The following is a 61357-nucleotide window of genomic DNA, read 5'->3' as shown; positions in this document are numbered from 1 at the left end:
AATAAAAAGATTAAATTAGCTGAACATAAGGAGGAGACATATAGACTATCAAGTGAAATACCTAACATATCACAAGAAATAACTCAGAATAAATTTCACAGACACAAAAATAAGAAAATATTTGAAATGAGGAATGAACAATATGTAGTATAGAGTGAGAAAATTCAAAATGAATCTAATGAGAGAATTAAAAGTAGAAATGAAAGAAAACATACAAAGGGATATACAAAGAGAGAAAATGGCTGAAGATTTCCTAGAGTTAGTGAAATCTACCAGTTATTACATTTAGGAAGCCAATAAATTCCAAGCAGAATTAAAAAAAGAGAAAATATATTGACATTTGGAGACTTCACAACATAATTAAAGAACAGCAAAGTTAAAGAGAGAGATGTATAAGCAGAGAATTACTAGGAGCAGTCAAAGGTACTGGGGAGAGCTATTCAAGGTCAGCAATAGAACACAATAGTAGAAACCAGTAATAGAATACCAATATACAGTAGAATCATATATTCAAAGCCTTGAGGAAAAACACTGTCATTCAGGAATTTCATGTCTACATTTTCTCTAAAGTACAAGAATTACATAAACATTTTCAACCAAAGAAAATCAGAGAGCCCACTGTCAACAAGCTATTCTTTACTAAAAATACTTCTAAGGATGGTATTTAGAAGGAAGAAAATGACCCAGGAAGAAAGGTTTTAGGTGAAATCTTGACATTAATATTTATTTGGGAAGCAGATTGGATCTGTGACATATTGTATTTTTTTTATGTTTATTTTATTTTTGAGAAAGAGAAAGAGCAGGGGAGGGGCAGAGAGAAAGGGAGACAGAGGATCTGAAGCAGGCTCCATGCCAACAGCAGAGAGCCTGATGTGGGGCTTGAACTCATGAATCACGAGATCATAACCTGAGCCCAAGGTGGACAGGTAACTGACTGAGCCACCCAGGTGCTTCCATGTTTTTTTTAAAGGCCCAGAATAATTATGATCTCCTATGTTCTTTTAAAATTTTGAGATGATACTTTTTCCTCCTCCTTTTTAACTTGGGCAAGCCTTGTGATTGCTTCAATAAATAGAATGTGGTAAAAGTTATTTTTAATGTCTTTTGATAACTAGGTTGTAAAGGTTGATGTGGTTTCTATTTAGCTCTGCAGAGACCATATGGAAAGATCGCAAAAAGGAAGACATGCGCAAGCAGTCCCAATTATTCCTGTCCTCAACTGTTTTGAGTTTCCTAGTAAGGCGATTAATGTGTAACAGAGATTTCAGAAGATGCCAGCCCCAGCCACTATCTGACTACAACTTCCCCAAAGAATCTGAGTAAGAACCACCCACCTAACCCAGCCAATCCCCTAAATCATGACAGATAATCACTAAATAGGTGGTTATTTGGAGTCACTAAGATTTGTGCTGGTACACCACACCACAATAATAACTGGAAGCTGTTTCAGCACCTGAAAGAGGAGTGATGCTAAAACATATGGAATTGGCTTTCAAGCCAGGTATTGGGAGAAAAAAATAAAACTGCCTTAGAGAAACTTAGTAAAAGCCTGATGGGTCTCGAGGAGGCTGTCAATAAGAACCTAAAAGTGAGGACAGTGATCTCAGGACCTGTGGGAAATGGGCACTTGTCCTGTGGTGACAGAAAGTTTAACAATACTATCAACTGCAGTGACATGGAAAATAGAAAAGTACCAATTAAACCAGATGATCTAGGGAAAGAGGTTTCTAAGCACAGCGCTGAAGGTGCTGATTGTCTTCTGATTGACTATTAAAATATGAGAAGAGGGATAACCAGTGAGATAACTGGTAGATAGAAAGGCACCAGGATCTGCATGGACCTAAAATAAAACTGATTCTTATTCCTTTTTTTTTTCTTCCAAGTTTTTATTTAAATTCAAATTAGTTTACATGTAGTGTAGTATTGGATTCAGGAGTAGAATTTAGTGATTCATCACTTACATGTAACACCCAATGCTCAACACAAGTGCTCTCCTTAATGCCCATCACCCATTTACGCATCCCCCACCCCCCACCCCTCCAGCAGCAACCCTCAGTTTGTTCGCTATAGTCAAGAGTCTCTTATGAAAACCGATTCTTACTCTGATTATCATATTCTCAATGTTAAAATTGAGAAATCGCTTCTGGGAAGACATAAAATCCAGGGTGCTGTCAAGGAGAATGGTTTAAATACAGAATTCCAGTTATGGAATGAGTAAGTTACAGTAATAAAAGGCACAGCGTAAGGAACACAGTCAATGATATTGTAATAGCATTACATGGTGAGTGATGACGGCTACACTTGTGGTGAGCATAGCATAATGTATAGAGTTGTGAAATCACTAAATTGCATACCTGAAACTAATGTAACATTGTGTGTCAAACTATACTTAAATTTTTTTTTAATTTTTTTTCAATGTTTATTTATTTTTGGGACAGAGAGAGACAGAGCATGAACGGGGGAGGGGCAGAGAGAGAGGGAGACACAGAATCGGAAGCAGGCTCCAGGCTCTGAGCCGTCAGCCCAGAGCCTGACGCGGGGCTCGAACTCACGGACCGCGAGATCGTGACCTGGCTGAAGTCGGACGCTTAACCGACTGCACCACCCAGGCACTCCAAACTATACTTAAATTTAAAAAAAGGGTATGTGACAAGATATGATTTACATGCTTTTGTTGACACCTCAGAAAGATTTAAGGAGGTGGCATAAACAGAATTCCATTCAAGGATCTTAACAGCATGTCTTACAAATATTTTCTGTTAAGCAATAGAATTTCTTTCCTTCTTTCTTTCTTTCTTTCTTTCTTTCTTTCTTTCTTTCTTTCTTTCTTTCTTTCTGAAGAGAGAGCATGAGTGGGGGAAGGAGCAGAGAAAAAAGAGAGAGAGAGAGAGAGAGAGAGAGAGAGAGAGAGAGAGAATCTCATATGGGGCCCAGGCCTAGTGTGGAGCCTGACTCTGGGCTCAATCTCATGACTACAGACTATGAGATCAGGACCCGAGCCAAAATTAAGAGTTGGACGCTTAATCAACTGAGCCATGCAGGTACCCCTAAGCAATAGAATTTCTAGAAGTCTTAACATTGTTGTCACTTAACAACCTTGTAGGAAATCCAAGACAGAAAAGGCATATTTTGAAGAGATTTTGTCTATTAAAATGACAATAGCTTTTGTCTATTAAAATGAACCATAATAAGAATTATAGGAACTACCAATGCTTTAAAAAGAATTATATTGGTAGAACACCATCAACTAGATCTAAAATGGATAGAGACTGTACAAAATCAGCAAAGGTCTTTGGATCCTAGAATTATCATTGACAAAACTGACTCAGTTTTAAATATTGTTATTTACCATGGCAAACAAAGGATGACTTAGAAGAACTAAGAACCCAGAGGTTGAAGTTAAAAGTCATTGCAAATAGTTCCCAAATAGTCAGACTTACTCCTAATGAAAGAAATTCCAAAATGATGCATTTTGGAACTACTATGGATCAATGACTTCTGGTACCTTGTATTTTTCACTATTTTGAGTGGAATGGTCTATAATTCCTATCATGACTGTCCCACTATTGTATGTTGGTTGTGTATGTGGGGGTGGGGCAGTGCAGATTAATTATTTCTTTAGTTTACACAGGTCTTTATATCAATTAGCTGACTTAAAGTTATTGCAACAGAAGAGTCTCATCTACTTATAAACTTTACATATATTATGAGATCCTGGACCTCAAGCCTAAATCTGATGTAGTTAAGAGATGAGACATCATAGGGAAAGGCTGATTTCATTGTGCTTGTGAGAGGGATGCAAACTGTTTTGACCAGAAGATGAATTGCAGTGTATTACATTTTCCAAAATTAGCTATGGCAATATATTCAGTCTCATGTGGTCTTCCTATCTACTCACCATCAATATGAAGAACCTACTTCTTCTCTTGAAGTTGAATGGAGCTTTGTGACTGCCTGAACAAATACAATGTGGCAGAGTTGACATTGCTTGATTTCCAACACTACATTATAAAAGATAGTATGGTTTGGCCTGATGTTCTCTCTTCAGGGACAGATGTCTTTGGAGCCTAAGACATCATGAAAGAAATCTGGATCCCTTGATGTTGACATGATAGGGAGGACACGTGGAGTCATCACATGGAGATCAAAATAGAGTTCCTTCAGCAACAAGCTCTTTAAGTGTTCCCTTCTAAGGCATTAGATATGTAATCCAATGAACCTTCAAATGATTCCAGACCCAGCCTGTCTGAAATAGTATGTGTATCTGAGATTGCAATGACAAAACAACACAAAGAGAAGACAAACAAAAACCCTATCTGACTAAGTGATAATAACATATTAATGTTTTTTAAACCACTTAGTCTTTTAATGACTATTAACTAACAATAGATAACTAGAACAGAGTTAAAGTACAAACCGCTCTCTGGTTTAAAAATGAAATGAAAATATGAATTATCCACATACTTTTGTTAAGTCAAATAGATGGGGTAAAGTTCATATGTTAGCATTTAAAAACATCAAAATAAAATGTATATGTAGGGTACATATATTTATTGATGGCAAAATCACAAATAAAAACAAGAAAATCATGAACACCAAATCAAAGAGAGTGGTTACCTTTTGGGAAGGTGGATACAGTCAGAGGAAGGCTTACAGAGGACATTAAAAGCATGATGGTGTTGGGGCGCCTGGGTGGCTTAGTCAGCTAAGTGTCTGATTTCAGCTCAGGTCATGATCTTGCCTTTTATGAGTTCAAGACCCGCGTTGGGCTCTGTGCTGACAGCTTGGAGCCTGGAGCCTGCTTTGGATTCTGTATCTTCCTCTCTCTCTCTCTGCTGCCCCCCCACCCCTACTCACACTCTGTATCTCTCTCTCTCTGTGTCTCTCTGTCTCTGTCTCTCTCTCAAATAAGTAAACATTAAAAAACAAAAAGTATGATGGTGTTCAATTCATGAAGCTTGTTGAAGGGCACAGGCTTTTTAAACACTTTAAAAAATGTTTTATGTACTTTTTTGGGGGATGCACATGATTCTACAATTAAGATGTAAAGATATTAGAAATCTCCAGCAAAATAAAAATCTCAGTAAAAAAAATAAAATAATTGTGATGTACCACCTGGCTCTTTTCATCAGAATAGGTTGGCCATTGGTACAAGAGAGATCAATTCTTGTATATCATGGCAGGTAGTCAACAAATATTTAAATGTCCAAAGTTAATCATTTCAGAAATAACATTGTTATCATAGATCTACCAGAGTAAATACTTATGAACTGCAAAAAGGTGGCTGTTTTAGGAAATACAAATGGGATGGGGTAGTAAGATGTTGGGCAGGAATTTTCATAAACTTTTTTGCATATTTGAATCTTTAATATCCATTAAACTATGCTTAAATTTACTATACAAGTAAATGTTAACTTTACCAGTTAGTGTAAGTTCTAGCATAGCAAATTCTAAAATTTTAGAAAAATAAGATTGTTGCAAATGCTATTCCACGAGAGAGGAGACACTACGTTGTTTACCTAAACTCTGTAAACATACGGTATAAAAATTAGTCTCTAGTTGAAAGTTTCCTTTCAATTTTAATTTTAGAAGTTGAAATTCCAAAAGGTTGAAATTGTAAATCTATCAAAGACTAATTGTCTCATATCTTAGCTGGGCTGACCCAATAACTTTTATATTTGTTCTGATGATTTTTTTGAATACTTTTTACTGTCTGATACATTTGCCTATATATACACACACACACACACACACACACACACACACACACACACACACTAATTGCCCATCAAAAACAATAATGTGATTCTAAGTTACAGTGTGTTTTGAGGTTTGGAAACATCATTTTCATGGGATAACTATCGTGGGGTTTAATGATTTGCTTCTTTTTCCCCCAATTTTTCTTTTGATAAACACATGTCTCATCTTGATACTTTGGGCTCATTTAAAAAGTGAGAGCCACCTCAATGCACAATAAAAATTCCTAGACTAGAGCATATCATTTATGAGAGAGTTGCTTAAAATCTTTCTTGAAAATATTAAGATATTTCCCCCCTGTGTTGATTGAAAGTATTATGTGAAATCTCTCCCTTATTCTATTCATATTGTATATAATATTAATGGGTTTTCAGATCTCAAACATCCTTGAGATAAAACTCACTTGGTCCTAGTAAGACAGATGTAATATTGCTGTCTTTGAGATAAAGACAAAAGGTGACTAGCCATGGGATGTGGGCATCTTTTGGAAGATGGTAAAGTTGGGTAAATGGACTCTTTCCTTGAGCACACAAAAAGGAACTCAGCCCTGTTGGCATATGGATTTTATCCAGTGGGAGTCATGCCAGACTCTGATACACAGAACTGTAAGATAATAAAAATGTGTTATTTTAAACCTCTAAGTTTGTGGTAATTTGTTACAGAAGCAATAAAAAACTAAGACAACATTCCTAGCTGAAATATTTCCCAGGCAATGACAATGATATAAAATTATAACACCCCTATATAAGGGGAAATGAAATGATAGAACGTGCTATGACTGTGTGTAGCTTTTGCTCATGGCATTGCAGGCAAGTTCTCATTGAGAAATTGATTATGGTCTTTAAGCGTAATCACCTTGAAAAGCATGATGGGGAACACAATGCTGTATATACCTTTTTATTTTCTGTGTGTACTCACTCAACATTAAATCTGTATTCCCAGTCTAAATACGAATCAAATTCAAACTTATCCTCAGCAATTTATAGAGTACTACAATTTAGGCATTTTAAACATGAGTTAGTATGACCCTACTTCAGCATTTATCTTACTTCTTTTTAAGCCTGTTACAATATTATTAAAAACTATTAGAAGAGGAGGTGCCAAATTTAAGGGATACATATTGTAGGGTACATTTCCAGATAATGTATTATTACAACCGAGTAAATCATACTAGTATGCTCTAATTTAAAAATGTTACCGAGCTCTTACTATTTGCTAACCTTGAGAGAACAAAGATGAATAAGATAAAGTCCTAGCCATTAGATAAATCATAGTCTCTCCTAGCAGGTGAGATAAATATAGTCCAAATGCAATGCATTATGATAGTGTGTATAAAGCACATGCACATAGATAGGCTGGGAATAATAAAGGGGGAGTGTAAACGGAAAGATGAGAAATGATAGGAACTGAAACAGGCAAAGTAGTCAAGTTATGAGACAAGGTTATGAATGGCCTTACAACCTGTGCCACTAGGCTTGGACTTCACCTCTAAACCGTGTTTTTCAAATGTTATTAATTTGTATGCTATTTTTAGGATGTGTGTTTTCCACACATCAACTGAGGAAAAAGCTCTTATTCCATGATCTCTCTGTAGGATATATATATATATAAATGGATCCAGTTCTGTCTCATTATCTGAAACATAAAGTATAGGCTCAGGGACACCTGGGTGGCTCAGTTAGTTAAGTCACCAACTCTTGATTTCAACTCAGGTAATGCTCTCACCATTCCTGAGATTGAGTCCCATGTTGGCCTCTGTGCTGAGCATAGAACCTATTTGGGATTTTGTCTCTCCCTCTCTCTCTGTCCCTCCCCTGCTTGTGTGTACTCGTGCACTCTCTTTCTCTAAAAAAATAAAAGTAAAAATAAATAAATAAATAAATAAATAAATAAATAAACAAATGAATAATAAATATATTATAGCTTCATGTATCATATACATTTATATCGCACATGTCACACATGTGTATATACATAAAGTAGGACTCTTATTGAGTGAAAGTTTTTACATGCTTTTATGTGTGTAAATTACAATATAGACATTATTACTCTGGTTCTGTTTTGCCATTTTTCTAGATTATCATATTTTTAAAATATTATTGTATACAATATATCTAATATCTCCAAAAGTATTTTATGAAGATGGAAAAAGTGTTAGACTTAAGCCCTACTTCTTATTCTTCCCACTTACTACACTGCTTCCTAAACCCTCTGGTGAAGTAGTGAGGACTACGTAGGGGCTGAGGGTTGGGGTAACTGAAAGCCTGGGGTTGACCTTTCCTGAGCAAAGATGGCAGACAAAGACTGCCCTGAGATTACAGCTGGATGAAGGAGACAGAGTGGCCTAGACACAGAGGGCTAATAACCTATCCAGACAGAGGAGGAAGCCAAACAAATTCCTGTGTGTAAGGCACGGATTGGAAAGTCCATGGTCAGGAGGAACATTCCTTTTAGGTGAATGAGAGTTCAATCACCCATAAATCCCCTCGTTCTGGCCCCTGGGAATGTTTGTAAAATTGTCTCAGTGGAATTGAATACAAAAGGAGCCTAGTCAATATTCAGGATCATGGAAATAATTTACCAATGACCAGGTCAAAGTGGCCAATTGACCTGGAAATACTAGAGGACCATGGGAGAAACATCAGTGAGGGTGGTAAGGCTGGAAAACAGAAGCAGAAATAGGAAAGCTATCTGGGAAGATGTCGGGTAAGGACTTCTCAGGAGACTGAGAGCTGACCAAAGCACCAGACAATCAACAAGGTGGTACATGCTTAGCTTCAACAATTAACAGACATAACAACTTCATAAACATAACAGCTATAAATAGATTAGAGCACAGGGTAAATATGGATCCCATGGTAGGAAGCCCTGTAACTGGTTAAAAGTATGGATATAATCTGGATTCAAATTCTTATTTTTCCACTGTAGGATCACCCATCTTACATTGTTTAACCTCCCAAATCTCAAAATCTCATGTATTAAACTAAACCAGCATATTAATAACATAGGTTGCAAATACAGCTGTGCAGATTCAATGAGTACACTCACAGCAATTAGCAGAATGTTTGTGACATGGCAAATCCTGGATAAATGTTAAGGAAGACAACTGATGATGATGATTAGAAACAACAGTCACAATGGCAGGGGAAGGGGTTAATTGACTTGGGGAAAGCGTGAAATATCAGAGTAATAATTATATCTAGTATATAATGAGTGTCTTCTAGATCTCAGGTATCATTCTAAGTCCTTTATGTTTTTTAATTCATTTAATCCATACAACGCCTTTGTAGTAACTGCTACTGTCTTTTCTATTTTACCAGTGACAGATAGAAGGTACAGGACAGTTGGAGTAGCCAAAACGAGAGAGCAAATAATGGAGTTGGATTTCACATGCAAATGGCCTGTTTACTCTCCATGATGGTGAATTGGCTTCATAGAAACCGCGTTGAGCAGAAACTTAAAGAAAAAATTCTAACAATTATCACTAAAGAAACTTGAGTATGATGACACCTGAGGAAAACAGGGATTTGAAACAGTTTCTAAAGAGAAGAGTCACTGGGGAGCCTAGGTGTCTCAGTCAGTTAAGCATCTAACTTTGACTCAGGTCATGAGCTCACGGTTTGTGAGTTCCAGCCCTGTGCTGACAGCTGGAACCTGAAGCCTGCTTCAGATTCTGTGTCTCCCTTTCTCTCTGCCCCTCCGCAGCTCATGCTCTCTCTCTCTCTCCCTCTCTCAATCTCTCTCTCTCTCTCTCTCTCTCTCTCTCTCACTCTCTCTCTCTCTCACTCTCTCAAATAAATAAATGTTAAAAAAAATTTTTTTTAAAGAGAAGAGTCACTGTAGAAATCTGGGCAAAGTTTTCAAAATCCAAACTGCCAACAGCAAAAAAAGAAGAGAAGAAAAAAAAAACCCAAAGAAACCCCAGAAGTTTCAAAAATTTCTCAACAATACCCAAAGGATCCAGCTAACCACACTATACTGATTAAATAATTTATTATGCTGAAACACAGAAAATGACTGTACTAAAATGGAAATCAAATGAAAATTATTTTTTTAAAAATTCATTTTTAAGGAAATAAAATGAAGAAATCTTAGCTTTATCAAAAATCCAATATGTGTGTGCATTTTCATACATCGTTCTCAGAAAGCACAGCAATATCAAAATTACGGCAGAGGGTTAATTTTAGCATCAGCCTCTTCACAAAGGAAAACAAATGAACTGGATCTCCAGAGAACATTTCCTCTCATTTTCCATGAAGTGAATTTCAAGACTTGAAAAAACTTGTAAAAATTATGACAGAGGCTTTAATTCGAACATTCATACCAAGAAATCTTAAATCACTGTATTTCTCTACATATCATCATTCTGAAAGTAATATTGCTTTAGTACTCTAGATTTACATTGGTTTTTAGAAATAAAACTCTATTGAAATAAAACTATATGAGAGTCTCCAGTGTAAAAAACAGCTCTAAGCAGGGCTCTCCTAGACAGTTAAAGTAGTGGTGTGGATCCCAAATCTGGCCCTCTTACATTTTCTTCTCAACCAGGAAGTCATAGAAAGGAAAAACATAGATGGATTTTCTGAAACAATCCAGCTCCAATTAAAATAAATACAGTGAATTTACATATTCTAACATGGAAAACTGTCTCCAGCATATCAAGTCAAAATGCATTTTGCAGAGCAATATGTGTAATATGATCTTTAAAAAAATAAAAATCACAAATGGAAGGGTGTGCATGTATGTGTGAGTGTGTCTAGAAAAATGTCTGATAGAACATTTATTACAATGTTAACAGTGGTTACCTCAGGGAAGTAAGCTACAGAATTTCAGTGGCACACTTTTGTGTTGTTTGACTGTTTACAGTGGAAATGTATTATTTTATAATAAATACACAGTTTTAAAAGAAAACAGTGCTCCATGCTTTCACAGTGATGACTTAAACATAGAGATTTACTTGTACTCTTGTTTAATATAAGTCAAATTCAAATAACCCAGCAGCAAGCTCTTGAAGTCCAAGTGGGGAATGTTATGTAAATCTCAGGCATGTTTTTCGCCGGCCAAAATACCCTGCTCTTTTGAAAAAAAAATTTTTAACGTTTATTTATTTTTGAGACAGAAAGAGACAGAGCCTGAATGGGGGAGGGTCAGAGAGAGGGAGACACAGAATCTGAAACAGGCTCCAGGCTCTGAGCTGTCAGCACACAGCCCCACGCGGGGCTCGAACTCACAGACCGCGAGATCATGACCTGAGCCAAAGTCGGACGCTCAACCGACTGAGTCACCCAGGCGCCCCTATCCTGCTGTTTTGAATGGTAGTGTTCAAAATCTAGGTTCAGCGCTCTTTGACACCAAAGATAAGACGTTTAGTGAAGATAACAATTCTTGAGATCAATCATCATCTCTCTGCTCATGGTGAGAGTAGCATCCTCAAGAATTATATGAATTAATAGAGAACATATTTAAGTAAGGGTAGGACCATTCTTTAAACTGTGTTTTAAATGATAATTTCACTTTATAATTATCATCTTATTAGAACTCAGGGTAAGAAATATAGGATCTGACAAAAAATTCCCTTTATTTCTGGAGGTTCACTCCTAGCTTCAAGCCACAGAATATAGTAGAGTAACTTAAAAAAAGTATTTGAGTACAGTCATCTTGCACTTAGAAAATCATGATATTTTACTTATGTCACAGATAGAATGCTAAATTTTTCCTTGAAATATCTCTTAATTTACTTACGAACTTGCATCCGCTTTCTAGTCAGGTATAAATGATATCCTAGCAAAAGTAATATAAAGTAGGATGGAGGTGTCACAGCTGAATATTAAGATAGCTTTGGTATGGGGCACCTGGGTGGCTCAGTCAGGTAAGTGGCTGATTTCGCCTCAGGTCATGATCTTCTGGTATATGAGTTGGAGCCCCGCGTCAGGCTTTGTGCTGACAGCTCAGAGCCTGGAGCCTCGTTCAGATTCTGTGTCTCCCTCTCTCTCTACCCCTCCCTGTCTTGCACTCTGTCTCTCTCTGAAAAAACAAATAACTTTTTTTTTTTTTTTAAAGACAGCTGTGATATAAATCTGTGAAGGTAAAACAAATGGGCTGATACTTATTCAGAAATTCAAGTATTCATTTCTCATTATTTACCAACTAGATGTAATACACTTTGCTAGTTATTGGATTTACCTATGGTTCATGTCCAAATCTAAAAATAACCTGCTTTTTACTTTTGTCTTTGGTATCTAAACTTGAGGCCTGATATTTAGTATCTGATACAATAGCTTTTATTTGTTGTTGTTATACGTAATTAAATTCAATAAAATTTATTCAAGTTAAATGCATACATTGTGGCTACCGGCCTCCAGTATCTCAAAACATAAAGATTCAAAAATATATTTAAAGTACAAATGAGAAGTCCGAAATAAGCAAGTCTGGCCACCAGATCTCAGAAAATCAGACAATGATATTGATGATGCCTATGCTGGTTAACTACTCAAAATTACCAGAAGTAATTAGTCACACCTTTAACAAGGCTTCTACTTTGTTTCCCAGTCTCTAAAATTAGGTAATTATTTGAAGCCCAGTAACTGGGCTTATGAATTCATGCTTATGAACTCATAAGACTTCCTCTGTATCCACAACCAATTCAAATTCTGTTTGCATGGCTGTACCTACCATAATTCCACTTGAAAAATTCATAGATATCGTGATAGATTTGGGATTTGGAGGATGAAGGGAGAAGTTGGTAACTTTTCCATCAACATAAGAAGAAGAAAGAATGAAGAAGGCAAATGGTGAGGTTACACATTCCCAGACTTAGCCTACGGGACCAGCTCCAAAACACACTGAAAAGGAAGGTCTTGACTGGAAAGGCTAACAAACCTGAACGAATAAAAAGATTTTTGAGACTCACTACAAGTTATGCTACCAATTCGAAATGGCTTTACCCTACAGAGTTACATTTCTACCTGACAACTTAGAGCAGAGACAGCAGTCTTTGGCATGGCTGATGAGTGGACATGAGTGGGGAAATGTGAGCTGATATTTTTCTTGGCCTGCGTGATTCTGACTTCATAGATCTCCCTGGCATAACCAAAAAAGACTAAGGATTTTGGTACAGTGGGAAGGGTGAGGCCCAGCCTGAGTGGCTGAGAGCCAAATGCTAATGTGCTCTAATCCTGACAACAGGTTGGAGATGCAGTTCATGAACATTTACATTACCCACAAGCTCCTGCTTTCCCTGTAGACTAGTTACTCCCTAGGTCTTAGCTCATCTATCACACAGTATTCAATTCCTGCTCATGCCTTCTGCACATTTATTTTGAGCAAAAATATCCCTCAGGGAAAATGGAATTTAGAGAGATTATTGAAAAAAAGATAAGTAAATTTTATCCCTTAATAGGTTTGAGAGTTTTTTTTTAAATAATTTGGGCTTTGCAATAAAGGAAAATATAAAGTGTCCTTGGGGTCTAGACAGACACAACTGTTTAGACCATTCCTAATAAACATCATTCTGCAGAATTTTGCAGTTGTAATAGATTGTAGCCAGATAATATCCAAATATTACAAGGGAAAGGACCATAATGAACATACAAGTAGTCTCCCAGTCCATTTATTTAGAGATTCTGTTTATTTTTATTCAAAAAGATATGTAAGTAGTCAATGAAAACAATATGGGATAAAATATATACACAAAGAAATAAGAATAAATCTTACCCTGAGAATAAAAACAGATTATCTCACCATTCTGTGAATTTGCTACATTTGGAACACTCAGATCTGCTACTATGCAACCTCTCCTGATGATTCACTCATGTATTTAAAAAAGAAAGGATAATTGGGTGGTTATATTTCAATCATGCACCACTGTAGGAAGAACGAACAGATATTCTCCTATATGTGTGGACTTTATAATCCAAAAACAGAGCTAAACTTAAAAATTTTTTTGAACATTTATTCATTTTAGAGAGACAGAGAACGAGTAGGGGAGGGGCAGAGAGAGACACACAGAACCCAAAGCAGGTTCCAGGTTCTGAGCTGTCAGCACAGAGCCCAACACGGTCAAGCTGTGAGATCAAGACCTGAGCTGAAGTCAGATGCTTAACCAACTGAGCCACCCAGGTGCCCCAGAAACTTTAAAGAAATAACCACCCTTGAATTGTAAAATTAGAACTGTATTTGAAAAAGGTAAAATGCATAGCTCTATATTATAGTAGGGAAATTCGATTTATTTAAAGAAATAGAGAAAGGGAAATAGAAGGAATGTAATAGTTGAGCTGAAATATGAAGGTATTGATTACTAACAGTTGAAGAAGAGAAAAGGAAATCATGCCTGGCTGGGGATCTGAATATTCAATTCCCTTATTGGTGTAATGAGCAAAACACCTGTGGATGCAACCAAGGCAGTTGACAAAGAGAAGATTAGGGTGTGTCAGTGGAGACAATGATTCTAGAATCATTCTCCAGCCACTGATTGAGACTCTGGTAGCTGGTCTTGCAAAGTACAGAATATCAATATAGCTCTTTGAGTCTCCTGGACACATTGTGACTTTGACAGCTTCAGTAATGCTTTTATAAACTGTCCTAATTTTACTCACAGCAAAATCTGCTTTATATTACAAACAGCAAAATAATCCAAGGAAGGAAGATGTGAAAAACATTGCCAACTTTATAAGAACTATATAAACAATGGATCTTCATTAGATTTCAGGAATTCGAGGCCATCTTCCTATATTTTTACTAGAATGATGATTAATTTTCTTACTCAGCTTGTAAACTTGCAAGCAGTGTGAGAAAGGTGACAATCAGGGCTGGTGCATCACCAGCACTGATTACATGCCATGATGGTCACCTCCACAGTAAACTGGGAAACTTTGGTGGTTACTCTCAATGCCACCAAACATGCTGTCTTGGTGAACATCTTTATGATATTGAAGCCCATGTGGTACCAGGCGAACTTTTGCTCAGAGCTTCATGCTGCATATTTCCAGATTTAACTTCAATCTGACCATATAATGGCATGGGTGACCTGGAATATTAGTCCCCTGGGAGGAAGGGCTTCCTCTGTTTATTCACTGCAGCATCCTTAGCCACTAGGACAAGGCCTGTACACAATGGTTCTTAAATGACATTTGTGGGATGAATGACTAGCTTCCTTCGAAGAAACTTTGGTTATGTCAGTGCCATGGGAAACTGCCATATAGGAGAAGTCACATCTTTAGTGTAAATCTGCCTTTTATATGTTATTATATAAAAATGAATATAAATAGATGGGATGATATTGTGATCCTACACTCTACTTTGAAGACAAATTTTGTCTAAAGGGAAAACTAATTGAGGCTTCTCTTCCATTTACTTACTGATTTTACTTATAATTCTGTTTTTAACATTTCCCCCTACGTTGAAATTAGCTATGTCTATCCTTTCACAAATGTCTGTTATCACTGTAGAGTTTAGTTGATACGATTACCATATAAGAACTAACATAATACACCAACATAAATCATATACATAGAGCAAATAAGAGGTTTTTTTCTTATATAAATGTCCCATGGTTTTTCCTACCATTGATGACCCTTACCTTTTTTATCACCTCTCTATAACATAAGCTGATTTGGAAATTTTTTTACCTACCTGTCAATGACTGATTTAGTTTTGTGTGCATGTAAGCAGATTTAAAGCCTCAAGCTAAAGGCATGTGACTCCTAACTTTGAAAATGGATTTCAGGGGCGCCTGGGTGGCGCAGTCGGTTAAGCGTCCAACTTCAGCCAGGTCACGATCTCGCGGTCTGTGAGTTCGAGCCCCGCGTCGGGCTCTGGGCTGATGGCTCAGAGCCTGGAGCCTATTTCCGATTCTGTGTCTCCCTCTCTCTCTGCCCCTCCCCCGTTCATGCTCTGTCTCTCTCTGTCCCAAAAATAAATAAACGTTGAAAAAAAAATTAAAAAAAAAATGATTAACTTCTACCTTCTTTGTTCTCTGAAAATGGTGTATTATGAAGAGATTTTAGGAGTTATTCTCTTGGTACTGTCTATTCACATTGAAATTAATATTCATCTATAACATTCAGGGCCTTTCTCCATGAGCATGCATTCCTTTTTAGGGCTAAACTCATAAAAGAGGCAGAGTGGACAAGTTTATAAAAAGCAATTGAGGGGCGCCTGGGTGGCGCAGTCGGTTGAGCGTCCGACTTCAGCCAGGTCACGATCTCGCGGTCTGTGAGTTCGAGCCCCGCGTCGGGCTCTGGGCTGATGGCTCGGAGCCTGGAGCCTGTTTCCGATTCTGTGTCTCCCTCTCTCTCTGCCCCTCCCCCGTTCATGCTCTGTCTCTCTCTGTCCCAAAAATAAATAAATGTTGAAAAAAAAATTAAAAAAAAAAAAGAAAATGGATTTCAAGCTTCTTTCAATCAAAGAAAAGGTATGTACAGCTTAGAAACTGTTGGCATACAAGTATCTAGATCTTCATATCTCTACATAGACCTGGTCTTGAATTGGAAAAAAAAAGAAAGAAAAGAAAGGAAACAAAGAATAACAATCATCTACTGTAGTTAGGACAATCCTTTATTATGTTGTATTAAAGGTACTCAACAGAGAATGGCAGAGATACATGGACCTTTATAATTCAAATGTGGAAACTGAGGGGCAAAAAGAAGGGACTTAACATGAAGTTTCATATCTAATGAGTAACAGCAAACAAAAAAGACTAGAAGAGTCGTCTCTGGTACAGAGCCCTTGGAATTTTTCAGTATTCTTACAAAATTGAGTCTTAAATCTCAGGCTATCTTAAAACATGAAATATTAATTCAGTGGCAAGAAATATGAATCTAAAAAATAATTCAACACTACATGATTAGAGAGGCATGGAATAGATATAGATCCAAATAAAATAAAAATCAGTTATTAATAAAAATTCACATTTTAAACCTTCTCTCTGTGAAGAAATAATCATGTTTCATTATAATTATTAGTATGTCATTGCAAAAAAAGGTGTCATTTATGATTCTTATAATCATATCTGTAATTTTATATGGCTCATAAAAATGTGACATCCATGAAATAGAGTATCAATTGTAAGATGCCTTTTATTTGCTTTACATTTTTGGAGAATCAATTCAATTAGCTTTCATGATTAAATCCAAATATTGAACCTGCAAGTTATAGCTCAATGTGTAATGGGTGACTTAATGGATATCTTAATAACTTAAACAAAATATGCCATTGACATGAAATATATTAGCAAGTAAATAGGTGATTATTTAAGTGAGTATAAAACAATAACAGAAAAGAGAGAAGAAATTAGATTATCAAGCTAAGGAGGTTTATTTTCAATATCTCTGTTCCATCTATCCCAAATATCAAAGACCATTTTATTATCCTTTCTAGCTCCCCAGCTACCCTGGGCTCGAATATTGTCCTTAAATTCATCCTATATGATATAGCAATGAACCAAACGCATTTAATGTATTTTTTATTAACCTACAAGAGTTTTAGCAATGTCCTGAAATACCCATATTGTGTGCTCAAATTTTTTAAGAGGATAATGTTTAATCAAAACAAATATATATTGGTAGAATCTCAATTTTGTGCCAGGTTTTTGGAAGGGGGAAAGGAACTAAGAATTTTGAGCATTACAGTATATATGAATGACAATCTACAAGGTAATTTATGTCTAAAATTTTATTTAAATCTCAATTCTGTAATGTAGGTGTTAATTTTAATTTTAATAATTTTCAAACTGAAACTTTTTTTGAGATAAATAGAACTTAGTAAAATTTTCACGTTTATCTTACTAGGAAATGATTTTTTTAAATTTTTCAATGTTTATTTATTTTTGAGAGAGAGAGAAAGAGACAGAGTGTGAGTGCAGGAGGGACAGAGAGAGGGGGAGACACAGAATCCAAAGCAGGCTCCAGTCTCTGAGCTGTCTTCACAGAGTCCCACGCGGGATATGAACTCACAAACTTAGAGACCATGACCTGAGCCGAAGTCGGAAGCTTAACCAACTGAGTCACCCAAGTGCCCCGGCAGGGAAATGATTTTGGACTGCTTGCATTGTTAGCATTTTACTTAGGATTTGCATTTCTAAATTCTTAATGACAGAGTTCTTATTTTGTGATTTCGTTGTCAGATTTCATGCCAGTATTCGTGTCTCTCAATAAATTTACATCAGTGTTCATAACTTGCCTAGGCTAAAATTTAACTGAAACTTTAGGAAACAATTTTCTTTATTCATTACATAGGCAATTATGCCTTACCATGATGGAACCGAAAGGTACAACCTTTGAGAATTCAAAGAGTAATAAATTTTAGAAAATACAAACTAATCTATAGTGACAGAAAGGACATCAGTTGTTGCCTAGGACCAAGGTGAGGAGGCAGAGAGGGATAGGGAGTAGAGATTATAAAGGTATTTGAGAAGGGGTGCCTGGGTGGTTCAGTCCTTAAGCATCCACTCTTGATTTCAGCTCAGGTCACGATGTCCGGTTCATGATTTCAAGCCCTGTGCCAGGCTCTGAGCTGACAGTGCGGGACCCTCTTGGGATTCTCTCTCCCATTATCTCTGCCCATCCCCTGTTCATTTTCTCTTTCTGAATGAATGAATGAATGAATGAATAAATAGATGTATATAGACACACACACACACACACACACACACACACACACACACACACACACACTAAAAGGTATTTGAGGAAACTTGGGAATCTGGATTATGTTCATTATCTTGTTTGGCTTAATGGGTTCACTGGTAAATACATATGTCAAAATGTATCAGATTGTGTACTTTAAATACTTGTAGTGGTTTTTTTTTTGTGTGTGTCAAGAACTCCTCAATAAAGGTGTTAAAAAGAGAGAATTCAAAGAGCAGACATAAGGGAATTAGAGTTGTACTAATTCCATTTCTACTCTTTGTTTGATGAGCTTTAAATTTTGTTTAACATAGCAATTAGCAATACAGTTGTAAAATTGATAAAAATGTGAGCAATGTTTAAAAAGGGCTTTACTCAACATAATACATATTGTAGTAGAAAACGAAAGTCCCATATTCTTGACTAAATGTGAAGAAATCAGATGTAGATATACTGAATGATGCTTTAATTTTATTGCTATGTACAGAAAACTATTACAAAAGCCAACTTATTAGTAAAGTTCATGTAGGAAAAATATTGCTCCTCTAGAAAAATATCTGAATTTTAAAGCCCAGAGCCCTCTCTTTTCTCATTGAAATAGTTGTATTTAACAGCACATTTTAAAAATAAAATTCGATATCTTAGAGATATAATTGTACCACTATAGCATATTGCTGTGATTTTTGCTTAGGTTTTGAATAGTTTATATACAGCATGTGAATTATATTCACTTTAAAAGTTTGACAGAAAACAGAATTAACGTCTCCTGGGTTTATAATTGATCATTATTGGAGATAATACTTTGATAAAGTTTTCAAACAATTCCATATTGCTTTTCCTGCAAAGCATTTTATTTCTTCCTTTGGTGATTTTTTTTCCAGAAAATTCTGATTAAGATTTTTGTATGTATTTGCACAAAGATGTATATATTATTCTCATATCATTCATTGCCTCTGAATCTGGTTTTTATTTTTTCTTATTTTGAATATTATTTCTACTTCCTCCTATTCAGATCAAGAATGAAGTCACCATTAACATCCTTACTTCTGTTAGTCTCATTGATGGGTTCCTTGTATCATACTCATATAGACATTTTCAGAATAGTAATAGTAAAAACACTATTTTTTGTTAAACAGTAAAATGCTTTTTATTTTTGACATGATTTTTAAAACTCTGAGCCTTGTTTCTTTTCAAATCTATTTTTATTTTCTATGTTATATTCTGACTTAACATCCATATTTATTTACTCTTCTTCCAGCCCAAAGATGGTGACATATTCAGGCTTATTATAGGTTCTTCAAGGAATTTATAAATGGAATAATTTGTTATGTTTTTATTGTTTCTCAAGTTTCTACTTAAATTCCAGTTAGTTAGTTAGTATACGGTGTAATATTAATTTCAAATGTAGAATTTAATGATTCATCACTTAAATAACAACAGCTAGTGCTCATCACAAGTGCCCTCCTTAATACCCATCACCCATCTAAACCATTTCCCATCTATCTCTCTCCATTAACCCTCAGTTTGTCCTCTGTAGTTGAGTCTTTTATGATTTGCCTCCCTCTTTTTTTCCCTTTCTGCTATCTTCATGTTTTGTTCCTTAAATTGTATTTGTGAGTGAGTCATATGATATTTGTCTTTCTCTGACTTATTTTGCTTAGCATAAGATTATCTAGTTCCATGCACATCATTACAAATGGCAAGATTTCATTCTTTTTATGGATGAGTAATTTCCATTACACACACACACACACACACACACACACACACACACACACATACTACATTTAATTTCACTGAGTCAAAACCATTCCCGGGAAATTCCAAGGATCTCACATGAATGCTCAAGCAAAATTGAAATAAACTTATGTGTTATGCCCTTTTCTAATTACAAAGTTTTGAAATCGAAAAAATGCATTTTTCTATCCTTCCTCTACCCATTTCCTTTCAATGGATCCTCTTATTTTACAGAAAGTAAAATGATACATGGTATTATATTGTCCTAAACTCAAATGACTCCCCTTCTGCCAGTCAACTTCTTGACTACTTTTTTTTTGGGGGGGGGGGGACAAAGAGAGACAGAGCATGAATGGGGCAGGGGCAGAGAGAGAGGGAGACACAGAATCGGAAACAGGCTCCAGGCTCTGAGCCATCAGCCCAGAGCCCGACGCGGGGCTCGAACTCACGGACCGCGAGATCGTGACCTGGCTGAAGTCGGACGCTTAACCGACTGCGCCACCCAGGCGCCCCTTGACTACTTCTTATCCATGAGCTGTTCATATATGAATGCTCATATCCATGAGAAATATGAATAGATTTTATATATTTTAAAAAATATTTATATATGATATTTTTAATCCAAATTTACTCTCTCAACTTGGGTTATATATTATACACAGAGTATCCATTATATATATAAAAAAAACAAGCCTACGATATCTGAAATTTAAAAATTATATACAAATAGAAAAGAGGAAATATAGTTAAACATTTTTCAGACACATAGACCACAAGCAGTTATTAATATGATACAATTAGTTTTGGTAGAGCAAAAAGGGAACAAAATTCAGATATAAATGTAACTTACTGAAAACCCACACACTCATACTGAAAATCAATATGGAAGTTCTATTTGCATAATTTATTTTCCAATCATAAGACTTACTATATTGCTGAGAATATTGTTTTAAAAATAAAAATCATTTTATGCCATATTTTATATTATACAAATATAGACATTAAACTCAATTTGATAACAACATTGCCACCAAATCTGACATTTATTTGCTGACTTAGACTCAATATTAAATGGGAAAATAATGGTTTTATTGTTTATTGTCTTTGAGGTAACATGATTATCTTGATTTCTGAACAAATCTAGTATTCCTAAGAAAAGTGCTGACCAGCTTTCAAGCTACTCAATAAGAAGTACTTATTCTGTACTAAACAGTTTTCTAAGTGCTTGATAAATTCTTGCTTGTTAAATTATTTCAGTTATCATTCATATTGGAGATAGGTATTATCAATGTGTTTCATAGATATCAAAGATCATATCTTTCATATTTTAATATCTCTAAAATCAGGATTTATCTCACAAGTAATGATATCTTACAAGCAATGATAGCTTGAAATTGATGTTGGCTGGGGGTTAGCTGTGATATGGTTGTTGATACCTAAGCATTAATAACCATCAAGAGTAGCAATATCAAAATTTGTAGATAGGATGTCAAGAGTTTGGAAGAATATCCAAGAGCCACTACTGAACCATTATTTTAACCTTGAGGGACCAAACCACTGTGGAAAGGGGAGGTAGTGTACCAAACATGATTATAAACATTGCTAAAACTGATGCAAAAAATAGGCTGGGTTTACCTAATTTCAAAGTCAGTTTAAGAGCTCAGTACCATTTTTTTAAAAAATATTTTATCAATTATCTTGAGACGCTATATCACCAATGCTATTTATGGCACAAAAGATGGCACTGTATGGAAAAACAAGGAGATTAATCACTCTGAACTGAAAATTGAATTGGGATCATTAAAGTCTGAATGTGAAAATATTTAGAAAAGTCTTAATATTTTTCTTATGTTTTCCTTATTACATAAAATAGTGTTATATTAATAAAACCTCTATCTAATAAAGATTAAAATAATTATTCTAATCAGTATAAAATAAAAATTACTAAAAATTAAGTTGAATCGACAGATCTTTTTTTCTTAAAGGTATATCAAAGAATGAAGTACCTTTTATAATCAAAGTTATTTCAAATAAATAAAATATTATATTCCTGTTTTATTGATGGGAAGCTAATGTTTAGTGAGGCTAAAACCCCTTGGAAATTCTGAGATCTGAGCACGAATAGAGAATAATATAAACAAACTGTAAAAACCTAATTCTTGATCCATACCACAACATAATAAAGCTAACTTAGCATGAATATTTGGTTACCATAGCAGACAAATTAAAGCACCTGAGGTTTGCTCCTGGGGAGGGGATTTCTGATTCAGTTACACTGAAGCAGGTGGTAAAAGAACAGATCAAAACCCTGGTCTAGAAGTGCTTGCCCTGACCTTTGACCTTGGACATTAATCTCAACCTATGGCTTTGGAAAAGTGCATGAAACCACCTCCAAATCATTTCCTGCCCTATGTTCCCCCATTCCTTGTCGGCTGAAAAATGCGTATTAGATAGCCTGTATAAATGAACAAACTGACTCCACTTTGAAATACAAAATCTCATATTTAAGAAAGTTTTCAATTCCAATTATTTTCGAAGCATGCAATTCATCTTCACTGAGCCTTCACATTTTATAATCTACCTGTCAAGAACCCCTTATCTCTGATTCTCTCCCTTTAGCTCAAGCCTCAGCTCAAAAAAATGTTTCTTCTTTCTTGAAGCTTTCCTTGGCATGCCCCTACTCACCTTGATGGGGTTATGTTCTCCTCTGTGTGTTTATAGAATACTAATGTAATGGTCATACAAATGTTATATTTAAGCATGCTTTGCCCCTATGCTAACCCTGTGTACCTAGCATTTAGGCCCTCTGTAAGTTAGCAGATAATGTTAACTGAAAAGGAAATATTAAAGATATCTTGATCTCATAAACTTACTCTGAATTATTTTCCATTGCTGATCAAATTATCTAATACAAAACATAATACAAATTTTGAAACAAATTAGGAAAAATAAATCCTTGATGAAGCACTACAGAAGAGATTTTGTCTTATCTTTCCTAAAGCAAACATGCAGGGATTTAGCAGGGAGATCTGGACATGGGTTCATCCACTGAAGCAATTCTTGGTCTAAAATGAAAAGGTTTTCATTTCTTTAAAAATATTAGACCAAGACTGCAACTCAGTCACCTTGGTTAACTTATCTTAGCAGAGGTGCCTGAGGGTCTACAATCCACTTGAGATTCTTACTGTAGCTTCATTAAAAATATACTAGAGAGCCGAGAGTGAAAAAAATGTTTCATTTTCTTCATTTGATATATAATAAGTGTTTATTGGACAGATTGAGGTATTTCCTTCAGGAGAAAAGTGATAGAAGCAATCATTTGGCTTACTATAGTCCTTCCAATGGATTTCTGGTATTTGGCTCCGTATTTTGTGTTGTTCTTTGTAAACAGTTTGTAAGAAATAGTGAGATGTTCCACTAAATAAATAAATAAATAAATAAATAAATAAATAAAAATAGAGTTGACCTCTGAGATTTAAGCTGATCAAATCTGCAGACAATGGGATAAAATAGACAGTTTGCTAAAACCACTGGAACTACTGTCCAGATTGTAGGAATTGGACGGGAAATTGAAGGAAACATAGTATCGGGGCACCTGGGTGGCTCAGTCAGTTAAGCATCTGACTCTTGATTTCAGCTCAGGTCATGATGTCATAGTTAATGAGTTCCAGCCCCACATCAGATTCTGTGCTGAGAATGCAGAGCCTGCTTGGGAGTGTCTTTCCCTCTCTCTCCACCCCTCCCCTGCTTGTGTGTTCTCTCTCTCAAATAAATAAATTAATTAAAAAAAAAAAAAAACATAGTCTCAGAAGAAGGAAGTGACCAACTTAGAAAATTAAGTTTAGGGCGCCTGGGTGGCGCAGTCTTTTAAGCGTCCGACTTCAACCAGGTCACGATCTCGTGGTCCGTGAGTTCGAGCCCCGCGTCAGGCTCTGGGCTGATGGCTCAGAGCCTGGAGCCTGTTTCTGATTCTGTGTCTCCCTCTCCCTCTGCCCCTCCCCCGTTCATGCTCTGTCTCTCTCTGTCCCCCAAAAAATAAATAACGTTGAAAAAAAAATTAAAAAAAAAAAAAGAAAATTAAGTTTAGACTATCCCTGATCCCTAAATCTTTTCTAATCATTTACTCAACACAGCTATATCTTGCTATTTTGGCTTCCCAAAGGCTCCAATAAAATGAAAGTCCATGTATGTGAGTGTGTGGGTGGAGAGGAGCCTTGTCGTCTTTCTCCAATACAAGAATAAAGATCATCAGAGCCTTGCTAAGTCCTTCAAATTAAAGTCCAGTATGAGGACTCCTTGAGCTGACATTTTGTGGGTCCAAACACCTCCTCTAACTTAACCACTGCTGTCCTGCTTTACCAACATCAGTTGTTTCTTTGCTTTTCATCCTAAAAATGTATGTGATTGCATCCTGTATATTTGCCTCTTTTTCTTTCAAGTTACAAAAATCAGTAACTATCTACACGCAGTGATTACAATGATCTTCCCTCCTAAAATCCATGGTAATCATGTGATATTACTAATGGGCTGAAATTTACCTTCTAACTGTGTTTCAAAGTATAATTTACCTCATTCCCCTCATGATCTGAGAGATTATATCTAACATGTTACAAATTGCCACATCATTCAATAAATTCACTTAACAGAACCATTGGGCGCCTGGGTAGCTCAGTCAGTTGAGTGTCCTGACTCCTGATTTCTGCTGTGGTCATGATCTCACGGTTCATGGGGCTCTGCACTAAGAGCACAGAGCCTGCTTGGTATTCCCTCTTTCCTCTCTCTCTCTGCCCCTCCCCTCACTCTCCCTCTTTCTCTCTCCCAGAATGAATAAATAAATAAACTTTAAGAAAAGTTAAACAGTTCACTGAACAGAATCATAGAACCAAGAGTCAAATGGGATAATATAGTTACCTAATTTAACCTTCTCCCTGAATATTTAATCTTGTATAAATTTCTTTAAATTGTAAAGTGAGGCCTGGATCTTGAGGCACTGGTTACTGAGACACTGGGCTAACCTATTGCATCAAAACCTCTGGCTGTAAAAATGTGTATATCTAAAGCTTCCAACACCTGTTACCAGGTCATGGCATAAGTTATACAGAATGTTAAATGTTTTTCTGCAAATATACTTCCCCAGGCTGAACTTTACGCTAGTTTCTTAATTTGTTCCTTAAATAGTTTTGACACGTCTCCAGACTAGCCGATTTCTTTTGAATACATTTCATTTCATCTATATGGTTCTTATAAAGAGCAGTTCTCTAATGATTATATTATCTAAAAGATATTCTGATAACAGGTACAAAGAAGAGTGGTATCTATTTTTTAAAAAATTGTTAATGAAATAAGCTCTATGCCCAACATGCAGCTTGAACTCATGACCCTGAGATCAAGAGTAGCATGCTCTACCAACTGAGACAGCCAGGCACTACCTCCACCCCTCACCCTGAGTGGTACCTATTTTTATGTAACACTCCCACTATCTATGCTGGCCTGGTTAGGGTAAGTGAGCAAGATTGGCACACTGTATCATTGACATATATTGCATTTATAGCCAGTTGAAACCCCTGAACATGATTCCTACTGTGAATTATGTGAGCCCTGTCTTCTGCATCCTATTGATACATGGCACTTAGATTGAGTGAGGGACCTTGTTTTTCCCCATTCAGTTGACTTAACCATAATGTGATAAGAGAAATTATATTTCTGACTATTCTGAAAATTACCCATAGTGTCTTTTGAGCTATGTTAATTACCTTTGGTCTTAAGAGGCCATCCAAATGTAATCCACTGAGACAATTCTAATTAAGGAGTATTTTTATGCTATTTGAGTTGTAGTCCTTGTGATCTCTGGGTTAAAGTACTACAATGACCAATTTTGGAATAATTCCTTGAAAAAGCTTAGTCTAGCAGTGGCCCTATTCTCAGGCTCTGCTCCTTAATGGAAATATAACACTGGTGAAATCTTTCAGATCCTTGTTCCTGGTCACTGTGATCACCATGTTCTTCCCTTATGTCTAGATGTTTAATTTCTCTGCAGAGGAAATTCAGTTCGGAGTCTATTTTTCAGGGGTTCTGCAATTTATCTTGACTTATTTGGGCTTCTAAGATAATTATGGACAATTAGAGTTGCATGATCATACGAATTCAAGAATCAGATGGATGACTTGTTGGTAGGTTTTGTGGTCTCTGCATGGTGCTTGTTATTTGGAGCAAAGAGAGGCAGTGTGACAGAAAGATTAAGTGCTCAGAGTCTGGAGGTAAACCGACCGGGATTTCAAATTCTAGTTGTGTCAGTTATTAACTTTCTGACCTTGGGGAATTTACTAAACTCACTGTGCCTTGGTATCTTTACCTTTGAAATGGTTTAGAAATCTCACTGTGTCTCAGTTTGCTCATCCACAATGCACAATGTGGCTAACGTTCACATTGTAGACTATGGATAGGTTTGTTTGGCAAAATAAATGACAAAAAACATCCAAAAAGTGCTTAAAATTGCTTGTCACATGTGAGTATATATATATTTTTTTTGTTTTATCCCTGCTGTTCTATTTTTAGTATGGAGGCAAAACCTATCTTCTTTTAATTGTTCCATGTGTGACTGTATATGCACAGACACACAAAAAGGAAGGTGTTAAGTTGTGAATGGAAGCAAAGATGTCACTTGTGCAAATCAACAGAATTTTACAGCATGTTTGGGGATCTGAAAACACATATATACATATGCACAATATCGTGTATGGCTTTGGATTAAAAAAAAAAGAGGAAAATATAACTCCACAACTTATTCTAAAACATTTTTGGATGTTTATCTTTAAAACAATGAGATATATATACATTTTTTTTCCAGGAAGCAAGATCATTGTTCCTGTAATATAATCATACTGGGAAGAAAGTGTGGGCTTAATGATTCAAACACTGAGGCAAGAATTCACTAGACAAATGTGAATGGGTAAGGAAGTCTCTGTTCAAGGGTGTTACATTGGAGGAGACAGACCAGACATGCTGACCTCATCTTCCTGAAACAAAGAGTAGAAGTATTTCTAAGAGTTGGGGTATGAGCATTGCAGGCCATGTATGTTCACAAATTGGCTTTAACCAAAGGAAAATTAAACTCTCTAGTATCTTCATGACAGGTGGTATAGTCTCACAACTTGGAGCAAGGCACCCACCCAAATTGGGCTCCTACCCTTCCATAGAGACTGGGAGATAGGGAGAAACACTATCTTCCTGGATGATTACATTTCATTGTGATAACTTCCAGGGCCTTGAGAAAAATAGACCTGGGTTGTAAATAACAAAAGGCCATAAAACAAAAATTTATATATCAAAGGCACAAAGAAAGAATTTACAATGAAAGGTTTTTCTGAAGTAAATGCTTCAAGAAAAGGGAAATTAGAAGCCTAGAGACAGGAAGAAGCCTGCCCAAAGTTTCATCATGCTGAGGGAAATATAAAGACACTCTTTTTCAACATTTAACTTGTAAATTGAATTATAAATACACCAACAACAGGATCATCTTGGGGAAATTACTTAACCTTACTTACCTCAGCACTCTCATCTCTGAAATGGAGATTTTACTACCTGATGAACTGGATTAACTGTGAAGGTTTAAGGAAACACTGTAGGTAAAACACATAATGCATTGCCTAGAAGATTGTTACTCAACATAGCAGTTGCTATTTTATTACTGTCATTGTTTTTATTACAGAGTACAATTGTATTTGCTCCATACAACATCGACCTATCACTCTGAAATGTAACACTACAGGTATTTTTAAACAAAATTAAAAAAAAAATTTCAACCTAGTGTTTTGGCATTAAAAGCAACACAGCTATTATCTTCTTGCTAGTTAATTGCTGACACAGTTGAGGTTCCGTTCTGAAAAAACTTTTGAACTGCTTCAATAACATTAAAATCTGACATTATAAACATCTTCTCGCATTTAAATATGCTTTTTCATTCTAATGAATAATTTTATGTTTTAATACATCATTGCTATTTTCCATATAATTATATTTTTTAGCACTGGGAAACATAGAATATCAAATCATAAAAATGTTAAGGAAAACTAGAAGTTTCTATATCACCATCTGCTGCTTGCAAGGTTCATAGTTCCAAAGTTAATAGTCAAATTCATTAAACAAAAAACAATTCATGACAATGTGATGTTAAATTAATGGTCCCCATCTTATGAGGTAACTAGATGAGTAAAATATGTTCTCTTTTTTAAGAATAGTTAGTACTAGCTTTTTGCTGTAAGTAACCTCTTTCAAGAAGCCAGCTGGTAAGTGGGAAAAGTAATTGAATTATAAAAGTATAAAATTTAAACATAGAATTGGATCCAATGTGTGTGGCCCCAATGTACATATGATTGCACAATAAGGAGCTTTTACAATATTTTTAAGTGAACAATTAATTGGAAGGAATCAATCAGGAAATATAATAGGAATCATCCAAACTATATAGATCTGCCTGTTTCCCAAGTCTAGAACTAGGACCAATTTTGCCCAGAGTATAGATCTATATGGACAAGCAAAAAAATCTTAGTATGTCCAATTAGAAATCTTTATTCTTTGAAAATATTTTATATGCTCATTTTTACAGACCCTTCTAGAGATATCATTTCTCAGTATGTCAAATAGGATCAAAATATTCTCATATTGAATAGGTCATTGATGCCTACTCATTTGATTCAAGGATTTGGTACTTAAGATTTGTCAAACATCAGTCCACTTGAGTGAATATTTTCTAAGTAGTTTCCAAGTACCCACTAGACTTTAAAGATGATCCCAATGAGCCAACAAATATATTCTGAGCACCTTATTTTCTTTTAGAAGAGTGTATTAATTGACTTAGGAGGAGTATGAAAGAAATTGTATACTTAGTGTGGTAGGTAGATCAACAGCCTTCAAGTATGTCCATACCCTAATCTCCTGAACATGTGAATACAGTACTGTAAATAGAAAAAGGAATTTTCCAGATGTAATTAAGGATCTTGAAATGGGAAGATAATTCTTATCTGAGTGAGCTCAGTGTAATCATAAGGGTCCTTATAATGGGGAAGTCATGTAAGTCAGAATCAGAGAAAGACATGACAATGGAAGCAGAGGACAGAGTGATAGAGAGAGTCGTGAGCCAAGGAATGAAGTTGGCCTCTAGAAGGTGGAAAAGACAAGGAAAGACATTTCCATTTAGAGCATCCAGAAGGAATAAAGTCCTGCTGGCACCTTAACTTTAACCCAGTGACACTGTGACAGTTTTATAACTGGAAGATAATAAATTTTCATTGTTTCAAGCTGATAAGTTTGTGGTAATTTGCTACAGCAACAATAGGATGATAATACACATTTTATTATCACCTATGTTTATATTTAATCATATAGATAGAAATCACAACCTAAAAGAATGTATAAAATTAATTTTAATGTAAAGGGAAAAAGAAAAGAATGTGTGTGATCAGAGGTCAGCAAGGTCTTTTGTAACATACAGCATAAATGAGACAGATTTTGAGTTGGAATTTCAAAAATTAAAATCAAAAATATATAAACAGAATACCTCTTCATTTCACTGAATTTCACTAAACCATTTACCTTCCATGGTATTTCATTTCCTACTAGACTGCTGGCATCCCAGATTGCATCTTTCAGGTACTAATCAACATTCTTATCATACATTTGTTCTCAGCACCCTCTTGGGTGCCTTCTGTCCAAAAAGCCACTGGAATTCTGAGTTATGTTGCTACCATAGCTGCTGATACACTGCAGGACAACCCTGATGCCATTGCTAAGTATGTTGGTTCCCAGGACTACCTAAACTTAAAGCAAACAAACAAACAAACAAACAAACAAGACTCAAGTAGTAAAAGTGAAGTTGTCTTCTACTGAGACCTCATCATCCCAGGGCCATATAGAAACTACAAAACTTCTGTTTCCTAACTCCTGAACATTGCCAGTTGTCAAAAACTGAGTTAAAATATCTCATTCAACTTTTGGCCTTGATCTATATCTGTCCATGGTTAGGTTGGGAGTTTTTGGAGCCAGAAAGAGGAGGACCTATCTAACTCAGATACTATGTTGTTCAGCCCATTCTAATACAGCTCAAAATTCAACCCCCAAAATCAAGAAAAACTCAATTCATTTTTGAACCAATATTTTTCATGTACATTAAATCCTTGAGTCTCCCATTTCTAATTATGTTAGATATCCTTGCAGAAAATCAATATTTTCTGAGAAGAAAAAAAATGCTGAATGCAAAAGAAAGCAATACAAAAGTATTGTGGCAGCAGGGACTCTTCAAAGGAAACAGGGACTTTTGAGACCATCAGAACTTGAGCATAGAAGATGATAGAGATTATGGGGAAAAGGAAACGGGGAGAATGGATAATGACATTCCGAAAGTTCAGGATTTGGCTGTTCTTAGGAAGAGGAGAGATAATAAAATTTCAGTGGGCGGATTTCAGCTAAGAAGCAGAGAAGTTAGCACAGCTTTGGGCTGTCTCACAGGCTGAAGAAGGACAAATTAGAGTGTGAAGCTATCAAGAGAGCAAATCTGAAGGGCCAAGATTCCCAAGAGAGTAGTGCAAATAAATAGGCTGAACACTGTATTATCTTCCATTTGAGGCATTTGCTGATGTGTTATGCTGCATCCGGGCAAGAGGCCAAGACATTCTACAAAAGGCCACTAAAAACCAGAAGAAACTTTAATATTAGAGATGGAAGAAGTGAGATGGAGTATACATCAAGAAAGAAAGTCCCTAGTAAATAAAATGGGTTCTAAGCTGGAGAGGGCAAAAGGAGACAATCACTGACCTTATAATAACTGTGGCCCAAAACAGCTTGTTTTTGGTTTTGTTTCTTAATTGGAGTAAAGTGACTTGACTTATGTAAATGACCAGAGAACAGAATATACCTGAAAGAATAAATTATCATACAGACCACCACAATTTTTATGAACATTTTCCATGCATAACAAGTTGAACCAAGAGAGAAAAACAAAAACAATACACACCCAGATGAAGTAGCTATCAGTTTTCAAAAATAAACATTAAAACATCTATCGTTACATGTTGCAAGAAAATAGATGACACAGATGAGGATCTTTCCAAAGAAGAGCAGTTATGATTTTGAATAATTGAAATTTTTAAAAACTGAATATCATAGTTGAAATAAAAGACTTAAAATGGGTGAGTTTAACATAAACTAGATGCAGCAGAGGAAAGGATCAGAAAACCATGGCCAGGCAAATACACAAAATGAGAAATGGGAAAAATTCAAACAGGTCTATGATCTTGTGGCAAAAGGTTTGACCAAGTGGAATTATAGTGCCATAGAGGAATGGAAAATTGAAGAAGCAACATTTGAAAAGATATTGAACAGTTTTCCCAAGAATATGTAATAATTTAAGCTAGGTATTTATAAAGCTACAACAAGCTCAAACAATGTAAAATAAACTAAATAAATACTCAGACCCATTATAATAACTCTGCTAAAGATAAAACCATAAAGATAAAATTTTCAATGCAGTTAAAAAAAAGACACATTACCTTCAAAGAGCAACAGAAGATTGATAAGTGACTGATGAAATGATGGAAAACAGAAGGCATTTTTCAAATGATAAAAGCACAAACTTCTAATATAAAATCTTATAATCTTCAAAACTAACCTTCAAAATAGAAATGATAGTGAACTCTTTAATTCACTTTGAAATTTACTTTAATTTCCTTTGAAAAACATCAAAATAAATAGGATACATTAATGACTGTGTTGGAGTTAAATGAACAGCAAGATAATGTGATACAGCCAATACAGTAAAACATTAATGGTTATCTAGGTAGTGGTTATACTTATTTTCACCATGAAATCTGTCAACATTCATCTGTGTTTGAAAATATTCATAATAAAATACTGAGAAAAATGAAAGCATAAGTCTCTTCTAATGGATAAAAACATCAGAATAAGAAAGCATCTGATATGAAAAGATGTTCAGTATACTAAGTCATCAAGGAAATATTATTTAAAATTCCAGTGAGCTACCATCGTAATTCCTGAAGAATGGCTAAAAATTAAAAAAAGAAAAAGGAAACTGATAACACCAAGTGTTGGCAAGAATGTTCAGCAACAGAAATACTCATATTACCAGTGGGAGTTTAAATTAATACAATCAGCGGGGCGCCTGGGTGGCTCAGTCGGTTAAGCATCCGACTTCGGCTCAGGTCATGATCTCATGGTCCGTGAGTTCAAGCCCCGCGTCGGGCTCTGTGCTGACAGCTCAGAGCCTGGAGTCTGCTTCAGATTCTGTGTCTCCCTCTCTCTGACCCTCCCCTGCTCATGCTCTGTCTCTCTCTGTCTCAAAAATAAATAAACATTAAAAAAATTAAAATAAATTAATACATCCAGCGATAATAGCTACTAAAGTCAGAGTTCTGTCTGCTTTAATACCCAGTACTTCCATTTCTATGTGTTTACATATGTACAACATATGAAATACACACAGTTGTTTTTTTTTTAATTTTTTAATGTTTATTTTATTTTTGAGAGAGAGAGACAGACAGTGTGAGCAGAGAGAGAAAGAGAGACAGAATTTGAAGCAGGCTCCAGGTTCCCAGTGTCAGCACACAGCTTAACACAGGGCTCAAACCGACCAATTGTGAGATCATGGCCTGAGCCAAAATTGGACGCTTCACCAACTGAGCCACCCAGGTGCCCCAACACTCAGTTGTTAAGAGGAGTAGAACTTATTATTAGCCCAAACCATAAATTAACCAAATTCAAGGGATGTGTATTTCACCATTGGTTGAGAGCCAACAGTCTAGAGGTGTAATCTTGTTTCAGCTTTATCAAGGTATAATTGACAAAACCATAAAATATTTAAAGTACATATCAAAAAATGGCAAGTAAAGACAAGTTTATTTCTGACCCAAGTTGCAAAGATAAAAACATAATAAGCTTCTCCTTCATGTGTCTAACAGGTCCATGAATTTAGCAGGACATCTACCCTGATACCCAAGGCCACAGTAACCAATGGGTATTGATAAGCAAGGTGGACAGCTATACACAGGTCATTTAGGAAGCTGAAAACAGAGGCACAGGAAGCAAAGGACTTTATTTTCATTTATAAGAAAGACTGGAACATGGAAAATAAAATTACCTATTTCCCTGAAATGAATTCTCAAAAGGCCAGTGTAGTTGTCACGAACGGAAAGATATGTAAAAAGAGAAGCATGAGGACAGGTGATATGTGAAAATATAGAATTATATTAAGATGTTGACAAGATGGTATTCTTGCCTGTGGAAGGATTTTTCCCAGAGAAAACCATGGCAAGAGTAGAATAATTAATTTAGTAAACATTTATAAAATTGATTCAATTCATATTCCTGTCCTTTCAGAACAGATGACATCAGGAAGGTCTGTCAATAAGTTACTACAAAAATTCTAAAACCGGGAAGACCAAGAAGAGAATGGTAGGCCTTACCCTAGAAGAATTCATGCAATCTCCATTTAATAAGTATATTTCAGTATGCACGTGCATTTGAGAAATATTTGTTGGCCTTGTCTACTGTAATAAATGAAACAGAATCTCTGTCTTCATGGAGCTTGATTTATAAATAAAGCTTATAAATAAGTAATAATAATAATAAATAAAGCTTACTTTCTGGGGCACCCAAGTGGCTCAGTCACTTAAGAGTCTTACTTTCTTTTAGGTCATGATCTTGAGGTTCGTGAATTCGAGCCCCAAACTGGGCTCTGTGCTGACAGCTTGGAGCCTGGAGCCTGCTTCAGATTCTGTGTCTCCCTCTCTCTCTGTCCCTCCCCCACTCACACACTTTCTTTTTCTCTGTCTCTCAAAAATAAAATAAACATTAAAAAATTCTATAATACTTTTTTTATGAATATAATTTATTGCCAAATTGGCTTACATACAACACCCAGTGCTCATCCCAACATGTACCCTCCTCAATGCCCATCACCCATTTTCCCCTCTCCCCACCACACATTTCATATATATATATATATATATATATATATATACACACACACACACTCACACTCACACACATATATGTATGTAATATATACATATTACACACGCATAATATACATAATATTACGTATTATGTACATATTACATATACATATGTATATGGCAAATATTGCATTGAAGGCACATAAAGAACCTCTCAAAATTATACATGTCTTAGAGATCAAGGGAGCCTTCTTACAGAAGGTAGCTTAGTAATATTTACATGCAGGGGTTTAACAAAGAGTCCTAGAATGATAGAGTGTTTTTTATATTAATACTAATGATAATAACTGTCATCCAGTACTATTTGTCATAGGCACCGTGCAAGGAACATTTCACACATTATTTCTTTATATCTTATATTATTAATGAGGAAATAAAGTATCAGTATGGCCATAGCACTTCACATTTGCTGTATAATGTAACATAATCAAAGGACTAATATCCCATCATGTTCACAGTTACTCAAGGGAAGGGGATTACAGAGGGCCATGGGTTATTGGGAGTCAGCTTAGTATTCTGCCTAGCACACCACTCAAATCCTTTTGGCAGTAAAGTCATACACTATCTTTCCTATCATTGCTATGCTGAGGTTTATAAATCTGTCAGGATGTTTCCTTTGGTGGCACAAGGATCAGAAAGCTAAGAAGCAAGGGTCCCAGTTGTCTCCTAGAGTGATATTCTGCAAATGATCCTCCATTGGGAATGTAGTATATTATACTTACCATCCCTATTCCAGAACCATGTTTCTAGGCTCTGCTGTCTCTCTGGTCTCTAGCTGAAAATTTCATCAGCAGTTAGCTCTTGGAATGCTTTTATACATTAGTAGTGAAGACAATTTGGGGGAGTTTCTTATTGATATGGCTAAAGTTACATTGCTTTCAAATAGTATTTCACTAAGCTTGTCATTGGTTGCAGTTCTTTTCATCCATAAAAACAAATGAAAAAAAGCACAAATTATAGAAGAAAAGTAACTGTAATCACTGTACATTAACATGAAAATTCCAAAGATCCCTTGAACATACATACACCTCTTCTCTGTAAAGGTCAATTTTTGTTGCAAAACAGGATGCAACTTGAAGGGTGAAAAAGAAAAAAAAATACACATACTTAACTCCAACCATGACAAAATTCTGGTATTTTAAATAATTCAACATTTCTAAAATTCTATAAGGAAATTAGTCTAAGGGAAATAATTTGTTTTCTAAATAAGGGCCAAGTGAGAGAGAGAGAGAGAGAGGTCCCTTTTCATGAATGAAATGTTATTTTCTAGTTTCATCCCAGGCACCAATCAGTAATATGAGTTGCTCTTGGGCTTCAAAGTAGAAAACAATCAGCTGCACATATTTTCAGAAAACAAACAAAACAAAACAAAACAAAACAAAACCAAACCAACAGCACTCTTCAGGTTAATTTAAAGTCCTAGTAATATGGCAAGAAACATGTCCTTGGAAAGGTTTCCAAAAACAATGCCTTATACTAGAACTTTTCATTTTATTGAGTTAGAAACCATCAGACCCTTGAGGTCTTCAAGTCCATTATTTCCATCATTTGAACGTGTTGTGGCACCTGGATGAGCATGAACTGATATTCATACTCTCCAAAGATAGATCCCTTCATATACAGGAACTATGCACATTAAATATCCCAGTGTTATTTGAGAGTTACTTCCTCATACACAATTAGTGCAGCTGTCACATATAAAATATATATGTAAATGCACATGTATGTAGCTCTAGGAACCACTTAATTTAGAGGAAAAAGCAATTTTGTAAGTATTTTTGAATGTTAAAAATCTCTGCAACATTATAAATTAGTGAATTAATCAATGTCTAAGCATATGGAATGGAAATTTACCTATGAAGTTGATGTAAAACTTTGACATTGAACTGTTTTATACTTCCCAAACTGGTCATTTTAAATGGTTTAAACTAATATAACACCTTATTATAGCATCAAGCTAATATTATTAATAGTATTTGCTATTTTTACTCCATCTTGAATAAAGGAAAATCTATTTCTCTTTGTGCATCCTGTGATTATTTATTAGGAAAAAATTAGCTTAACTTTCGTATAGAATGATTTGAAACACTGGTGTAAAATACGCGAAAGTGAATATTTATCTACCTTTCCAGTTGTATCTCCTGCCACTCTGTTTACACCTACTCTGAATTCATAGGAGACTTTCTGTCTTTCTTTAGCAAATCTGGCTAAAGCACGTCCATGGCTTATTTCACTCTTGTAGTTTTCTCTGTGTCTAGTGCCCTCCCCCATAACCTTACCATAAGAGGCACAAGAGAGGTCGCCTAGAATTTCATCTCCTATTTGAAGCCTTCCTAGAATTGTTCACTCAGATCCCACACACAATGAGACTTGGTTTAACTGTGATTGAATATATGTTATTTGTACCAATAGAGTGCAAGTTGCTTGAGGTGAGAGATCACATCCATTTGTTTGTATGTGATTTAGTCAGTGTAAGGTCTGCATGCACACAAAATGTGTTCATTGAATTGAAGATTGCTACTAAATGCAGTGCATTCCAAACACTGGAAGTACTGTAGCAAATCTCCCAAAGGCATTTCCTTATACATGGAATGTTCAGTTATCTACTGGTGTTTTCTAATTGCCTTACCACACATTTCCTACTACATTACCAGGAGTCCTGCTGAGATAGTACTGCCAGCAGCTACATATCTTGCCAATTTGTGTCAGAAAATGTTGAAGTGTTGCCTTTTCAGTGATGAACTAAACAGTAGGGGCTCTGAACAGTTACCATGGCAACAGAGACCAGGGAAAGTAAAAAGGGACTGACAAATTCCATTGGAGGGATGAGAGGGCTGGATCTCCCAACAAAGATGAACTGACAAAGTCCCCAAGGCCAAATACTTCTCTCTTCTAGTTTTGAATCCTCAGGGTCTTTGTAATCAGAAGACTATCCTGACTCTGCCCCAAAAGATGAGGCCAACCCTCAGCTCTAGCTGACTCAACCTGTGCTGACTCCATGTGTGACACATGTGGCTCCTTCCCAGACTACTCCCCTTGCTCCAGAAGATGAGATACTAAGACTTTGAATCATTTAAAATTTACTCTGAAATCAGTGACCTTTTCACCAACTGCAAGGTGCTTTCAAATCCTCTTGAATTAATAAACAATTCAGGTAGCCAAGGTGACAAGATTTGAACCTATACTTCGTAGGAATTTCAATTCTAATACTTCCAAGATCAATAACAGTTCAGATCTCCTCATGTAGAACTGAACTGGAGTTCTCTGTCAGAATGCTTACAATATGGTGAAAAGAGGCACAACAATATTGGATCCCTGAGAAAATGCTTAAGGAAACTTAAACATAGGAGTAAATATATTATTTTTTATTACATTATTTTATTTCCCTGAAAGCTTATTCTTCTCTTTACAAGATAACAACAACAAAGACATTTTATATATGCTTGTCATGACTTCTGTTTTAGGTTTTTGAACTGGAATTAATTCCAAAGATTCAGTTATTTTGTGATAACATTGATCTGTACATTTATGATAGGTAAATTTTTGTGTACCCAGGGTATAAAATTTTTAGAGGCACCTGGGTAGCTCAGTCAGTTGAGTGTCCGACTTCGGTTCAGGTCATGATCTCACAGTTTGTGGTATCGAGCCCTGTGTTGAGTTCTGTGCTGACACTGGAACCTGGAGACTCATTCAGATTCTGTGTCTCCCTCTCTCTTTGCCCTTCCCCCGCTTGCACTCTGTCTCTACCTCAAACAAAAATAAATAAACATTTTAAAAAATAAGTAAAATAAAAAGAAATTAAAAAATAAAAAATTTTAAAGGTAATATGTCATTTTAGGTATCAGTACATTTTTATATAGGTATAGACATGTAAATAGGTCATTTATGCTGATAAGGAATGCATATTATCTATAATAAATAGAAAGTAAGTTGGGTAATAAATATAAAATAATACATCCTTGAAAATAATATGCCATAATATCATATTACATATTCACCTGTATATACTCTTATCTACAAGGAAACACAGGAGCATTTAACAGTCACTTCTTGGAGTGGAATTGAGAGAATTCAGGTAGAAGAGGTCTTTATCTATTAAATTAATTAGATTAAGGGTGGATCTGAAATTATTACAAAATAAGCCCATGTTATTTTCTATGAAACATACATTTTTAAAGCAAAATTCTAAAACAAATTACATTGCACATCTTCTCTGTTCTATGTTTATGTAATTATTTTCTGTTCTTATTTTCATTATTTCTTTCATTCTTATATGTTGAGTTTGCTGTTGCCTTTTCTCGCTTTTTAGATGGCTACTTAGATCATTGATTTTTAGTCTTCTTTTGTAAAGGAGGCATTTATAGCCATATGAATTTTAGTAAAGGATGGTGAAGGCTGCATTATATAATTGTTTGTTTGCTTTGTTTTGTACATTTTACTTAAGCTTATATACCAAAAAGTTCAGAAATCATCATGTTAGGGTCAAATATCTTTATCATAGTGAACACATCCATGTAGACAGCACCAATAGGAGGAAACATTATAAATAGGACACCAGAAGTCTCTGTGCTTCTTTTAGTAACATTTGCTCACCCCAAGGGCAATGCTATCATAATTTTTAAGTACTTGTATTAGTTTTGCCTAATGAAATTTTGCCTAATGTAATACAGCATGACCTGCTCATGGCTGCCTACTTTTGCTTAATATTATAGTTGTAAGTCCTCCATTTTGTTCTATGTATTTGAAGTTCATTCATTCTTGTTGATGTGTAGTATATCATTGCATGAATATGCCACAGTTTTTCATTCATTCATTTCTAGATAAGCATTTGAGTATTTCCAGTTTGGACTATTACAAACAATTCTTCTGAGAGCATCTGTGTGTGTGTGTGCACATTTAAGACCATATGTAGACATACATTTAGTGAATATATGTAGAAGTGGATCATACATTCAGAGTTCATAGATACTAAGAAACAACTTTTCCAAATATCTGTACCAATTTATAGTTCTACAATTAATTTAGGAGAGTTCCAGTTATTCTATATCCTTATCGAAATTTGGTAGCATTTTTAAATTTTTCGATGTTACCATTTTAGTAAGTGTATAGTGATATTCAACTGTAACTTTAAATTGCATATTCCAAAGGCTAATGTGCTTGAGCAGCATTTTCTATTTTTATTACACTTTCATATACCCTATTTTGTGAAATGCCAATTCATGTTTCTTGTACCTTTTCCTTTTAGTTTTTGCTATTTTCTTTTTTTTTGTAGAAATTTTTAATGGATTTGAATATAAATCCCTTGTTCAGTATGTGCATTGGAAATATTTTATTCTATTATGCAACTTGATTATAACTCACTTAATGATGCCATTTGATGTTCTGAAGTTTTTTATCTTAAAACTGTACAAGTTATTTTTTTTTCATTCATGGTTAGTTCTATTAGAAGCTTCTTTCAAAAAAAAATATCCACTCCAAGGATATTCTATTAGGCAATTTTCTAAACTTTGCTGTATTACGTTTTGATAAACAATTCTGGGAGTAGTTTTGTGAATTGTCTAAAATAGTAGTGCACATATATTTTTTTCCTCTGTGAATGTCCAATCCTTCCATTTATGCAAAAATCGTCCTTTCGTCACTGCACTATCACCTAGACATCAAACAGGTGAGCATATGTGAATGGAAACATTTTCAGTGATTCTAAATGCTTCCACCAGATACCTATTCTACACCATCTTTATTATTGCATATTTATAATGCGTCTTATATCTGGAGTGTAGAGCTAACAAATTTTGTTTAACTCAGAATGTTGCCTGAACATTGCCCTTTGCATTTACATATAAATTCCTGAAGTCAATTTGTTAATTGCCACAAAAACTAACAAACAAATCTGTTGGGATTTTAATTGAGATTGCTTGCAATCTCTAGATCAACTTAAGGGGTATTGCTATCATTTTAAAAATTAAGTCTTTCAACTCACAGTGGTATATTGCTTCATCTATTAAATCTTCCTTTAATTTTTCTCATTTTTTGGACTTTTCAGTATTAATGCCTTGTTCATTTTTTGTTAAATTAGTTTTCGGTTAATTGCTGAAGTTACTGTTACCATATAACTTTTACATTTTTTTCGGCCTATTCTTTTTCCTCACGTAAAAATAAAATTAGTTAAAAAGAGAACTTGAGGGGCACCTGGGTGGCTCAGTTGTTGACTTTGGCTCAGGTCATGATCTCGCTGCCCATGAGTTCGAGCCCCGCATGGGGCTCTGTGCTGACAGCTCAGAGCCTGGAGCCTGCTTTGGATTCTGTGTCTCTGCCTCTCTCTGCCCTCTCCCCTGTTCACCCTCTGTGTCTCTCTGTCTCTCAATAATAAATAAACGTTAAAAAAATTAAGAAAAAAAAAGAGAACTTGTAACAAATGATCTTGATAAGTAAACTTATTCATTTAAATATTTCTTTTCAGAATAATCTCCAACATTTATAACTTTATTATATGGGAATTTCTTTTATTATTCTTATTCCAGTTCTTATTCTTTGTATTTTTTTTCTCCCTGTTTTAACACTGACTTAACAGAGCGGGAGCTAGAGGGCATTTGTGTTTTGCTTCCAGTTTTAGAGAGTATATTGAATACTTCCATTTATTTCACTGAGTTTTTATTTAGTTTTGTGTGTGAATTTGTGTGTGTGTGTAAAAGAAAGATGTTTGCCTTAATTCCAATTTTGCTGAATTTTATCATAAGAATTTTTTTCGCATGCTTGGTCCATATTTATTGCAATAATCATACAATTTTTTTTCAATTGTGGTGAATTATATTTTTTGATTTTTTAATTATAAATTGTCCTTGCTTACCTAAAATAAATCTTGTTTGTTAATAATGTTCATTTCTATCATTATATTAGATTTGCTATTGTTTTATTAAGGAATTTTTCATCTACGTTCAAGAGAAAATTTTATTTTGTCTCGGATTTTCTTTACTTGCTGTATCTTTTCAAAGCTTTAGAAGCAAGTTTTTATTGGTCTTATAAAAAAGAGTTGGGAATTTCTGCCTCTTTTGCATGTTCTAGAATGGTTTATTAAAGAGTTGCATTCCTCTGTTAAAATATTTGGAAAAAATAACTGGTAAAACCATCTGATCTGTCTTTATGGAAAAGTTTTTCAATGATGATTTAATTTACTCAATTAACACCAGATACTTCAGATTTTTTTTCTGCTGTCATCTTTGTAAAGCATTTATCAAGAAATCAATTTGCTTTCTCCAAATTGTCAAATAATGCATGATGAAATAAAATGTTCATAATACCTATTTAACTTTACTTCTATACATATTTTCTTCCACTTATGATGGAGTTACATCCCAATATAGCTGATGTAAGTTGAAAATATAATTAAGTCAGAAATGCATTTAACACATCTAACCTACTGAATATCTTAAGTTTAGCCTAGCCTAACTTTAACATTCTCAGAACACTTACATTATCTTACACCTGGGCAAAACCATCTAACACAAAATCTATTTTGTAATAAAGTGTTGAATATATCAAGAGAATGGTTGTATGAGTATGGAACAATTATATCAGTTGTTATCCTGGTGATGGTGGGGCTGACTGGGAGCTGTGGTCACTGCCTCTGCCCAGAATCAAGACAGAGGATCTTATCATATCTTCAGCTTGGGAAAAGATCAAAATTCAAAATTCAAAATATGATTTATACCAAATGAGTATCACTTTTAAACTATCATCAAGTTGAAATATAAGTTGATCCACTGTAAGTCAAGGACCATTTACATATTTTTTAATGATTCTATAATTTTAATTTTTGCTACTGATATATTTTCTTTTATTACTGTTAATTGCTCTTTCAAGTACTTGATTTTTATATTTTTTTCAAAGAACCCATTAATTTTTGCTGATTTTCTGTTATTTCTTTAACATCTTATTGATTTTTGTTGTTGTTCCTTCTAATTTATTTCATTTTTACTTGCTGATTTTCCTAGCCTTGGATATAAAGTTTTAAGTAATTTCTTTTCTTTTTTTAAGTTTTTATTTATATTCCAGTTAGTCAACATACAGTGTAATATTAGTTTCAGGTGTAGAATTTAGTGCTTTGTCACTTACATACACTCTTTTTTCCCTTTATACTGTATCCCTAAGTCTATGCATTAAGTCTATACATTACCTGAGTCACACATCTTTATCTGTACTTAATTACATTCATTTAAAATACTTGCTAATATCTTCTTTGACACACGTTATTTATAAATATGTAGCTTAATTCCCGTTTAGTTGATATTTTTCTATTTATTATTTTTATTGATTTTTATTTAGCTTAGATCCATTGTGGTTAGAGATTTACCAAGAATATTCCCAAGTGTTAAAATTTATTGAACTTTTCTTTATGGTATGTGTCTGGCCAATTTGGTGAATATTCAATATAAACTTCATACTATGGTTATTTGTCATTTACTGTTTACACTATTTTTATATGATAATTAGGTTAAATCTGTTACTTAGATTTTTTAAGCTTTTTAACCTTATAGAAATTTTGTTTGTTTTTTCTCCTAGCTTATTAGATGTTTGCTAAAAATATGTCAACATTATTATGAGCCTATTTTCCTTTTTCTGCACTTAATTTTTTCTTTATATGTGTTATTTAGAGTATAGACTTAGAATTATGACATCTTTTTCTTAAATTAAATTCCTTAATAATTATGAAATCCCTCTTATCTCTAAGGACGTTTTCTGCATTAAAATCTACTTTATGTGATATTAATGAGTTGTACCAAATTGCTTTTGATTTCCTATACAGCATTTTTTTTTAAAAGTTCTCATCCTCGGATTTAAAGTGTAACTCGTTTAGGCAGTATATAAGAGGAATTTGTATTTTTATTCAGTCCCCAAATTGAGTCATTTACTTGGAGTATAATATATATTTACATTTATTATCATCATTGATATGGTTCTGTTTTCTTTTACCTTCCTGTTATTCATTCCCGTATGTGTGATTCAGTTTTATGTTCCATTTTTCCCCTTCTCTTTTGAATTAATCATGCATTTATATCTTTGTAAACTCTATTAAATTATCATTTACACATTGTTTAATTCTTCTTTAAATTATTACTCAGAGGGTTGTAACATCAACCATTATCTTATTACAGTCCAATAAAAAGAATATTTACATTTTTCCCAATTCTACTAGAGCCCTAAATCTATTAAATTATATCCGCAATATGTATCTTTTATTTCCATGATTTCAGTTCTACATAGGGTTAACCTCATTAGACCAGTATAAATATTGTTCATTTTTATTTAAGTTATTCATTTTTTGTAATGTTTATTTATTTTTGAGAGGGAGAGAGAGAGCGAGCGCAAGCAGGGGAGGGGCAGAGATAGAGGGAGACACAGAATCTGAGCTCAGCACAGAGCCCAAGGTGGGTCTTGAATCTACGAACAATGAGATTATGACCTGAGCCAAAGTGAAATGCTTAACCAACTGAGCCACCCAGGTGTCCTTAAGTTATTTATTTTTAATCAACACTTATTTATATTTGCCCACTTATTTGCTCTTTTTAGTCTGCTTCATTTTCTCCTACACATCCATGTTTCCATTGCTATCTCATGACTATAATCTGCAATATTCCTTTCTTTACATGTCAGCCTGCTTGCCTCCAATTTCTGTCTTCTATTTCTTGTCTTTATTTTTAAGGATTTTCTTTCTGAGTATATATTACTAGGTTGGTTGCTATTTGTTCTTAGTACACTAATGCCATACTATTGCCAGTAGTTTCCATTGTTTCCATTAAGAGGTCAACAAATATTTCTTTCTTTGATAGTAATGTATTTTTTTTCTTCCCTGTATATTTTCAAGATTTTCACTTTGTGTCATTTTTTAGCAGTTTTACTATTATGTATAGAGGAGAGTTGGTTATGTGTGTGTGTCTGTGCCTGTCTGTGTGTAAAGTTATGTGTGTGTGTCTGTGCCTGTCTGCTCTGGTTTGCTGCCCCTTTTGAGTCTGCGTATTCATGTCTTCCACTCATTTTTGAAAACCGCTCATTGTATTTTCATGTACTGCTTTTCTTCCATTTTCTCTCTCTTTTCTCCATGGAACTTGAATTGCCTGTATGCTAACACATTTGACTGTGTTGCATATGTCTCTCATACTTTTAAAATTTTTTAATTTTCTTTTTATGTTCCAAGTTGAGTGTTTATATCTGTATTTCTATATCCAGTTCATTGGTAGGTTTGTCTTTATTGCTTTATTTTCCTTTTACAGTTAGTCATATTTTATTATCTCAATCATATGATTTATCTAAATCATAAAAATTATCTATTAATGTTTAGAAAGATTCAGTCAGCAGCCAGTTTATCCCTATTTTACCTGATGATTCTTTCAAGGCTAAGGTTTCTTGTCTCTCAGTCCTATATTCTTGGGTTCCCAAATCTCAGCTATTCTTGGGTTCCCAAGTTAGCTCTTCAGCTTCCCAGCCCATGCAATTTTAAATTTTATAAATATCTCTAGGAGAGACTATATTTATCTTAAAGCAGGACCTCACCCCATGAATATCTTTTTCCCCCTAAACATTGAAGATAGTGAACTCTCTTATATATATGTTTTTGGCTTAGTTTTCCAGCCCTGTATCCAATCCCAGAGCTAAGAATTAGCTTCAAATTTGAGACCACTGAAAGGTTCATGTGTTACTCTAGCCCTGAGTTTCTGCAGTATGCATTACTGGATTATCTTACTGTCTTTGGAAAGTATCTTGTCTGGAACAAGCTTGATTTTAACCGACAGGCAGAAGCAGACAATGTCACAAGTAGAGCAAAAGTAGCTGGTCATCCTCAACTCATCACAATTCTTTTTTTTAACGTTTACTTATTTATTTTGCATGAGCAGAGAAGGGGGAAAGATTGGGAGAAAGAGGGAATCCCAAGCAGGGTCGATTTTGTCAGCACAGAGCTGGACAGAGGGCTCCATCTCACAAATTGTGAGATCATGACCTGAGCCAAAAGCAAGAGTGGGTCACTTAACCAACTGAGCCACCCAGGCACCCCCCAACACAGTTTTTTTTTCTGTGAATTTTAGCTCATGCAGGCCTTATTGCCTCCAAAGTTCCCCAATGCCTTTAAAAGTATGGTTTTGTAATTTATTTGGCTAGGTGTGACAGGAGCATTACTCTGCTGCAAACTGCTGCATCTCACCTGGAAATGTTTCTGTGGAGTTGTTTGAGCAAATTGTAGATAAAAAACTATATAGTTTATTTGGTATCTGTGTACATAACTTCTAGATAGGGTTTAATTTTCTTCTGGCAGGCAGCTTGGTTAGGAGTAGATTACCTTAATCTTCTCAAAAATTAGGTGCTTCAAATTTATTTTCAGTGACAACTGGTTTATCTCCAGTCTAGTTTATCTCCTTAGATAGAGTCTTTTGGATTCTAGTAGAAAATTCTGGGTGTTTACAGAGCCTTTAATATGACAAAGCTCAACTCTAATTTTTATTCTACCAATCTCCTGATATGATGAGGGTACAGTTTGGACTCTCATGTTCAGCCTCAGATTTCTGCTTAACTTCTCAGCTCAATACCCATCCCAGGTAACAATCCCCCTACTCCTCCCCCTGGCAAATTGGAAAACTACTTCAAAAGGAAAAGTGTTTCCAAATGTCTGGTTCATTTTGCTTAGGTTATTTTCTCTCTCAGAATTATAATTTAATAAGTCTTTGCTGTGGTATGCTCTCAAATATAATTTTTGTCTTTTTTTTACCCCAGCTTGGCTAGTTGTTCTCAGTGAATAGATTGGTCCACAACAAATTATGGTGCTGCTTTCAAATTAATTATCATGTATTTTAATTCTATTTCTACTTTTAACCACACAAGATGTTATAAGTATAGTCACTATGTATTTTTGGCCTACTCTACATATTTAGTTTTTTCTTTTTCCCCATTCCTTCTTTTAATTTCTTTTGTTTCCTTAATAAACTTCTAAAATTCCCTTTAGTATAGCTATGCTGTTAACCTATTCTCTGCAAATAAAAGAGAACACATTTATAATTCTCTTCAATTATTCAGAATAACCTATGGGAAAAAATAGGTGCTGCTCGACTTAACATAACATGAAATTATATTTTTAATCAATAAAGCAACGTACTAAACTTTTATTCACAGATAATGTCAGATATTTATAATTATTAATTTATAGAATTGTTACATTTTAGGGTAATGAAATAAATTTATAATTCATTTGATTAATGGGACTTCTAGGGGCCTGTGAAAATGACTATACGATTTCTTTGACCCAAATAGGAAAAAAAATTAAAAGACATAAAACCAAAAAGAAATTGATTTACTTGAAAAGAAAAACACTGCATTCTGAGCATGGTGGATTTTACTATTTTACTATATATATATATATATATATATATATATATATATATATATTATGAAATTTATTTTGAAACCTAGCTCCATTATTCATGAGAAAGAAATCACTTCAAAATTTGCCCCACAAGGAGGAGTTCTGACCCTTCTCATTAACCTTCTTTTTCCTCACCCCTAATCTCAGCCTTCACACATTTCAACAGATCTCTGATGTTACTGATGCATGTTAGTCCTCAAATTGAAATGTCATAATCCACTTAAAATTCTCCTCGATTCACATCAAACTCAGTCATCATCCCTGTGCAACAGAACTCTTAAAGAGTTAGAAATAGAATTTTGTAGTGCTCTATGCATTTTTAAAACAATCCAGTAAGTACAAGAAATCTATAATACTTATATAGGACATAAAAATAAATTAAAATCAGTTGTCAAAAGTCCTCTTTAACCTAGTAATTTTCTGGAAACTTTCGTGGTTGCTATAGATATAATTAATTGGCACTCTGTGCCTTCACAAAACAAGAGGGGATTTTTCGAGTCATGTGCATAACTAATTTCCTTCTAAATGAAGCATAATTTCCTTACATTAATGGTAGCGAAATAAGCCTGAATTTCCAGGTTATTTGTGACTGACTCTATAAGAGAATCTTATTTTCTTATTTCTTATTTCTAAACCACAGAACACAGAAGAAAAAGGTATTCCAAATGACTTTGGATCAAGCTGAGTCTTATGGACAAATAATTATCACTACTTAGTGGGCCGTTGACTCTGCAGGGCTGCCATGCATTTCATTTCAATGACCGTGCAATTTTGGCATCAAAGTGTATTTATCAATTAGTAAAGGATGAACAGTTTTTGATAATCTTTGATTTGTCAATGACAAGAGAGAGGTGACTTAAAAAATGTAACACATATAACAAAAGTCACTTTAAAGAGAAATAAGTATATATCTGATAAAAACAATTTAGCGCTGGCGGTGTCAGTATGCTTCTTTACTCCTCAAAAATGTTACATAAGACATGAATAGACACTTTTCCAAAGAAGACATCCAGATGGCTAACAGACACATGGAAAGATGCTCAACATTACTCATCATAAGAGAGATGCAAATCAAAACCACAATAGATAACATCTCACACCTGTCAGAATGGCAAAATTTAACAACTCAAGAAACAACAGATGTTGATGGGGATGAGGAGAAATAGAGTCCCACTATTGGTGAGACTGCAAACTGGTGCAGCCACTCTGGAGAACAGTATGGAGGTTCCTCAAAAAATTAAAAATAGAACTACCTTACTACCCAGCAATTGCACAACTAGGTATTTATCCAAAAGATACAAAAATGCTGATTCAAAGGGGCACATGATCCCCAATGTTTATAGCTGCACTATCAACATTGCCAAATGATGGATAGAGCCCAAATGTCCATCAACTGATAAATGCATAAAGGTGTGTGTGTGTGTGTGTGTGTGTGTGTGTGTGTGTACACTCTGGAACCAATACTACACTGTATGTTAGCTAAATGGAATTTAAATAAATACATTAAAAAATATTACATAGCTATGGTAGAATGGGGATGAATTGCAAGGCCATAATTTGTACTGGAACCCCACTGTAGGGTGGAGCAGGCCCTAGAGGACCACACCCATTTGGAGTACTGAAAGGAACTTTTGACAGCATGGGAGATAAAAGACTAGACATAAGGCAGACCCAAACCAGCTTAATCCTGAAAAAAGAACACAGAGTGAAATCATAGATAATTGTCAGCAGTCAGTACATAAGAAGACAGTAATCTGGAAATATGAGACAGAAATAAAATCTCAGGGGAAAATATAAGGGACGTGGTATTGGCAGGACTGGAAAACATTACTAGTTCTAGAAAACCAAGTACTAGACCATGTTTGATAAGATGTATCTCAGACACAAGGTGATAAAAAGGAAACCTCAGTCTGAGACCTGGAATAAGAAGGTCAAGACTGGAGTAGCCACAAGCCTGATTTAAAGTTGAGAGTAAAGATTTTCTGAGCTACCCGGGGAGAGGCCATAGGGCATTCTTCTGTATTCTCATCATAAACTGAAGGGAAACTTCCACAGTGTCCAAAGCCCTTGATATCTTGCAAATGAAGGAGGAAGATGTGCTCAAATTCCTTACAGCAGGAACTCACTCGCGTTGCACCAACCTGACTTTCAAATGGAACAGTATATCTACAAAAGGATAAGTGCTGGCATTACATCATAAATCTGAAGAGAACCTGGGAGAATTTTCTGGCAGCTCATGCTATTGTTGCCATATAAAACCCAGATGATATCAGCATCATATCATCCAGGAGTACTGACCAGCAAGCTGTGATGAAGTTTGCTGTTGCTATTGGAGCCACTCCTATTGTTGGCTGTTTGATTCCTGGAACCTTCACTAATCAGATTCAGGCAGCCTTCCAGGAGCCAAGACTTCTGGTGGTTACTGATCCCGAGGCTGACTACCAGCCTCTCACAGAGGCATCTTATGTTAACCTGCCTACCATCATTCTGTGTAACACAGACTCTCCTCTGCATTATGTGGACATTGCTAAACCTTGCAACAACAAGGGAGCTCACACAGTGTATCTGATGTGCTGATTGCTGGCCCAGAATTTCTGAGCAGCATGACACCATTTCCCGTGAACACCCATGGGAGGTCATGACTGATCTGTACTTCTATAGAGATCCTGAAGAGACCAAAAAGGAAGGGCAGGTGAAAAGGCTGTGACCAGGGAGGAACTTCAGAGTGAATGGACTGCTCCAGCTCCTGAGTTCACTGCTACTCAACCTTAAGTCTCAGACTGGTCTGAACGCATGCGGGTGCCCTCTGTGCCTATTCAGGAGTTCCCTACTAAAGACTGAAGTGCTCAGCCTGTCACTGAAGACTGGTCCACGGTTCCCACTGCTCAGGTCACTGAATGGGTAGAAACAACCTTAAGCTCCTCTTCCACAAAGGCAAACAAAATGGAAATAAGTTTGATGGGAAACAAATGGTTTCTTACCAAAAAAAATTGACCATAAAAATAAAACAAAAACATAAGATCACATGATGAAAGAAATCCTAATTTTCCAAGAATATAACTTTAATCACCTTATATTCTTTTCATAAATGAAGAAATATCAATGAGCAGAACTAGTTTTAACAATTTAGAATAAGGTATAGTTATGTTTTTAATTATTTTGGTTTTTGCTTTTATTTTTAGGCATATAAATTTAGATGGGTCACTGATATAGAGAGATTATAAGGAGGACACAGTATTCTCTAAGGACTTGAACAGACTGTGAAAATCCATTCAAGAGTATATTGCAACAGAACAAAGAAAAGTGTAGACTTTTATCTCATATTCCAAAGAATACAAATGAATAAAATATCATCAGGAAGAGAATGATTGGCAGGAAGAATTTTTTGCTAGGGAGGCATGAGTCTGAACTCTATTTATAAAAATCTAAATGTAGAGCTGTTTTCAAAAGCAGTCATAGTGCCTGAGGCACAAAAGAGTTAAATATTTCAGTAACTGGAAGAGCTTTTATCCATAATCACACATACCTACTCACTTACCTGTCTGGTATATTGATTGTTTTTAAATGGACATGGACAGGCAATTTTCCAAGGAACAAATGGAAGTGACCAATGCACGCGAGCACACACACACACACACACACACACACACACTTTAACCTGTTCAGTAATTACATTATATTGAGATATTATTTTTTCATCTATGGAGATAACAAACAAAATGAATGGCAATATAAAATTGTAAGATGTGCACACCGAGGCATATTCTTGTCAGTAGATATATAAATTGCTACAATCCCAAAGAAATCAAGTTGACAGTTAAAGAACTGTCAGATGTTACTGTTTTTTATTCAGCAATTCCTCAAAAAAAAAAAAAAGATATACTGGCAAATATAAATTCATATGGATACTTACTGCAGCATATTTTAAACTGAAAAATACATACATATATACATATGTACCCCCAACTAGTATTGGAGAAATATTTAAGTTAATCATGATATACTCATCTAAAGTAACGGTATCTGTTTTATGTAGGCCTAGCATTCTTTAGCATCTTAGGAATTTACGGATGTCGACAAAATGGCACCTATTGTCAAAGGATGCAAAATAAAGTTAATTACTGGCAAAATAAATAGCAAAAGAATACCTAACATTGAATGAATCAGGTCTGAACTGGACTGAAACAAAAGAGAAAGAGATGTTTCAGCTATACTGTGTATATATCCTAGGATAGATAGATGATAGATAGATAGATAGATAGATAGATCGATAGATCTAGCAAAGAAGAAAAAAAGGCCAAGTTTTTGCCTCATTAAATTTATACTCTAGTGGGGGAGAGAAACAAGTAAACAAATAAATATATAATGCAATTTCAATTGTGCCAAGCATGAAAGATAATAAAGCATAGTAATAATTACAGCAGATTTTCTAGTTTTATATTTAAAAAATCAGACCTGGAATGTGTCAGTGACATTTGAGGAGGGATCTGAGTTAAGCTGGATAACCATGTAAAGGAAGGAGACCCAGGGAGTATCAAGTATCAAATTCTGAGGAAGAGATTTTCTTCTGGGAAGAACAGGAAACAGGAATGGCAGGACCAGTGATGGAGGTAAGATGCCTAAAAAAGTAGATCTAGGAGGTAGCATGGACCAGGATGGTATGAAAGGATTCAGTGAATAATTTCCCTAGCCAATTAAAAGGAAAAATAAAAGCAGCAGTGGACACAGGAGTCCTACAGATGGGGGATATTTGCACTAGTAAATGGTAGATTAGTAGAAATACTAAGCCTTGTAGCAAAAAGGGCTTGATAACTTCACCTTAGTGCTAAATTCATACTAACTAGCCCATAGTTGGTGCAGGCCTCTGTTACCGCATGGCAAAGAGCCAAATAAAATGCATTTTACCTGCAGTCAGGTAGAACTAAGCAGGAGGAAGAGAAAAGAAGATTTTCGAACTGCAAATTCACCAATCAGGGGGTAGGTAAGTCACTGCTTCCTGAATGGGAAAAAATAAGGGGAAAAATTAAGTCCCTTCTCTGGGCATGGAGAGAGAAGCAAGCAATATTACTTCATCAAATCCAGAGAGTCATGATGGTTGGTGGCTAAATGTTCTAACTGCAAAGTTTTTTAGTCCATAACAATAAAATTAAAAAACAAAAACAAAAACAAAAAATACCCTGGCTTACTCAGAGCTCTTGCATTTTCCTGACAGGTAGTGTCCACTTCTGATGGTAAAGATTAGCATTTATGAAAGTTTTCCTCAGCCCTATCTGCCATGAACTACAGAGTTTGGAAGAGGAACTGCTCTTTAATTTTCATTCTTGTTGCAATGTGTATTTAAGATGAAAACCTAATATGATGTAGTTAGAAATAAAATAGTTTTCCAGGCACCTGGGTAGCTTCACCAGTTGGTTAAGCATCCAACTCAATTTCAGCTCAAGTCATGATCTCAGGGTTCATGATATTGAGCCCCACATGGGGCTCCATGCTGATATCGTGGAGACTGCTTGGGATTCTCTCTCTCTCTTTCCCTCTCTCTCTGCCCCTCACCCTGCTTGCATGCAAGCTCTCTCAAAATAAATAAATAAAACTTAAAAAAAAAGAAAGAAAATAGGTTTCAAGGAAGTTTGGGTTTAAAATTCAAGTTTGCTGGTCACTAGATTCAGGTTTACACAAATTATATAATTTGATATAATTTGATATCATAGATCCTGTGTTTTTTCATTTGAAAAGTCAGAATGTTAGTACCTATCTCATAGAGCTGCTATTGAAATGGAAAGCCAAGTATTGTAAAGGAGCTTGGAAGATTTCTTTAACCTCTTTCTGCACCTATATTTAAAAACAAAACAAATAATTTCCAGATATTTTATATAAAAATCTATTGAGTGTACACACAAAGATAGGGGAAACACAAATTTAATTTTGTCTTTGAGTTTCCAAATGTCATGTTTTCCATCCTGAGGAAATGTCTTTAAAGGTGGAGCCAGAAGCCTTACAACACTCCAGTGAGAGATGCTCCAATTTCCATGATTTATCATGAGTAGGGAAAACAAGTCCATGATTAAATTAATCCTAGTGGAAAGAAAAAACTCAGAGCAGAAATAATTTCCCAAAATAATTGACTATCAAGGAAAGAGTGAGACCATCAAGGGGGTGATGTGGAATGAGAGTGAATACTAGACCAGCTTTCCATCTAGTATTGCAGGTACAATCTGAACTTGACAAAGTGATTAACACCAGGCACTATCAGCTCAGGGAAATATGCAAAAGGAAACATCTAGCACTAATGAAATGGAGGGTAATTTTATGTTTTTTTTTCCAGGACAATTTTTTAAATGAGCCACTTACCATTAATGAGCCACTTACTCAGCAAGAAAAGTTTGAGTTTAAATTAGACTTCTATTTGCACTGGAACTCACTGCTGTGCATAACTTCAGCTGCATTAATGCTATACCTTAACTGTGCACAGAGGAATATGGCTTCTTTCTGTATTTTTCTTATAAACATAGCATCTAGAAAACATTTTCTAAAAACCCTATGCAAGATAGATAAATGACTATATAAATATATATTAGATACATTGCAAACACTCATAAGGGAAATCATTAATATCTTCTTTCAATTATTTCTATTATCTATCTATCATCTATCTATCTATCATGTATCCTCTTTCTATCTATCTATCTGTACTCTTTACTTATACATATACACACACCTACAAAATGATTACTATGTATTATTTAATGATTTGGGGCTAATCCTGTAAGGACCAGATAGAAAACTTAATCAATAAAAGTCACACAATTCTTTCATTTAATTAAATTTATTGAAATCTTCTTTGTCAGGCATTAATATTTACATTTGCTTTCTTTTGGTTTGAATTTACACTTATCCTGTACATTTTTTCCAGCCTTAAAATTATTTTCAGTAAAATATATTATAAGTTTATCACTCTCGTATATTGTACCCTCCATTTCATTGGTAACCAGTTGTGACAATATTGCCCCTCTGTCTTCTGCCTTCTCTTCTTGGGGGTAGCCTAAGCTCTAGATCACTCAGCCCTTATTTATTCATGAGGATGAATACAACTGGTTCTATCTTTAAGAATCATTGAACACCTTCTCAATCATTCATCAATCTATTCCCCTTTGTAGTCATTTCCCTTTATCGTTATTTCCAATGTTCTTATGCGTGAGGTTAAGCCTTTTATCCTAAAGTAGAAGCCTCTCAATCTTTTTATTTCAGTGCTGTTATATCTGGCATATCTCTCATAAAGTGCATATTTTTAAATTGTAGATTTATCCCATTTTACTTCATGTCATAACAGATTGGTTGATGTTGTTTTATTCTACATTTTATAGTTTTTACTACTGCATTTTCTATGTATGTTTATAGGTATATATACGCTATTATACATGTATAATTTTCTTTAGTTCTTTGATCTATATGATCGATACCTTATAACTATTTTAAGTGCATGTAATGGTATATATTTAAATAAGTATAACCTCTGACTTTAATTCAGAACATTCAGAAATAATATATCTTTTCTTATTCAAGATGGAAAATAAATAATATTTTTCATTTTCTCCACCTCATTACCCACCTCCACTTAAGTTTTAACTGATATGCAATAAAATTTTTAATTCTAGTAGGTTAAATTTTTATATTTTACTTATGTATAATTTTTTATTTAAATTACTTGATTATTTAAATAGAATTGACTAGGTTTTCTTTCTTTTTTTTTTTTACTTTTTTTAATGCTTATTATTTATTTTTGAGAGAGATAGAGAGACAGAATGCAAGCAGGAGAGGGGCAGAGAAAGGGGGAGACACAGAATCCGAAGCAGGCTTCAGGCTCTGAGCTGTCAACACAGAGCCCAACGTGGGGCTCGAACCCATGAAACGTGAGATCATGACCTGAGCTGAAGTCTAAAGCTTACCCAACTGAGCCACCCAGGTGCCCCAACTAGGTTTTCTTTTTAATAATGTTTCCTCACACTTAATATTTTATTCTAATTTATCTTTTATTAAAATATTTTTCAGGAAAAATTAGTTGGATAGTGAAATTCATGAGACTTTGGATATTAAAAATTATTTTTGTATTTGTTGCATAACTATGAATATATGTAACACTACAGAACTGTATGCTTTAAAATGATTAAGATTGTAAAATTTGTGTTATATGAATTATACCACAATTAAAAAAATTTTTGTGGCTTTAAATGTAGATAATATCTTGGAAGTTATATTTAGAACTCTAGTGTCACAAACTCTTTTTCCCCCCTCAACATTTTATATATATGAGTGATATAATATATATATATATGTATATGTATATGTATATGTATATATATATATATGAATGGTAAAATGCTCATGTAATTTTTTTCACACCCACAAAAGCCTTGGGTAGATATACCACCTATAAGATTGTGAAAACATGAAGACAAATATATATTATATAAATATATATTATATTTATATATTTATATATATTTATATATTATATAAATATATATTATTATATAAATATATATTATATATATAAATTTATTTTCTCCTTTGAAGGAGAAATAGTGGCTTGCCCACTTCTATCAATGTTTTTGTATTTTGATACAAAATTGATAGAATTTGATAGAAATTGTATTTCTATCAATTGTATTTTTTAAAATTTTAATTTGATACTTTCCCAATGTTTATCTTTGTTTCACTTATCATTGGATTAGCTCTGTCAACCTGTAGACTAATACATATTACAGTACAATTTTCTTCTGGTATATCTAAGAGTATTGCTTTTGTCTCTTTTTGTCTATGTTTTGGTTCTCTATTTCTAACCATATATATCAATATATGTCTTTCTCTAAAAATATTATTTTTGGACTCTTTTTGAATTTTGGATGATTTCTCTAACCTGCTGTCAACATCATTAGTTTAATTTTCTTTAGTTTTTACTGTACTTTTTGGCTTCTAATGTCATTTTAAGCTCTGTGATGATACAATTTTTTTCTACCATATATCTTTCAATTTCCTTTGCCCTCAGATTATAATTTTATCAATCATCTTTTGTTTCATAATGCACATGGTCAAACACTTAAATAATTTGAGAATATGAAAACAACTTATGTTCCCTTAAGAGGACATATATATAAAATTTTCACATACAAAGCTTTGTTTTTAATATTTACATTATTTTTGTTTCTGAATTTGTTTTCTTAATATTTGTCTTCATGATTTCACAATCTTATAGGTGGTATATCTACCCAAGGCTTTTGTGGGTGTGAAAAAAATTACATGAGCATTTTACCTATTCATGCACGCAAAATTCCCTTGTTGGAATTTAAATTGAGACAGTGATTGATAAATGGATATCCATCCTTTTCTTTTTTCTTTTTTTTCAACAGTGCCAGTCTTATGAGATATAAGTGGGATTGTTGAGGTTCTTAGCATTTGTAGTCAGAAAACTTGGCTTCTAATATGTTTGTTTTATGTCTCTCTTGTCCTCTTTGTTTAACTGTCTTATAACAATAATCTGAAGTCCATCTAGCTCTGTGGAATTCAAAGAGTGAACTGAGCTAATTGGGGTTTACCCATTCTAAACTGCTTAACAGATTAATAATAAGACATACCTAATGGAAATAAATTAAGTTAAAGACCCATAGACCACATAAAAGATTTTTGTTTTTTGTTTTTTGTTTTTCGTTTTTTTAATTTGTCAAGCCAAATGCAATTTCTTTCAAGTTTTTCATGATGTTTTGAATAAGATCAAGAATTGAGCTCTCAACTTGTGTACTAGCTTCCCTACCCTCCAAAATTTACTAGTCCCAATTAGGGAAAGTACTTCTATATAAGAATGATGTCATAACAATTGTAAAGTGGGATTTAAAAATGATATTGAATTATAATGTAATTTTCTTTCTTACCCAGGAAGTCAAGGCTTGTAATGCTCTTTATTTGAAAGAGAGAAAAGCGTTCTACATATAGTGATCCACATCAACCACATGAAGTGCCAACGTCTCTAGCCTTTGTTTCCCAAAAATAGAATACTAGGATTTTCAAAATGTCTTCCCACTTGCTAACCATTATTCTAAATAAAAGAAAATATGTAAGTAAATTTTTGGTGCTCCCCAACTGGACTATATCCCTCAGGTATCACTTGAAGCTTATGTGATATAATCGTCACCATGACTACCAGTAGGTTAAATAGTGTCCCATCCCTTCCCAAAAATAACGTCTATCTAGAACCTCAGAATGTGACCTTCTTTGGAAATAGTGTCTTTGTAGATGCAATTAAGGTAAAGATCTATGTGAGATTATACTGAATTAGGATGGACTTTAAACCCAGTGAGCATGTCTTGATAAGATATAGAAAAGGACACACAGAGAAATAGGGGAGAAAGCAATGTGAACATCTCTATGAAGACTTAGGCAAAGATTGGAGTCTAAGGCAAGAAACACCTTGAACTATCAGAAGCTTAAAGAGGCAAGGAAGGATTCTCTCTTACAGTCTTCTGAGGGAGTGTGACTCTACTGATGCCTTGATTTTGGACTTCTGACCTCAGAGCTATGAGAGCATAAATGCCTGTTGTTTTCAATCAACAAGCTTGTGATAAGTTGCCTGACATCCCTAGGAAACTAAGACAATTCCCTGATTTAAAATGTGCTGTTTTGGTCATTTCTATTTCTTTCTGAGAAGAGTTTGTAAGCTCATTCTTATGCTACCACCCTTCTCAAAAATTCTATTTTAATTTTAAAAAGCATTTAACTCAAGGTTCTGTTTTCAGGTCATATAACCAATGACAAAACTCATAAGTTGCTTTAACTAATGTAGACTTGCATAAAGTTTAATTTTGTTTTGTTCTTTGTGTGGGGTTTGATAGAAGGATATTATCTAAGTTAATGATTCTTTTTTTTTAATTTAAATGTTTAATTATTATTTTTGAGAAAGAGACAGAGCACAAGCAGGGGAGGGACAGAGAGAGAGGGAGACACAGAATCTTGAAACATGCTCCAGGCTCTGAGTTGTCAGCACAGAGCCCGATGCGGGGCTCGAACTCATGAACAGCGAAATCATGACCTGAGCTGAAGTTAGATGTTTAACCAACGTTAGCTACCCAGGCGCGCCAACTAAGTTAATGACTCTAATTTCTGTTTATAATTATAAACACACTTCTATCTATCAACAAAAGTAGTCCGCTCAAACGATGATTTTTCAACTCTGTTTAGAGGTCTTAGGACAGATGTGGTGCTAAGATGGATATTGTACAATTTTAAAAATAAAATACCAACAGTCATTTTGATAGGATACCAGAAAAAGGATTTATTCTCCCCTATTTGATAATCCTTGGTCTATAATTAACTTCAGTTCTTTACTGATTGAACCATCCTTGGATGGTTCGTGTGTGTGTGTGTGTGTGTGTGTGTGTGTGTGTGCGTTTTAATCAGAGAAGACAAAACTCAGGAAGACCAAATGCACATATGCAAACTTTGGAAAATGACTCAGCCTCCTTCTGTGTTGACTTTCTGATATAATGAAATGATTAGGAAGTAAAATCTTAAAAACAAAACAAATAATTAGAATAAAGTTAATAAAAAAGGTTTTCTAGTGGTCAGAATTTTTTGATAATGGAAAGAATAGGGGCACCTGGGTGGCTCAGTTGGTTGAGCATCTGACTTCGGCTCAGGTCATGATCTCGTGGTTTATGAGTTCAAGACCTGCATCAGGCTCACTGCTGTCAGCCCAGAGCCTGCTTTGGATCATCTGTCTCCCCCTCCTTCTGCCCCTTCCCTGCTTGTGCTCTCTCAAATATAAGAAAACATTTTTAAAAATGGAAAGAACAGGGAGTTGCAATAGGAAATCTGGTACTGGATCAACTCACTCCAACATTGAGTTACTAGAATTCCATTCTGTGACTTAAAACAAGCCAAATGTACATCCTGGTAAGAGTTTAAAGATATGCTTGAGGGGCGCCTGGGTGGCGCAGTCGGTTAAGCGTCCAACTTCAGCCAGGTCATGATCTCGCGGTCCGTGAGTTCGAGCCCCGCGTCGGGTTCTGGGCTGATGGCTCAGAGCCTGGAGCCTGTTTCTGATTCTGTGTCTCCCTCTCTCTCTGCCCCTCCCCCGTTCATGCTCTGTCTCTCTCTGTCCCAAAAATAAATAAACGTTGAAAAAAAAATTAAAAAAAAAAGATATGCTTGACTGTAACCTCAATAAATAAAAGAAAATAATAGAAGCAGAGGCTAAGATGTATATAGTGCTTGGGGTATAGAAAATCTTGAATGGGAGATTAAACAGTCCTGATTTATCTCTGAACAAGGGGGATATGGAGTAATATGAGAAGTATTTCTTAAAATTTCTGCATAATTACACAAAGTACATTTCATAAAAATAAACATGATGATGGAAATAAAACATAGTTTGAAACAAACCCCAAGTTTCTTACATTTAAAAGTTTTGGGTTTTTTTTTGTTTTTGTTTTTTGGTTTTTTTTTTTTCTTTACATATTTGTTTTTATCAAAAAGATACATTCACTCTCTAAAATTTTGTTATAGAACATTCTCACAGGAACTGAAAGAAGTGCAGATAAAGTTAAGAAAAACATCAGGGTTAAGAAAGAGAGACACAGAAGGAGAATAATAAACAGGCAAACTAAAATACATAGAAATGCAATCAAATGCACGAAGAAAAATTTCCATAGGAACTCAGTAGAATCTCATTTTCTTGATTCACATATTCTATTGCTAAATCCTTTGAAGCATTAAGGAATAAGAATTTCTATTTCTCAGGGAGGTTTGAAATTTCCTTAGAAGTCTACAGAAAATCCCACGAGCACAGAATATAGCAATAAAGTACTGTATATGGCGGAATATGATGGCCCAGTTTGTGAGTTTACAACTATTAGTTTTAATTCATAACTTAATGAGAAAACTTGCTCACACAGTATAAGATAATTGCTGGGAGAAATACAGGGACTTAGACTCAATTTTCTATGCATGTTGAAGCTGATTTTGGCTGGGCTGTAAGACTTTTAACCTGGAGGTTAGAGGATTGTGGAACATTCTGGCATAACCAGGCCTCATTTGGCTTTCTTATGCAGCATTGTCCTATTTCAGCCTCAGCTGGTCAAGACTAAGGTTGCAATTTATTTTATTTTATTTTTCAAATCACCTGGCACTTTTCCTTCTTTCATTTTGAAATCAAGGAGTTTTTTAACACAGAATGGAAAAACAGAATAATCCTTCTGTGTTATGTCTTCTTGGTGTTTTAACATAGCCTAGTTAAGCAGCTGGGACTAGGGGTAAAGACAAGACTTCCTGGAAGATTGCAAAGGTTGAGAATACATCAGAGAAAATAGGCAGCACACGTGCCTTTGATACTCTGAAGAATAATTTATAAATTAATTAAATCAACTCTCCAAAGATTTTGTCTGTTTATTCAACATTACTAGGTGCCAAGAACTATGTTATTTAGATGCTAGAAATAAGAATTGTACAGCCTAACTGCACAGCCTAACTGCACAGAGTTAATAGCTGACAAAAAAAGTGCAAAAACGGAAATAAACATCAAAATATTAAAATGATAATATTAAAAATATTAAAAAACCAAGTGGTAATATAAAAAATATGAAAACTCTAAATATTAAAATGGTAATGATAATATCACAAAAGGAAGTTCACTTCCACTAAGGGTTGGGATCATAGAAGGATTCAGTGATGTTCGAAAAAAAAACTGGTGAGTCTTTGAAGAAGGACATTGAAATAGAGGGAAAGACATTCTGGAGAGTAAAAAAAAACATGCATTAAGGCACACAGGTAGGAATTACCAGACTGGACGAATAACACTGAAGAAAGTCAGATTGGCTGGAGAGTAGGAACCACAGTAACAGAAAATCTTATCTCAACTTGAAGCCTGGATTAAGTCATGAAATTGTGTCAATAAGTATTTCATTACCACTCCAGTGAACTTTTAAAAGGAAACTCACACACCAGCTCAAGATTTGCTTCTCTAGAGAAGCAAGCCTAAGAGCTCTCTAGCCTACATTCCTAGTGTCCATGTCTGAGTGCTTAGGTCTTTCACAGATGCTATTTGGCTCTTTTGCATTCAATACTGTTCATGTCACTCAACCTCATTTCCTCACTGAGCATCTGAGATCCTTGAGGATAAGGATATCTTCTTTTGTTAACATTCATATATTGATCATGACACTTATTACAAAATACTTAGTTAACTCCCTAATAATGGGATTTGAATAACTAAGCTAGCTTCCTTCAGTAAGGAATGTATTCCTTACATGTATTCAAATGTGCTAAAGATAATAAACTTTTACATTGTATTTTGATGTGAATTTTTTTATCTTTAAATGCTTCCTCAAAGGCATATCTTGCAGAGATCCTTTTTACTATTTTATAGAAAATATTATAATATAAATCCGTATCAATGGTTGGTTCATTCCCTAATTTTGGAGCTCTAGACATTTCGCCAATCAACTTAACTGATGTGCCCAGATTTTTTATCATCTCAAAATTGAGCTTTAATAATGGTAGCAGAAATACATGACTAAAATGTCAATATTAAGGTTTTGATAAAACATAAGAAAACTGAAGTGACCAGGGAATCTGAGATCTGAAAAGTTTAACACTCTCAGTGTAAAGATAACCCAAGAGAATGTCTGTTTCCTATGTAAGACTCCTTTTTGAAATTGCTTCCAGAATTACATATCAGCCAAAGTGAGTCTGTCTCCTCATGTTATCGGTGGTTGGAAAAAGCACAGTTGTAACCATGATAAATTACAACCACAGCATTCTTTTAC

The 61357-nt window shown here is 34.8% G+C and overlaps 1 pseudogene; it reads left to right on the top strand.

The window, feature by feature from the left end:
• Positions 1–1552: 1552 nt before the first annotated feature.
• LOC121043744 (40S ribosomal protein SA-like) lies at positions 1553–49541 on the top strand (annotated as a pseudogene).
• The last annotated feature ends 11816 nt before the right edge of the window (positions 49542–61357 follow it).

The sequence above is a fragment of the Herpailurus yagouaroundi genome, unplaced genomic scaffold (assembly GCF_014898765.1).
Source record: "Herpailurus yagouaroundi ecotype Mexico unplaced genomic scaffold, PumYag 187, whole genome shotgun sequence".
Classification (NCBI taxonomy): domain Eukaryota; kingdom Metazoa; phylum Chordata; class Mammalia; order Carnivora; family Felidae; genus Herpailurus; species Herpailurus yagouaroundi.
Note: the sequence above shows the minus strand (reverse complement) of the source record. Positions and strands in the feature narration are given on the sequence as shown.